This window comes from Schistocerca serialis, chromosome 2 (genome assembly GCF_023864345.2).
Source record: "Schistocerca serialis cubense isolate TAMUIC-IGC-003099 chromosome 2, iqSchSeri2.2, whole genome shotgun sequence".
NCBI lineage: Eukaryota > Metazoa > Arthropoda > Insecta > Orthoptera > Acrididae > Schistocerca > Schistocerca serialis.
Window position 1 is genome coordinate 188,958,700 of NC_064639.1, and position 72,089 is coordinate 189,030,788.

General features: G+C 40.9%; 1 protein-coding gene across 1 annotated transcript; it reads right to left on the bottom strand.

The window, feature by feature from the left end:
- Positions 1 to 1,463: 1,463 nt before the first annotated feature.
- On the bottom strand, positions 1,464 to 19,146 carry LOC126456915 (circumsporozoite protein-like). The gene is made up of 2 exons (XM_050092848.1): positions 18,997 to 19,146; positions 1,464 to 1,938 (listed from the first exon to the last, which is right to left on the bottom strand). The coding sequence occupies exons 1-2, from the start codon at positions 19,027 to 19,029 to the stop codon at positions 1,549 to 1,551; spliced, it is 423 nt and encodes a 140-aa protein (XP_049948805.1). The 5' UTR covers positions 19,030 to 19,146; the 3' UTR covers positions 1,464 to 1,548.
- Between the last annotated feature and the right edge of the window lie 52,943 nt (positions 19,147 to 72,089).

A 72,089-nucleotide genomic window follows, 5' to 3' on the forward strand; every position in this document is an offset into this window, starting at 1 on the left:
TAAGGTAACTTTAATTATTTTGTCCTCTAGTTTGTAAGATAGTGCTCGTGGCCTAATTTTCAGAACCAACTATATGATGTCGCACACTGCATAACTTACCAAAATGCTGGAATTTCATATATGATCTACAATATTATTCCTGTTTTCTACAAACAAATCTCAGTCTAAACGCACGAAAGATTTGAAACGTTAGTATCTTTTGACAAGTTTTCTCATAGTAGAACTAAACAATACCTCAGTCACTCCTCTCCAATGAAGGTGTTTAACGTGTTGTATGTATGAGTGAAGGAATAGAAAATCAATAATGTGTTTCATCTGGTGAAATAACTCTATAGTGATAATAATAATAATACAATATGACATAATAATAATAACAATACACTATCTCCAAACAGCTGCTTGGAGCGCAGTGCACAACGTATAAATCATTTTTGTTAGCATTGTCAATCTGTTCTAGTTTTTCCATCTTTTTTTATTTACTTCGCTTTCTTCTCTCACTTTGATAAATACCTACTTCTATTTCATTCTCTTATTTCTTGAGTGGTTCGATGAACTCTCAGCTAGGCACTTAAATGTGATTTGCAGAGTATCTATGTAGATGTATATGTAATACTCGAGGTCTTGTACAATACGTTGTACTGCAATGTTAGTTTGATGAAGTTCTCCACGGTGGTCTGTCACGTTCAAGTCTTTTCGAATCTGCATAATTACTACACACTACATCAATTTCGCCTTTTATTGTATTCCATTTTTATTCTTCACTCTCTCTTGCATTATCAAATTAAATGTTCGTTGGTGCCTCCTAGGTAAATTAAAATTATCATTTCTTTTCTTTCCGACTGTATTACATAAGTCTACATTACTTATCTGACCTAATCATCAGAATTCTGGTGTCAAAACATACTTCAAATTTCCATTCTGTTCATGCCTTTACCTTTTACCGTCCTCGTTGCAATTCCATATCAAGTTACAATACAAACAAATAGCTTCAAGAAAAACTATCTGACACTCAGGTTTCTATTTGACATAACATGTTTCTGTTTTCCAGGAAAGCTTGCACTGACACGGTCTGGATGCACTTTATGTCCTCTTTTGTCTGTATTTCTGCCATCGTGAGATATTTCGTTGCTAACTAGCAAAACTTTTCTACTACATGCTGTGTCTCATTTACTAATCCTGTTAGATAATCTTTAGCTGACTTAATTCGACTATACTCATTTACCTTTGTTTTATTTAAGTTCATTTTAAAACCTGTTTTCAAGAGACTAGTCTGGTTAAAGGATCTCTGATAGTGTTACAATGACATTGGTAAACTTTGAACTGTTAATTTTTTTCTCGTTGAACTCTACTTTTCGTTTAAAATTTGTCCATAAGAAAACTATCAGCAGCATGTGTTCAAAAGAATTTGTTCTGAAAGGAGGGGAGAATCAAAGGTCGTATATACTGAAAAAAATTTCGCCACCTGAAGAAACAATCATTTGTGCATTTAATGTGTCACCTCTGGTTTCTACAACATCAACAGATTACAGATACTCAGAAAATCAGGACTTAACGCCCGAACCCAGGGAATGGCAGTTGTCCAAAACCTGGGAATTGGCCAGCATTGAAGCCTGGGTTGAAGCCTTGGTTGAAGCCTGGGATGAACCCTGGGTTGAAGCCTGGGTTGAAGCCCGGGTTGAAGCCCGGGTTGACATCTGGGTTGAAGCCTGTGTTAAAGCCGGAGCCGTAGCCCTGGTTGCCATTGCTAGGGAACGCTGGGCGCCTGCTTGGTGGTGGCGGAGCGCCCCACTGGCCGCCGAAGTTTGGCCGCAGGGGCTGCTGCTGCTGCTGCTGCTGCTGGGGCGACTGGTTGTCTGCGCCTGACCCGTTGGACGCCTGGTTGTCCGTCGCGTTCACATCAGGCAGGCGCTGAATCTCCTGGGCGGCGCAAGCGGAGATCTGCGGACCAGCAGACAGTAAATCAGTAGCTGTCGGATAGCTCATGAGGCTCTTTCTGGTTTCTACGGGGGACGATCAGAAAGTAATGTAACACATTATTTTGCTCGGCCAGTTTCGGTTGAAAAAATGCACTCTTTGTTGTGGAGCATCGTGGAATATTCCCGCTTCAGCAACTGTAGTTTTATGAAGTTCTCATAGGTGGCAGCGCTACATGTAGCCTTCAAAATGGCGCCTGTAACAGAGTTGCGTTCCAAATACATAGCTGAGTTTCTTCTGGCGGAAAACCATAACATCACAGATATTCAAAGTCGTTTGCAGAATGTCTACGGACACTTGGCAGTGAACAAAAGCATGGCGAGTTGTTGGATGAGACATCTGTCATCACAGCAGCAAGCTCCATAAACCTGTCAGATCTTCCGTGTTCCAACTGGCCGTACACAGGTGCGAATCCTCCAGTGTTGGAACGCACGGACATTCTCGTTCGAAGTGATCGATGGATCACGACGAAGCACCTCGCTGCGCTACATGAGGTCTCTGTTGGTAGTGCTGACACACTCATCAACCAGGTGGGGTACTGAAAGGTATGTGTCCGCTGGTTCCTCGCCACCTAACAGAAGACCATAAGGAGCAACGAAAGACGACCTGTGCGGAGTTGCTTGCGCGTTACGGAGCTGATCGTGACAATTTTCTATCGAGCATCGTTATGAGCAATGGAAAATGGTTCAAATGGCTCTGAGCACTATGGGACTTAACTTCTAAGGTCATCAAGGTCATCAGTCCCCTAGAACTTAAAACTACTTAAACCTAACTAACCTAAGGACATCACACACATCCATGCGCGAGGCAGGATTCGAAGCTGCGACCGTAGCAGTCGCGCGGTTCCAGACTGTAGTGCCTAGAACCGCTCGGCCACCTCGTCTGGCCAAGGTCAATGGAAAATGGGTTCATCACTTCGAACTGGGAACAAAACGGCAATCCGTCGAGCGACACCACACCACTTCTCCTCCGAAGAAAAAGATCAAGGCTCCACCCTCAGCCGGTAAAGCTATGGCGACGGTCTTCTGGTACTCTGAAAGGGTTATTGCGTTTGACGTCGTCCCTCATGATGCACGATCAACTCTGAAGTGTACTGTGCTTCCCTCAGGAAACTGAAGAAATGACTTCAGCGTGTTCTTAGACACAAAAAGGAAACGAACGTCTCCTTCCCCACGACAACACAAGGCTTTGCAAAACTCTGCGCACCCGAGAGGGATTCACAAAACGTAATTGGACTGTTTTTCCTCTTCCACTGTACAGCCCGTATCTCGAACCTTCCATTTGTTTCGCTCAATGAAGGATGAACTCCGCAGGAAGCAGTACATGATGGCATGTTATTGATGCACCAAGATGTTGGCTCCAACGTCGACCATTAGAGTGGTCCACCAGTAAGATGCCGTAAGGACATAACATTGAATCGAGATTATGGCGATAAAAACCAACTTGTTTTGAGAAAAAATCTGTTGCATTACATATTCAGTGCCCCTCGGATGTTGATATCTTTGGATAATAACGTTTCCTTTTCTACATCCTATAATATGAAATCGATAGGATTAGGAGGAGCTTTGGACGTCGTCGCACTGTTCATGTGAACACTGTTGCAAACAAGCCCATTTTCGGTCTATAGGAACGCGACGTGACTGTATGATCATGCACGGACTAACGAAGAATATTTCTGGCCTCTAGGGTGCTAGTCGCGTGGAACTGTTGAGCGCCGATGAACAGTATGGCGACCACTGGTGCATAGACAGTCATCTGCGCAACGACAACACAGGACTCTGGAGTGAAGCCCGTTTCTTCAGATGACAGAAGTTTCTGTGTACAGCATCAGAATGGGTGGTCCATGTATGGAGGCTACGAGGAGAACGAATGTTACCAGACTACAGTAGAGACTAGCATCTGGCATGATGGTGTGGGGTACTTCTTGGTACGCCAGGGGATCATCTCTCTTTTATATAACATGGATACTAGGCCATACATTTCTGACATGTTACAGCTGGTGGCTGTGCTACAACTTGGATGTCTCAGTGACGTCATGTTTCAACAAGATAAGGCAGGACACATGTTACCCCTGTGCTGTGACCTACCTCAATGCACAGGATATTGCCCTGGCAAGCGCATTCTCCACACCTCCTACCTATTGAAAACATCTGGTCTTGGGTTGCTGAGACATTTGCAAGCCACCACTCCATAGCGACCTCTATGGATGAACTCTGTCACAGAGCTGAATCGGCATGGAATCTGCCAAGATCAGTTCTAGTCAGGTTAGAGCCAGGGGCGGCAGCTCTGTGTTCTAAATTTCGTATATCCAGAAAACACCTACAAATTTAATCATGTATTGTTCCTACTACACTGTGTACAAACAATAAGTAAGATTCCGTTATTTGCTATTCTTCACAGTGTCCCAGTTTTAATGTATTTCTGTATGTTAGCTACTGTTTCTATATAGCCCTTTTGCCTTTTTCAATGTTCGTATCCATGTAATTTTCGTATTTTCCTTCTTTATTTACCGTTTTTTAATCTTCAAGAGGCTCTTGTGGAAGTTTGACATTTATCTGTCCACCATCTCCACCTGCTACACGTACCAGTACCTCAGCTTTTTTATTTATGCGCAAATTTAGAGACCAGCTAACACACATTCCATTAGATTAACCAACCGTTTCAATTCGTGTCCAGTTTCAGCGGTTATCCCTATATTATCATGAAACACAATCAAGTAGATTTTCTCCCTATGCAGGCCGAAGTGGCCGAGCGGTTCTAGGTGCATCAGTCTGGAACCGCGCGACCGCTACGGTCGCAGGTCCGAATCCTGCCTTGGACATAGATGTGTGTGATGTCCTTAGGTTAGTTAGGTTTAAGTAGTTCTAAGTTCTAGGGACTGATGACCTTAGATGTTAAGTCCCATAGGACTCAGAGCAATTTTAATAAATTTTCTGTCTATGGCAAGCAACTCCCAGACTTAAATATGCCTTTACTTCCCTCACAGCCTTTTCCACACAGAAAGTAAAGATCAGAGGTGAAAATGAGCAACTTGTTCTTCAACTTCTCATGTTTATGGTCACTGGTATCGACCCATCAGTACTGACGGCTCCAGGCTACTTTTTTAAAGAGAGTAAATTACCCTTCTATCACCGTACTTCATACTGTACTGCAGGGCCAGCCACAGCGTAATGAACCGCATGCAAGCCGTATTTGCAGGCCTCGTGCGGACCGACGATCGGCCTGTCTTCGTTTCGCTCGGTCCTTCTCGGGAGTACCCGGTACGGCGCAACATTTCATTTAGTGTTGCGGTGTGGCAATCTTCGGTCGGGACAAGTCTTTGAGTTCGGCAGCCCCGTTGTGTCAGTCTGTTTCGCCCTCGCTATTTGCATGTGATATGTAGGACGTTCGCAGGTCCAGTGGCTGTTTGCACAAACAGAGCCACTCTAGTGATTATCGTCACAAACCTTCAAAAATCAGCGGTAATGGCAGAATAGACCGATGAGACTTCTCAAAAGCTATAACGCAGTCGCATAATGGACAGGATCCATATATTTGCTATGAAACAACATTCGAACACCACGCAAAAAGAATTTAAACATTCAGTTGGCAATGAAAGAGCAAAATAATACAAGGATCGACAGATGGGATTCATTGTCCTGTACATCAGGAAGCAATTTGTGCTAAATAGCGTGGACCACATCAAAAAATAATGAAAGAATAAAAAATTTCTTAAGTCGCAGGCGTCATTCCACTGCCAGTTACAACAATTTTCGATGGAATTTAACGAAGAGTGTGGAGGAGTTATATATTACTGCAAAGTACGTTGGTTGAACCAAGGGCATGCGTGGAACAATTTTTCGATTGAAAATCCACTATTATTGAATTTATGAAGGAGAAAGTAGTGCAGGAACGGAAATCAGAACATCCGTAATAAACTGCTGACCCTGGATTTTAAGTGGCCGTGACTGTACACCGTCTGCAGTAAGACACTCAATCGTGAGAGACAATTTGTTTCTGATATGACGGACACGCATTTAAAAAGAAAATAATATTGCGCAAGGGAAACAGTCCAGTATCCTACTGCGTGTGTGTATTGTGTGTATCAAACCGGGGACATAGAAACGACGGAGAGACTTCGTCCCTCAGTAGCCCTCTGTGGTACATAACCCCACAACAGGCCACAGCAGTCCACCCACCACACCGCCGCCCCTAACCGAACCCAAATTTATTGTGCGGTTCGGCCCCCAGTGGACACCCCGAAAGCGTCTCATACGAGACGAATGTAAACCCAGATGTTTGCGTGATAGGGTAATTATGGTGTACGCGTACGTGGATGCAGTGTTTGCGCAGCAATCGCCGACACAGCGTAACTGAGGAGGAATAAAAGGAACCAGCTCACATTCGCCGACATAGATGGAAAACCGCCTTAAAATCCATCCACAGGCTGGCCGGCACACCGGACCTCGACACTAATCCGCAGGGCGGATTCGTGCCGGGGACCGGCACGCCTTCCCGCTCGGGAAGGATTGTTTTCTACACGTTTTGAGGACACTGCTCATCTTACATCTGTTTTAGAGACAGGTCGCCCTTTCAGTGGAAAGCGTCCACGTGCATGTACATATGTAACCGACTGATCTGCAACGTAATTCCCATTTTATAGACAAATCCCTTTACGTTTGAATTATACAGGACGTCTACACTGTTTTCCTCAGAGTTCCCATTCGTCCACAATGAAGTTGCAAAAGTGGTATAATATTTCTGTCAACATACGTATGGGAGCAATTATGAAACTAAAGAAGTCTCGATTACGTGGCAACCTGAAAGTAAAAACCTGTGAAATTATCTGTGTCTGTTCGTATGCCATAACTTTATACCAGAAAAAACTACGTTACGTCTTCAGCGCATTTGTGACCTACTTTGTGGAGCAATACGAAATGTGAAATCAAATCGTATGTAGTGCCAATGCATTGCTACCTAAGTATAGTGCGATGGCAGTTTCCCTCTTCCCCTTCTATCTGTAAGACAGTGTGGTGTGGCAGTGGGGCAAGTGTGCAAACAGGCCGATCACTATGGCACAAGAGCTAGGGCACAGTTCATGAGCTGAATTCTTGCTGCCTCTGTTGTACTGCTTAAGGATGGAAAAAAGTCCTTTCCCCAATATTAAAAGGCATTGTCGTACAAATGCAGTGTATGAATGCAGCAGTTATGCTAAAATGAAGGGAATAAAAAGCGACAGGGATGCATTAGAAGACGATCATATCAACTTTAGGGTTCGTGACCAAAACAAGAACAGAGTCATCATTATGGTTGCGGCAAAGGTGTTTTAAAAAAGAATTGTTCCATATTCTTTAGTTGAAAGCGCCAGCCGTAAGCTGAAACAAAAGTCCTGTAAACTGATGCTCGAAAATAAGTACTTGTTGAGACGTAGGCCAGTGTATTGTATGATAGCTGTCCCTCTACTTGCGCTATCAGAGGTACTCAATGTCTTTAATATTAACTGTTACGCATCCTTCACCCCTCTCCTCAAAGTATCTTAGATTTGTGCGAAGATATCTTGTGATGTAATCTGTGAGAATCACAACTTTTTATATTATCTTCAACTAGATTGTTAAACATTACAGTGCTTCATATGTTGCAGTACTGCCTTGAGTAGTTTGTAGAGTTACAGTAAGATAGCTATTAGGACGCTGTTCACATGACCAGAAGGAGACATACGTCGCGATATATGGGGTTTATATCAGGTAGGTGATGTTAAAAACGTGTTACTAAGTGAAAAACACTGCACACTCTCATATAGACCGGGAAATGGTCACGGAATGGACACTTATAACTTTAATTATAAATAATAAAACACTAACTCATTTTTGACGTTGAAAATTTCAACTGAAGTCTATAAATGATTGGCAACAATTACGGCAGGAAACGTAAGAGTTTTGATTACCAAATGACGGACAGCGTCACACGAGAGAATGCCAGGAAGTATGAAACAGTACAAACTTGTACAATAGAATTTTTATCGAGCCAAGTCAGTCAGTCAGGGCTTACACGTGATCCAGCCGATATCTCCGTGCAGGCTATGATCTAAAAAATTTCCAATTGCTAGTTAATTATACTCGTTACAATTAGACTGCATTTCTGCAAAATTCACAGTGTTTGCTTACAACAAATTCACCATGATGGCAGCCCTCTTTTACTTTTATCAGTTGTTGCTGCCTACAATTCTGTCAGATGTCAGACATCATTCGTTTGCAGCATGAGATTGCTGCTCATTACGAGCAAAATCAGAAGAAACAAGGAACAGATAGAGTATTTTAATACTTTCTAAAGAAGATATACTAACTCCACAATAGCTTCCTCAGTTATATGGTTTTGCCCAATATATCCGGACGGCAACGAAGCTTCCTGACAATTTCCTCCGGCAGGGCTTAACGCAGAAGCTCAATGGTCTTTTTCTTTATTCTCTTGGCCGGGCCCATACTGACCTATCTCGATGCAGTGTTACTATCAAGTAAGTCTCCAGGTTCTAATGTCTGGCAGCAAGAGAACAACAGCTACAAGAAGACCAACGACGAACCGTAATCCACTTCACGGGAAAAGAGATTGACGACGCGACAAAATCAGTTCACGAAAAGGGACTCAATTTCACTCCAACACCGACTGCTGTACCTGTTGCATATTTCGTCAGTGGTGTGTAACAAGTAGTTTCCGCCCTCCATAGCGACGATGCGGAAGAGATACGTAGGGAAATGTGCAGCACGCTCTCTGGAGCCGTCCCACCGAGGACGAACATTACGAAAGCTAAAAGAGCTGCCATTCGAGATGTACGGAACGAACCTGAAGTAATCATTCTAGCTGCGGACAAAGATAATGCCACTGTACTGACGCTGTCAGAGTACAATCGCAAATTCTATGACGTACACGAGAATCCAGTATACAGAAAATTGAAGAGAGACCCGACCGTCTACGTTCTACTGTGGGCAAAACGGGCACACCAACTTACCAGCTGGCCAAACATTTAACGGCGGTATTAAGCCCCTACATCGGTAAATGTCAGCACCACTTCAGGATCTCTGTACATTTCATTTAACAGATTGCAAGAACTAGGCCTCGATGACCAGGGCCTTACGGTCAGCTTTGATGTGGTATCCCTCTTCACCAGAGTGCCGCTTGTTGATTCCCTCAAGTTGATCAGGGAGAAATTCAATCCGGCAATGACTCTTCGAATTTGTGCTCACGTCAACATTCTTTCTCTTCGCTGACGACGGTTGTAAACAAACGGAAGGGGTCACCGTGTGGTGCCAACTATCACCATTTGCTGTAAACTTGCTTACGGAGGACTTCGAAGACAAACCCTGGAAAAAGCTGCCCTGAATCCTACGTGGTTTTCAGATATGTTGATGGCACATTTGTGGTGTGGAAACATGGGAGTGAAAGACTTCAGGGGGTTTTTCCAGCATCTGATCTCTGTGCACCCTAGTACCAAATTCGCCATGGAGATGGAAGAAAATGGCGATCTCCCCTTTTTGGACGTCTTAGTCAAGCGCAGAACGGAGAGCACTATAGGACACTGTGTGCACGGGAACGCCACCCACATTGATTTGTTTCTCCACGCTGACAACCCAACATCCTTCATTGCGTGAGGGTGTGCTATGTACACTGGCACAGAGGGCCCGTGTCATAGCGGTCGAAGAAAGCCTACCAAGGGAGCTTGACCACCACAGGCAAGTTTACAAGAAGAACGGATACGACAAAAGGCAAATCCGACGTGCTTTTAGGCAGGAAGTACAATCCCAGCAGAGATAAAACGACGAGGAGGACACGACATTGGCGTATAGGTCATACGCCGGCAGGGTATCGAACAAAATCGGCAGAATCCTGGCTCGACGTAATATTAAATGCGTTTTTCGCCCACTTCCGGAAACGCGTGCCTATTAGGTACGGCAAAACATGACTCGGGCTCTATAAACGAGGTGTTTACCGTATTCCATGTAAATGCGGTAAGGCGTACATCGGGGAGACTGTACAAAGAATGGAAGAAAGATGCAAGGAACACAGAAGACACACAGAACTTCCGAAAATCAGCGGTTGCAGAACACTGCGAGGTTACAGGTTGCTCCAGGAAGCATGAAGAAACGAAAGTGTTAAGACATGTCGTCGTTTTGGACTGTGTTCTGAAGGAGGCTATTGAAATACGAGTGGCTAACGGACAGGCCGACGCAGGCCACTGAAGTGCTGAAGACCAGAGATGGCGCCCACCATCCGGCGGCGCACCATCCCCCCCGCCCCCCTCCCCCCCCCCCCCCCTGGCCACTACCCCTACCGGCACCCCGCCCATGACGGCTCGTGACCGGCAGTGAAGCAAGGGATGGGGGCGATAACGTATTAAGGAGGCCGGATGTAGCGAAGATGCTCATTCTGCTGGTGTCGCTTGAAGATGACAGCACAAAAACGACTGCATCCGGTTGGACACGCGACAATGGTACAAACTGTTGAGTCATTGTTTTTCAGTACACCGTCCTCAGTCAGCAATAGAAATATTTGCACTTGTACCTGTTACGTCCTACATACACTGAAGTGCCAAAGAAACTGCTGTGAGCATGCGTATTCAAATACAGAGGTATGGAAGCAGGCAATATACGGCGCTGAGGTCTGTAGCACCTATTTAAGACAAGTGGATCTGTTGTTAGATCGGTTACTGCTCCTACAATGGCAGGTTATCAAGATTTAATTGAATTTGAAAGTGGTATTATAGTCCGCGCACGAGCGATTTGACACAGCATCTCCGAGGAAGCTATGAAGTGGGGATTTTCCCATATGGCCATTTCAGCAGTGTACCGTGAATCCGGCTAAACATCAAATCCCCGACATCGCTGCGGCCGGAGAAAGATCCTGCAGGAACGGTACCAACGACGACTGAAGAGAATCATTCATCGTGACAAAAGTGTAACCCTTCCACAAATTGCTGTAGATTTCAGTGCTCAGCCATCAAGTGTCAGTGTGCTAACCACTCAACGAAACATGATCGATATGGGCTTTCGGAGCCGAACGCCCACTCGTGTACCCTTGATGACTGCACGACACAAAGATTTACGCTTCGCCTGGGCCGGTCAACACCGCCATTGGACTGTTGATGACCGGAAACATGTAGCCTCATCAGACGTGTCTCGTTTCACATTGTATCGAGCGGATCGACGCGTACGGGTATGGAGACAACCTCATGAATCCATGGAAACTGCATGTCAGCAGGGAATTGTTAAAGCTGGTGGAGGCTCTGTTACGGTGTGTGGCGTGTGCAGTTGGAGTCATATGGGAGCCCTGATACATACTCTAACAATTGACACGTGCGTAAGCATGACGCCTGATCACCTGCATCAATTCATGTCCATTGCACATTCCGAAGGACTTGGGCAATTCCAGCTGGACAATTCGATTCCCCACACGTCCAGAATTGCTACAGAGTGGCTCCTGGAACGGTCTTCTGATTTTAAACACTCCGCTGGCCACCAGACTTCCCAGACATGAGCAGTATTGAGCATATCTGGTATGCCTTGCAACGTGCTGTTCAGAAGAGATCGCCACTTCCTCGTACTCTTACCGGATGGTGCAAGACGCGCAGGACGCACTCCTGCTCTTGCAACAGCAGGGTAAGGATGTGATTTTCTGCTGGGTTCCAGGGCACACAGGGATTCCTGGAAATGAACTTGCAGATGCGGCTGCCACGGAGGCTTGCTCCATCCCACCTCCTGCTCGCTGTTCCGTCCCCCTGCAGGCCATTACGTCTTTCGTGACTCGGAAGGTCATGCGTTGGTGGGAGGCTCAGTGGCTGGACGTGAGGGATAATAAGTTGCGAGCGGTGAAGGATTCTGTCCGACCGTGGCTCACCTCCTTCCGACAACGACGCGCTGAGGAAGTAGCCCTTACACAGCTTAGAATAGGACATTGTCCTTTGACACATGGTTTTCTGTTACGTCGTGAGGAGCCACCAACGTGTCAGACATGTGGGACACAGTTGTCGATACGGCATATTTTAACTGAGTGTGTTTTATATGCGGGTTTGAGGGAAGATTTCAGTTTCCCACCAGACCTACCCTCTCTTTTAACTAATAATGAGGCGAGTGTCGCTAGAGTTTTACGTTTTTGTGTGATGTCTGGCCTTCTTCCCAAAATATTGGGATTGAAGTCTTAATGTGCTGTCCAGTGGTTTGGTCACCCATTATTTGTAAGTGGTCACTCAGCCACCGTTACTTATTTTTCCCTGTTTGTACTGCTATTTTATTTTTAGTTTTATCTCCCTGTTTTGATGTGCTGTGTCCATTCTTGCAATTTGAACAATACCAATTCTTTCACGATTCGGCTCTGAATTGAACTTTTGGGAACGGGCGCTGATAACCTCGCTGTTGTGCGCCCTAAAACACTAATAATCATCATCATCATCGTACTCTTACGGATTTATGGACAGCCCTGGATGATTCATGGTGTCAGTTCCCTCCAGCCCTACTTCAGACATTAGTCGAGTCCACGCCACGTCATGCTGCGGCACTTCTGCTTGCTCGCGGGGGCCCCACACAATATTAGGCAGGTGTATCAATTTCTTTGGCTCTTCAGTGTATAATGTGTCCTTATTTTGCGGCGTCCAGAAAACGAATGACGACAATCTAATCTCCATTAGACAAAACAGAAAACGATAGCAGTCACACAAATGCACAAAGATAGTGTCCTGTCCGAAAAGTATTGTCATGAAAAAACATAATAACCCGCGAAAATAAAGGAAAAGGGTACTATTGTTCATGAAGGAGGTTTATAGGTATATCGCAGAGTGTACAGCCAATATGCAGGTTATAATCTCCTAAAAAGTCCATGTGATTCTGTAAATCTTTGTATTTTCTGACTCGAAGATATTGGTGAGGCCTCTGGGACATTGGTGTTTAAATTTTTTCCACTTGTTATGCACTGATGAGCCGAAATATTACGACCACTGCCCACCGCGAAGATGACTGCCTCCTGGTGGTGTTGCTGGCTTGTGACGCAGTAAGGAAAGGATGTACGCGGAAGAGAGACGAATGGGCAGTCATTACAGCGAAGATACGGGCCGCAAATGCGGATATCCACTGGCATAAGTGGTTTTAACAAGGGACACATCGTTGTGGCTGGAAACGAGAATCTCCGAAACAGTGAATCTGGTCGCCTGCTGGCGTACTACAGTCGTGATCATCTGTGAAAAGTGGCTGAAGGACGGTGGAGTAACGCTTAGGCCGTATGGTATATGATAACCACGTGACATCACAGAACGTGGAGGTCGGAGGATCGCCCACTTCGTAATCCAGGGTAGACAGCGATCTATAGCAGATCTGACGACAGTGTACAATGCTGCTGGAGGCACAAGTATTACGAAGCTCACTTATCAAAGCAGTTGCTGAGAATGGAGCTCCACATCACACGACTTGTTCCTGTGTTGACCCAACTACAACGTCAGTTACGTTTGCAATAGACACAGTATTGCTGAGGTTTTCACCTTGGATCAATAAAAACGTGCCGCCTGTCGAATGAATCGCATTTTTTATTACTCCTCGTCGATGGCTGGGTCCTTACACGGTGTCATCCAAGAGAATAGCTGTACGAATGATGCACCGCGTCGCAGATGCAGGCCTGTGAGAGCAGAATTATGCTGTGGGGTACACTGAGTTGGGCTTTCATGGCATCTGTGGTGGTAACTGAAGGTATCATGACAGCAGTGAACTACGTGAACATTACTGCATAATGCTTGAAGTCTTGATATCTTCCAGCAGGATAACTGTCCGTGTTGCAAGGTCAGAATTGTGTTTCAGTGATTTGAGGGGCATTATAATGAACTCGAATTGATGTCTTGGCCATCAAATGAGGCTGATCTGTACCGATTAGAACACATACCGGGCGCCAGTTGAATGCCCATAAACCACGCCGTAATTTGCAGGAATTGCTTCACCTATGCGTAGACACTTGGTACCACCTTCTGGAATACTGTCAAGGACTTGTAGAATCCATGCAGGCTCTCTGTCGTACTGTGTTTCAACAGTGGAACAACAAGCTATTAAACAGGTAGTCATAATGTTTTGGCTCACTTTTTTTAGGTTCAGGGATGTCTACGGATCTATAAAAATCGCGAATAAGTGCACATTGTACAAATGTTATGACAGCATAACTAATTTGCTCAGTATTTCGTGACGTGTTTAATACAAAAATCATAAATAGTAAATACACTTACACGTGTAGATATCTGTGAGTGAATACAGTACACACTTCTAGCGTACTAGCCAAACTAACAAGAATACACATACCGAATTGTGCCGTAATAGTCTTCGTCGGGACTATAAGCTGCTTCTTTACAACTGACACATAGACATTTTTGCTGGTCGTTTACCATGATTTTAGTCCATTAAGTTCAATAATGGCTCTGAGCACTATGGAACTTAACATCTGAGGTCATCAGTCCCCTAGAACTTAGAACTACTTAAACCTAACTAACCTAAGGACATCACACACAACCATGTCCGAGGCAGGATTCGAACCTGCGACCGTAGCGGTCTCGCGGTTCCAGACTGAAGCGCCAGGAACCGCTCGGCCACAACTGCCGACAGTCCATTAAGTAACAGAGTATTTAAGCAACAGCAAACAACGCAGAGTGTCATACTAGCTATGCACAGGGAATGGGATGCAAGGCAATATTTTAACCTCGTCCAAGTAGCCTCGAGAAATTCCAGATGTATGAATGATAGGAACACTGACTGTCCACAAGGGAACAGAGTTTGCGGCATTGGTTGCAGATAGTCGCCGAGCATAGATATATAATCCGCTCCTATACAGGAAAACAGCTTTGTCAAGTCAACGAGGCGACATCTCACCCCACATTATCAGCTGACGCCTGTCGTAACTCCCATTCTAATGGGTACAGTCAATATCAAAGAGTTCTGCTGGTCTTATCCGAACGTAAGCACGCTCATAAGTGGAGAGTAGAGTGAACGACGATTCGTTTGACTACAAAGCAGTCTCCCATGGTTACGTGACCAACATGTATTCTTGCGACACCAATTTCGATATTTCAAGGCATTGGATGGTACAAACAGTGGCTTTGAAATGGCCGTTCTATCGTGAATATTTTCTCCATGATCTTTTCTCGTTCTTTCAAAAGTTATCATACGCTTCTAAGCTTTCTGTTTCTGTCACTCAACTTGAATTTCAGCCATTGTTGTGCTCAGCAGGTCGTAGTTTCCTTGACTGACATGTGCTGTAAATAGAGTGGACGCAGTTCTTTTCTCGACACTAATAGAAATGTTGTCCTCTTTATTACTAAAACTTCAGCAAGATTGTTCTCAGCAGTCTCGTCTCTCTATAAATCTAAGGGATTCGCCATAACGAAGTTTTAACACATCAGTATATATTCCGTCTGACATCTATCACCAATAGTAACAGACTAACGATTGTGCATTCTCGGTAGCTAGGTGGGATACTTCAACACTAATGAACTGGAATACACAGGGGTTTCGGGTGCTGTTATAACACAGGTGCCCACAGTGCTTGGTCGGCAGCTGCAGTCAGTGGTATTTCCAAGTGAAAACGCTTCACACAGAATTAAGGGAATCGCAGGTAAAGCGAAATCTGGTCTGCCAGATAGAGATTTCTAAAGACTGGCTGAGTTGCCTGTAAAGTAAAATCTTGTTAATTCGAGCCCCGCCTTCGTTTAGTCCGAGATGGATAACACATTACAAATAGGTTAAAAAAATCAAACCAATATTACGGATGAAATCTAAAATCTGCCGGGAGTGGGTGCGATCATCGGCCGAGATGCGGGCGCCCACACTGCTTACAATTGTGCCCGCTTTAACCACTGTTGTTGTTTCACCCAGTCAGCCAATGTCTGCTCGGGCTCAGTGCAGTGTGTATGTGTAGTCGGGCCGTGTTAATTTTTATTATTGCTACTGCCATTTTTCACCAATGTGAGCGCTGACTCCTCAAAGCAAAACAGGCAATTTGTTTCTTTGCAGACGAAAATTTTGCGACGGAGGATCTTGCACAGAGGAGAGAGAATAAAAAAAGGGTTGCGGCGGAGTTGGGCGTAGGTGAAGTTACAGAATATGACAGGCGACGAAACAGAACCTCACTAGAGTTGTGGTATTCTACCAAAGCATCTTGTTCCTCTTCTAAAGAAACATCAGAATTAACGGATCGTAAAACCATGAAAACGTAAAATTACGAACAGACTAGTGAAGCCCTTCATTTGTGGTTTGCTTGACAGCGAGCTAAAATAAGCCCAATAAGTGGTTCGATGATTCAGAAGCAGGCGCTCTGATTTCGAAAACAAGCTGAAGGAGGAGAAGGAAGTTTTTCTGCTGGTTGTGGCTGACCGGATAGGTCGAACAGAAGGTAACAGAAGGTATAGAGAGCGGCGCCTTGATATCTGTAGTGAAAAGTCATCCGTTGACAGAGGAGCTATCAAAATTATCCAAGAAGAAACTTAAAAAATATAGTAAATCTTCACTGGATCAGGTTTATAATTGTGGTGACACAGGCCTCAATTATAGAATACTTCCGACTAAAACGATAGCAGCTACAAATGAAGCTTCGGCTACAGTTTATAAGAAAGCAGCAGGTAGCGTGCCTTGCTTGCGGCAATGCCTCTGGAGATCACAAATTGCAGCTTTTGTTAATTGTTAGGTCTGCTAAACCAATAGCAATCAAAAATATACAGTAAAGGGGAAGAGGACGATGTTGGTACTAACAAAGTGAGCCATAGTGATGGAACGGCGGCATTAGAATTAGCATTGCACTACGTGGAACAACGGAATGTGGCGACACCAGCTAACGTTATGCTTCTAAGAAGATGGCGGGACTACGCTGCTAAGAACAGACGTTATTCACAAAAACAAAAAAACTTCTGATTCCTTTTTCCGAAAACAAAATGTGGTGTGACAAAATAGATAGCTGCCCGAGGAAAAGACTTGGCAAGTGTTTTGTCTGGAGTGAGGCGCTCTGTAGGGCAGAAACATGTATACTGAGACGAGAGGATGAAGACAAGCCAGAAGCATTTGAAATGTGAATGTGGAGGAGAATGGATTGGGTAAGCTGGAGGGAAAGAGTGACAAACGGATGAGCGTTGGAAAGGGTTGCTGAGATGCGGAGACTGCTGCAGGCTACAAGGGAAAGGAAGAACAGGATGGGACATTCGTTGACACGAAAGTGCCTGGTAACAGAAGCTTTGGAAAGTATTGCAAATTGAGAGGACGGAGGAGGTACAAGAGGACAAACAACATCAAGGGAAGCAGAAATTACACAGAAGTGAAGTGGGAGAAGATAGGAGAGCACGGAGACCTACCATGTGAAAACCTGGCTATGGACAGAACACTGACGATGATGACGACGATGATGACTAGCAACAGTTGTACAGTAATTTATGTAATAAGTGTGTGTTTACAGTATAACGTTTGAGTTTCTAATAGAACATTATTTCTTAATCAAATTCTAATTAATACGTGAACTGATGAAATGTTATTGTTTACTGCAATGATACTGTGAATACCGAGGCCTGAATCTATTTTTAAGTGAAAGATCTGTAGATTGTCACACTTCGTTTTGTTCTAGTTTTCCCAAATTCGAATTCCACTCGGTCCCAGTTACCTCGCATTACCGAAATTTTGCTGTATATACCGTAATAATCTTTCATTGTACTAACTTTCGTCACGTAATTACTGCTACTTCAGTCTTCAGAGAAAATATTTCTTGGGGCAGAAATACCCGACGCTATCGATATACCTGCTTCATGAAAGTCCGTGGACACAATATACAGGTGCGTAACGTTGACTTCTTCCATGATATTAGTCATGAAACGTCACATCTACTTTCATTGCTGCAAAAACTCGTGTACCACGTGCACTTGGCTGTAGTGGGCGGAGCAAATCTGATCTATTTTGGACGATTGGCGCTGCATGCTGTGGAGCTGGAAAATGAAAACATTAATTATCCCTGTACAAGTTTCGAAAGGCCTTCACTTGTTGTTTAATGGGAGTGAGAGAATATCGGTTTTTTAATGATGCGAACTTACTGTCGCTGTAAAGCTGTAAACACATTTATATGAAACAAGCGCGGCTACGTTTCAGAACTATTAGATGATTCGCGGGTCTATTATCTTCTTTCTACATTATGTCTCTTCATTGTCAGCCAAAATTAGAGCCACATTATGGGCGTATTAACATAGTGATATCTCCGTGAGCTGGTTTTCGCTCGTCACTTGTATCTTACCGTGTGCAACTGCCAATCGGTAATTCGACACGATCACATAGCTCCTTTCCAATTCTTTCTCTGCAGCCCCTTATGATATGTCACAATATGGTTTTCAGTGGATTTTGCTGAGACAATTAATGCATGAGTTGACAAGGTCTGCACTTTTAGAAACACGTTGTCACAAATTGCGTGCCTACACCCTCTGTAATTGGAAACGCCATTGTCATTCTAATAGGACTTACAATATATTGACTTATATCAGATTATTTAATGGTTTCTTTAGTTCATGCCAATAATCCCCTGTATCTTTCCCTTGATCACTATCTCGCTGTTCGTAATAAACTGAACCGCGCAGATTGTACACAAAAGGTAGACAAGTGTGTTTTCTTGCACTGTTCGTATGAGACACGTTTGTTACGTTCGCATCCACAAGGTGCAGCACAGACAGAGCAGAGACTATGTCTTCCACCCCTAATCACAGGGGTAATAAGAGAGATTTTCAGTTTCAGAGCAGCAGATTAAAAACATTATCCTGTGTAAAGGTTTCAGCGAGGTATTTTCATACGTTTAAGTTTAAAATACGAACATAGAGAAGTACAGTCAGTAAAAATCAGTAGGGGGTGATCTGAGCAACAGAGAACAAATATTTCTTCAATTATCCTTTCCACAACATTGAGATACCATGAAACCATGAAAACTGGAGGGAGATAAGATGAAATCACGAAATAAATCATCTTATTAGTAAACAAACCAAGTACTCTCCGATGACTGTACGTCTGAGCCACTTACCGCCAGGAAGAAGAAGAAAAGCAACGCTCTCATCTCGATTGCGGACTGCAGCTGACCGGAGCAATGAGCGGTCTTTTTATACCTCACCAAGCATCGCGTGATATTTATTCCTACTGAGGACTGCTTGTTTGCGAACGGGGCTATGACACGCGCAGGTGTCGACACCTCCCGTAAAGCAAAAGCTGACAGTCTATGGACACAGAATGAACTGTTATTGTACCGTATTCCGTGAAGGCTTGAGACGTCACAGCTCGTTTATGTTTGGAACTAAGAAAGGTGTTTTGGCAACTGAATAAACAACAGTGGAATGATACAGGAATTGCACACGTGCTTCAGCGTACTGCCTCATGTAGCAGCAGCTGCTTTCAAATTTCATCAATAATCGGGAAATTCTGTTACAGTAAAGAAAGGTCTTAGGCTGTTTACGAACCGCCAGATATCGTATGCTTCTAATATTCTCCCACCGGGTTTGAAAAGTTGTTGTCAAATCTTTGCTTCTCAATGCAAGGGTATAATGGTCAGTAATAATAGTTTATCAGAAACGGAAAAGAATTCCATAAACGGTTAAAGTGAATGAAGACAGTACCACATGTCAACGAGACACCACTGGGACTAGAAGATACAGCGCCATCAACAATGCAAATGTTAGCGTTTGTGATGCTATAACACTACTCCATAATGTTTCTGTTAATTAATCCTGCAATTTTAAAGTAATTCTTTGTATATGCATGTACTAATTTTGTCAGTATTCGTTGTTTGAGAACGAAAATATAATTATGAGGAAGTTATTGAAAAATAATATTGTAAACATCTTTAGTAGAAACGTTGACATAGTCAGTGAAGTTCATATTGTATAGAATCCAAATAGTCTGTTTCACAGTTGGTAATAGTGTTTCTGGGCATGAATGTTCGCAGTCAGTAACGGAAAGAGAGTTTCTAGTCTCCCGTTGTGAAGAATGTACCCAAGATGGCAGTGCTCAAGGGCGTAATGGAGAATGTTTTTGAAATGGTATTTTAAGTATGGCAAGGTGTTGTGTGTAGGTGGACAAGCACATTTCCTTGCAAGTACAGAGCATATAAGGAGAATTGTTAATGAAGGAGACTACTGTGTGAGCAAAGTTATCGAACACTGTTCTTTGCTAAAGAAGGACCTGTTGCCAATAGCGGTCGTTGTGGAATGCATTACGTCGAACCACCTGCAACTCGGCACAATGTCAATTAACTTTTTAACTGTGTACACGGCTTGCCAACTTAATAGATTAATCACTTTCAACATTTTAATGTTTTATTGAACTATAAACAGTGTGAGTGTTTCTGATTATTATCGCAATTCCTTAATCGTTTACAGTGTCCTACCCTTTCATCATTACTATCAAGGCAGTCATAATTGAAAGAGATAAAATTATTTCAATTCAGAGAAGATTAATTACATTTGCAGGTAACTTGAATCTAATAGTTCATGAAACCAGATGAAGTAATATGTAATGTTCTTCGTGCATTTGCGTGCTTATACTGCATCCACTCAATAACTAGGTAAAATAATTTTAAAATAATTGACCAATTAAAGTGAATATTGATTTCTGATTAAAGTGGCTTTTGAAAATTTTAATGTCTTTTTCCAAATATTTAATGATATTTTTGACTTTCCTATAATTGGTGTCACAGAGGAGTTTGTTACAATTAATGAAGTCATTACGAACTACCCTTAGCTACCTTTTTCACTAACAGTGATTAGTCATAGGTATTTTGCTTCACAAAATCTGACGACAGATAGCATAAAAAAGTGGTGGCATTCAATTCATCTCGTTTGAAATGTTGCTTGCTAGTAACCACAGTTGGGTTTTGTTTACTGCAAGTAGTTTCAATGCGTTTCTAATTAATTTGTGATACGTGTCTTTTACATTCAAACTTGTGTGTGTACATTTTCGTACCACTACTGCCTTCCTACACACTTGTCATTATTGTGTAATTGCAATTCACTCATTAACAGTTTTGAGCTTCTATTCACCTTTGAACTGGTGACCGTAACTTATTAATTTGCAATCCAGATTCCATACTATTTCAGTTACATACCCAAAATCATAGCTAACTGCAGTGTATTATTTATATCGATACGGAATTTCTTCCAGATCTTTGTCGTCCACGATAAGTATCTGTACGATAGCTATAAAATTGGTTGCATTCTTGAGGTTAGCATTTTCTTGGAGCCGATGCATTTTCCTGTTGAATAAGGGACATCAGATATACAGGTCATTAAATCACTTATTACCAAAGAGTGTAGCCAGGTTACAGAGTGACTGTACTGGAATCCTTAATTGATGGTTGATATTTTGGAACAGTCCCTGTTTGTAGCAACATGTTCTGGCGTCTCCAAAACACTTTTTGTAGACATACAAAATAGCGCAGGTTTTTGTCTGTATAGCGTGAGTGCAAGTACAATTTTAACAAATCACTTGTTCTGATACAATGATTTCTGCTACAAAGCCGCATTAATTTACGTTGTTTCAGTTGTTGCACACATTACCGGTTTATTATTCATAAAAATTGACTGCGTCATATCTTCCATTCGACATGTGGTACGTAGTTTTCGCAATTTCGTTGGCCTTTAGGTATGACAAGTAATTTTACGTGGAAGAAGGAATAACCAGACAAGCTATGCTACAGTTTTTTATTATGTTATACATGGTTTCTAGTACTCTGAGCCACAACTAAAATAATGGTACAGCAACATTAACTACGCTGGTTATGGGGAAAGTAAGGAAGAAGGTGAACAGAAAATCAAAGGAAGACGTCCTATTAACTAAGAAACTGGATGAGACATTACGCTGCGCAGCTGGTAACACGAAATTTAGCTCTAGAGGCAGAAAACAAAACGGGATAACAACTGTTATCAAGTCAGATATCTAATTTGTGCTTCAGAGTCAAACTTAATGAAATGCAATTCGTTAGTATTTACATTCAAACATAGAAAACAACTATTAGTATGCTAAGCACGATTTACTTTTCCGACAGTGACAATAAGATTATAAGATTAATTAAAATAATGTTCAATATGAAGACTCCTGTTCTCAAAATTAAATGAAATCAATGATCTTAAATGTGATACCGGCATTTTCCATGAAATTACTGGCATATGTCATATTATTTATTGCACAGGTAAAGTAAAAACTAACAACATAATTTGATTACTTTTTGTTAGGTAACAACTTAATCTCACACTGTTTTCGGCACTGAATATCCACGGCTGACGTTAGTTTTTCGTTTTTTTTTCTCTCTATCACATAGGTTTTCTACACAATGTGACGTCGTTGCAAACTGGAAAATTATAAATACACATGTAACAGGAACAAAAATAATTCTATACTTTATTATGAACGAAGATTTGATATAACGATAAACATGAAGCCACTTATTTATTGCATAGGGAAGTTGTGTACATTGGTTTACATTTCCTTTCTCTCTCTCTCTCTCTCTCTCTCTCTCTCTCTCTCTCACACACACACACACACACACACACACACACACACACTTTCTCACTCTCTTGTCCTTAAAGCATCTAATATAGTTGCTTCTCCAATGTGCTTCAGGGCTCCATGAACTTACCAACAGGTGGTTTCCAGCGGCCCTCATACCGTCATTTCACTTTCAGCTTCTTTGACGTCTCGATAAAGGCGCTCATCTACTTCCAGACTGACGTCACCGAAATTTTCAGGTAAAAAATTAAGGTGACTGCTCTAAAAGTGATTCCTACTTCTTCATCTTTTCCAGCTTGTTGGCTACAACGTACATGTAACGTGGGTCTTTTTTTTATGACTAAGAACTTAGTAATGAGCTCCTTGAATGTCACTTGAGCCTTCCACTCCCTTACAGACCATAACTGCTTTAAAGTTAAACTCAGAGTAGAAACATGAAATTTGCAGAGGATGCTGATCTTATACTGTAAGCGTCGTTTAAGAAGGGATTTTTCGATATTCCATCCCTAAGGGGATGAAATATTGAATGAAAGATTTTCTGATAATTTGCAGCTGTTAAGGCACTTTCGAAGTTTGACCTACGGAAATTTATACACAGTTTTTTGATTAGAAATAACGTAACACTTAACATTTTTGAAAATTTAACCCCTACTGTGATGAAATAGAGGGTAAAAATTTTTTTGAAAATAAATTGTTGTTAAAGGACTACATCTATGAAAACTGATATTTAACTCTTCGGTTAAAGGTAAAAAATAACGTGTTTCAGTGTTTTTGGAAATTCAGCTCCTAAGGGTGTGAAGTAGAGAATGAAATGTTTTATGAAATATTGCATTATGAAAGCAATTACAAGTTAAATCTATGGAAATTTGTATTTGGCTTCTCTATTAGAAACAAAAAATAGGCATTTCACTGTTTTTGGAAATTCAACCCGTCAGGGGGGTTACATAAGGGGTGAAACGTCTTACGAAAATGTTTTATTGTGGAAGCACTTTTAAAGCAAAATCTATGAAAAATGATATTTGGCTTCTCAGTCAGAAAAGTAAAAATACTCGTTCCACTGTTTTTGCAAATTCTACACCTAAGAGGGTGAATAAGGGTCAGATTTATTCACTGACTCTTCATATCCCAACTCAAACCGCTAAGGATAGCAACTTGAACTTTGGAGAGGGTGTGAGCCTTGCACTATAGTCTTCGTTTAAGAACAGACTGTTCGAAATTCCATTCCTAAAGGGATGAAATGGGGAGTGAAAGACTTTTTGCAAATTGGTAGCTATTAGAGTAAATTTGAAGCTAGAACTACGAAAATTGCTATTTGGTTTCTCAGACAGAAATTTAAAAAAAAACCACATGTTTCAATATTTTTGGAAATTCAGCCTCTAAGGAGGTAAAATAGTGAGTGAAATTTTTTGGAAATAAATCATTATTAAGAAAAATTCTAAGTAGGTATTAAAATCCATGGAGAAGAAATAAAAACTTTGAGGTTCGCCGATGACATTGTAATTCTGTCAGAGACAGCAAAGGACTTGGAAGAGCAGTTGAACGAAATGGATAGTGTCTTGAAGGGAGGATATAAGATGAACATCAACAAAAGCAAAACGAGGATAATGGAATGTAGTCGAATTAAGTCGGGTCATGTTGAGAGTATTAGATTACGAAATGAGACACTTAAAGTAGTAAAGGAGTTTTGCTATTTGGGGAGCAAAATAACTGATGATGGTCGAAGTAGAGAGGATATAAAATGTAGACTGTCAATGGCAAGGAAAGCGTTTCTGAAGAAGAGAAATTTGTTAACATCGAGTATTGATTTAAGTGTCAGGAAGTCGTTTCTGAAAGTATTTGTATGGAGTGTAGCCATGAATGGAAGTGAGACATGGACGATAAATAGTTTGGTCAAGAAGAGAATAGAAGCTTTCGAAATGTGGTGCTACAGAAGAATGCTGAAGATTAGATGGGTAGATCACATAACCAATGAGGAGGTGTTGAATAGGATTGGGGAGAAGAGAAGTTTGTGGCACAACTTGACTAGAAGAAGGGATCGGTTGGTAGGACATGTTCTGAGGCATCAAGGGATCACCAATTTAGTATTGGATGGCAGCGTGGAGGGTAAAAATCGTAGAGGGAGACCAAGAGATGAATACACGAAGCGGATTCAGAAGGGTGTATGTTGCAGTAAGTACTGGGAGATGAAGAAGCTTGCACAGGATAGAGTAGCATGTAGAGCTGCATCAAACCAGTCTCAGGACTGAAGACCACAACAACAACAACAACAACAACATTATTAAAGCACCACTAAAGTATTTTTAAAGCTAATTGCATGAATACTTGTATTCGTTTGTGTTTCAGTGTTTTTTTGCAAATTCAGCCGTCTAAGAGGTGACACAGGGCACGAAAAGTTATTCTGAACGAACAAGTGGAACTTGCAAATAAACCCTATCTTCTCAAATTTCATGAAATATTCAAAAACAGAAAATAATTATCCTCTGATATAATAAAAAAGGTATATATTCTATGGAAATCCGATGTAGCAGTCATACAACAGTCCAAGGGCCATTATCATAATTTGTAATAGTCATATTGTAAACACAAGCTGTAACTGGCATTGTGTAATGTGTAATAGCTTTCAAAAAAAAATCATATATGTAACATTATTGTACCTCCTGGATCTAAGTTCTCTGACAACAGTGTGGCTCACAACAGTTCTAGCTGTCATTTATTTAATGTTTTAATTTGTAATAGCTTTGAGTAATTTCATATATGTAACAACATCGTACTTCCTAGATCTAAGTTTTCCCTCAAAAATGTGAACCAAAAAATTTCATGTGTGTCAAGAAGCGCCCCAGTCTATAATAGCTTTTTAATTTCTATATATGCAACACCTTTGCACTTGCTGTGGCTAAGTACTTTGACAAGAATCTACGAGTTTCTGTGTGAGCAACATCTTTACATCCGCTAAATCTAAGTTGTTTGACTACAGCCCACCTGTTTGTATGTAAACATAGTGTATTTCACGAGTGCACATCATAATAGTGTAATATGGAGCTATATGGTGTGTAACTAAGTGGCAAAACTATCATCACAGCATAACTGTAGTAATGGTGCTTCATCTTTTTGTAAGTACAGATATATTTTCGAAATGCTGCCTTACCACTTACAATTGTCCCACTTGTATTTGTGTAGTAACCAGTAAATATTTTTTTTTGTATTTATATAGTGATCTCCTACAGTATAAACATGTAAATGAATGTATAAACACCTGAAGATGGGCGCAAGCCCGAAACCGGTCGTGTGACGAATAAACAACCTTTCATTGTGACTGGTAGCGGATATTTTTCTACAACCCCGGAAACCCTTTGATTTCACCAGACTCTGGCGACTTAAACTACACTGAATCACATACGATGCATGTGCTGAAAGTAATTGCCGTTTTCAAAAATGTCATAAAACATGTATTATTATTATTATTATTATTATTATTACAGGATTAATTAACCCAGAGATCAATTAATAACAGCAATTTGTTGTATTACTGTTGTCTTCTGCCAAGCCTCTATACTGAATGGCTCCTCCTTGCGTATCCGGCGATGCTCCGTTATTCCGTTGATGTGGCCATCCCAAGAACGTCGTGGTCAAACACGTTTTTGTCCTGGATGGTTTTCATTTAAAAATTTTCTTTGGCCATCGATGATCTGCCTCTCTTATCAGATGTCCATACCACTTCAGAGTTTTTCTTTCAATTCTGCCTATCAGCGTTTTATATAACTTCATTCGAGCTCTCACTTCGTCATTAGTTTTCTTTTCGATTCTTGATATTCTGGCACTCCTTGTTAAATAATACATTTCCATAGCTGTTATTCTTCTTTTCAGGTCAGCAATTAAAATAACAAAGAACGGATTCAACCATTAGCCTACCCACTCTTTTCTTATTGTGATTAGAGATGTTCTTGTCTCATCAAAAAGAATTCATACACCCTATTACGTTTCTGCTTTGTTGTATTCTGTGTTTTATGCCTGTCGTACCCAGTCCATTTTTGTCTTTATATGCCGCTAGATTTTTATACCTGTTTCATAACTGCTTCATCACTGATGTGAACTTCAGATTTAGTGTCACTTTCACTACTAGATATTCGTTTTTTTACTCATTTGCAATCCCGATTACCGTATTCCTGATATAAATGCCGTATCATGAACTCAAGATCTAACTCATCTTGTGCTGGAAATCATCAAGAAAACTTAAGGAAAACAGCTTTACATCGTACTGCAACTGTGTCTCATCTCTTTTGTGACATTAAAAGGTTCTGATTATTTTGACCTTCTTTTAATCTACGCTCGGCCACCCCAGCTGGCTTAGTACTCTCAGATTCCCTTTCAACACTGTCATCTTCTGGTACGGTTCTTTAATATTCGTTGAATTAAATCCTTTATGCTGAATTTCCGTAGGAGAAAGAGCTTGTAGCGTGTCTGTTCCAGTCTTTCTTCATTGCTCTGGATAGTCACTTGTTCAGTTTTTGATGGTTTACTTCCGAATGGATATGTCATGTTTGATAAAACTAAGTAGTGATCAGATCCACAAATGGCTCCTCGCATGGCTCTCCAGCCTTGAACTACCATTTAGTAATGGTGTAATCAGTTAATGATTTCTACTGTAATGAGAGTCTTTCCCACGTATATCTTCTGTGTACATACTTCTGTGAAAAATGTTTGTTCAAAATTCTTAAGTTATACTCATTACAGAATTCCATAAGATTTTCTCCAGAACTATTAACAACAATTTCACCCTATCTTCCTGCCACTGCATCATTTACCTGTGAGCTCACTCTTGCATTAAAATCTCCTGCTATTACTACGTCTTGGTGACTTTTAACTTTGTTCAGTAGGTAGTTTAATTTCTGGTAGAACTGATTTTTGGTTTGCTGTGGCACATCATCATTCGGAGCATATATTCCTATTATAACTGTTTCGATTCCATGTAACTTAATGGTGACAGTGACAATTCTTTCATATAAAAATAAGTAGTCCATGATGTAAGTGCTCAGAGTTTTGTTAATTGGAATGGAAACTCCTGATTTTGTTCGTTTATGTCTATCAACTCCGGACTAAAATGAATACTTCCCAAATTTCTCATGTCCTTGTCCCTTTTTTTAGTTTCAGACAAAATAATTATGTACATATTCAGTCTATACAGTTCATTCTCTATTTCAGAGTATTTATTTGTCGTCCTCTAAACGTTCCGTGTACCCATTCTCAGAATCCAATTCCTTGCCAACAGTTGTAATGTTTTTCCATCGAAGTTCCAAGTCTTCGCTTAGATTCTCGAACCTTACAGTCTTTTTATGGATATTGGGGTGCTATCCCGTAGGTACAACCCCCAACCTAGAGGACCAGGATTTGACATCAGGGTTTACTCCCCTACGAGGTTGGTTTCACTACACCTAAAGAGACTCCCTTCCCCATGGTAAGACTGGTATGGATATTGGGGTGCTATCCCGTAGGTACAACCCCCAACCTAGAGGACCAGGATTTGACATCAGGGTTTACTCCCCTACGAGGTTGGTTTCACTACACCTAAAGAGACTCCCTTCCCCATGTTTAGACTAGAGAATGAAAATGAAAGACACCGTCTGGCTCCACAACCTAATACCAGTGGGGTCGAAAGAGCAAGAGTTGGCCAATAGAGGCCGACTGTAGACAAGACAGAAGAAGTCTGACGCAAACAAGTGGAAGTAATATCAGACACAGTTAAGGGCTCATGTGGTTGCTTCCAATATACACTCCTGGAAATTGAAATAAGAACACCGTGAATTCATTGTCCCAGGAAGGGGAAACTTTATTGACACTTTCCTGGGGTCAAATACATCACATGATCACACTGACAGAACCACAGGCACATAGACACAGGCAACAGAGCATGCATAATGTCGGCACTAGTACAGTGTATATCCACCTTTCGCAGCAATGCAGGCTGCTATTCTCCCATGGAGACGATCGTAGAGATGCTGGATGTAGTCCTGTGGAACGGCTTGCCATGCCATTTCCACCTGGCGCCTCAGTTGGACCAGCGTTCGTACTGGACGTGCAGACCGCGTGAGACGACGCTTCATCCAGTCCCAAATATGCTCAATGGGGGACAGATCCGGAGATCTTGCTGGCCAGGGTAGTTGACTTACACCTTCTAGAGCACGTTGGGTGGCACGGGATACATGCGGACGTGCGCGTTCCTGTTGGAACAGCAAGTTCCCTTGCCGGTCTAGGAATGGTAGAACGATGGGTTCGATGACGGTTTGGACGTACCGTGCACTATTCAGTGTCCCCTCGACGATCACCAGTGGTGTACGGCCAGTGTAGGAGATTGCTCCCCACACCATGATGCCGGGTGTTGGCCCTGTGTGCCTCGGTCGTATGCAATTCTGATTGTGGCGCTCACCTGCACGGCGCCAAACACGCATACGACCATCATTGGCACCAAGGCAGAAGCGACTCTCATCGCTGAAGACGACACGTCTCCATTCGTCCCTCCATTCACGCCTGTCGCGACACCACTGGAGGCGGGCTGCACGATGTTGGGGCGTGAGCGGAAGACGGCCTAACGGTGTGCGGGACCGTAGCCCAGCTTCATGGAGACGGTTGCGAATGGTCCTCGCCGATACCCCAGGAGCAACAGTGCCCTAATTTGCTGGGAAGTGGCGGTGCGGTCCCCTACGGCACTGCGTAGGATCCTACGGTCTTGGCGTGCATCCGTGCGTCGCTGCGGTCCGGTCCCAGGTCGACGGGCACGTGCACCTTCCGCCGACCACTGGCGACAACATCGATGTACTGTGGAGACCTCACGCCCCACGTGTTGAGCAATTCGGCGGAACGTCCACCCGGCCTCCCGCATGCCCACTATACGCCCTCGCTCAAAGTCCGTCAACTGCACATACGGTTCACGTCCACGCTGTCACGGCATGCTACCAGTGTTAAAGACTGCGATGGAGCTCCGTATGCCACGGCAAACTGGCTGACACTGACGGCGGCGGTGCACAAATGCTGCGCAGCTAGCGCCATTCGACGGCCAACACCGCGGTTCCTGGTGTGTCCGCTGTGCCGCGCGTGTGATCATTGCTTGTACAGCCCTCTCGCAGTGTCCGGAGCAAGTATGGTGGGTCTGACACACCGGTGTCAATGTGTTCTTTTTTCCATTTCCAGGAGTGTATTCCCAATAAGGGAGCCCCTGTGGGACAGCTCTTGGTCTGGTCTCTCTCCATCAAATCAAACTGTCATGCATGGCCCTACCAGGAGCACAGCAGCCATCAGCGTAGCTTCGTTGATCACTGAGATAAACAAACCTCCTCACCACGATAAGGTGGTAGTCCATGAGAAGGAAAACAATTTTTTCAAACAAAGATTTATTTTGACATGAAAGATCATTTCCTAAACTATTTTTATACACTTTTCACCATTGTTCAGAGATTTTTCATAGAGGGAAACCCACTTCTTTGGATCTGATCATAGAAAGCTGTCACCAGGGATGATAGCCGCTGCTAAACACCGTCTTTTACTTTGTCATCACTGTCAGAGTCACTTCCTCCAAAATCACGCTTGAGTTTCAAGAAAAAATTGTAGTGAGAAGCTGCGAGATTGGTGCTGTACGGAAGGTAATCGAACTGCTCCCGACGGAATTGCTGAATAGGCTTTTGAGTGACAATAGCAGAATGGAGACGTGTTTTGTCGTGAACCAACACAATCCCTTGACTGAGCATTCAACACATTTTGTTCTGAATTACTTGCCAAAGTTTTCTCAGTGTTTCATAGTACCTTAGCACACTGATGGTTTCACTGTGGGAAGGAACTCAACAAGCAGAAAATGAGGCACAAAACGGTGTTCAGAAGTGGCTGTCTTCAATGTTGGCATGGTTCTAGGAAGGGTGCTTGGAAAGTTCGTTTCCACAACACCACAAGGTGGAACACAAAACCCAAATGAAAGCTTTAATACCCTATCTAGAAGGGACGCCCAAAAACATTTTGCTCATCTACTATTGTTAAAATTTCCTCATATGATGCTTGTCTGGTATTCATTGTTTACATTTCAAGATCAGGGGCCTTAGGTGACTAGGATGTGATGCACGTTGCTTAACTGGAAACCTATTAAAGAACACTGATGATGTGGGTACTACTAGTTTTGAAGTGTCAGCAAAGGATATAACCAAAAGCACACATCAGAAGCAGAGAGTTACATGAAAGGATCAAATGTATGGTTATGGCTAACATTACGATACTTGTTTCTGGCATAAATGCCAGAAAAATCTTTTTTCTGAATTTTCAATGTATAAGGACCATTTTCTACTGAACCTTTGTAGATAAAAAGGTGAAATTTAGTACAGACTTTGGAAATACTATAACACAGCTTCCTATAGTACAAAATTTTTCTGTCAACTTTATTTAAATTTATGTGAAATAAAAATTGCAGTGATCATACACATAAATTTAAAAAAATTGTTGTGAAACCTCTAAGAAAAATATCAAAACTAATGTGCATATTTGTTTATCGTATTACTAAGAATAAGTTACAACTTTTTGAAAGTGGTAATTTAACTGATCCTTGATAAAATGTTCCTGATGTGATAATATGCGTTCTAAACTGATCCGGCAATTCCTGATCAAATTATTTAACAAAAAAATTGAAAAATTCAGATTATAGCCAGTAACATAACAATAACATGTGAAAAATTTAGTTCAATTAGCTCTCACATATGCCCCCTGAAGGGGACAGTCCACGACCTCCCCTCTTAGAATAATGAACAGTCTAATAAAAGCATTCTTGATTTTTCTCATTGACAAGATGGGCTCATCAAGTCAGAAGAATTTCCACCAACAATGTATCGTTTATGCAAGGACTTAAACTGACATTTCATTAATACCTATTGTTAGCACTATTGATTATCCAACCCATGGAATTGCCAAGCACTTGGCCACTCCCCTACATTTGTTTCATGAAAAGGCTGACATTTATTCAAGATTCTAATCACTTTATAGAAAAATTAAAATCTTTTAAGTTGATTCCAAGACATATTACGATCTTTCTTGATGTTGCATCATCGTCCACTATCGTTTCTCTCAAAGAAGTGATGTCACATTTGGACTTCAGTTTCACAAAGTATGGCAGATTTCTTCATACTGTGTGTGATGTCAACTTACTTTCACAGGGACAACAAATTATATAAACAAAGAGACAGCACAGCTATGGGGAATCCAGTCAGCGTATTTGTAGCGAATTTTTGTATGAAAAAATTTAGTAAAACATCTCTTCATTGTGCCAAGAACATACTCACTTGTTTTCGCTGCGATGACGCCACTTTCGTGATGTGACCCTATGGAAAAACGAATCATCAAAATATCTGAATGTTCTGCATGATATTGATTTTGATATAAAGTTAACAACGAAAAAGAGAAAGAATATCACGTTTTTCGATTCAGAAGTGCTTAGAAATCTTGTGGAACTTTAGACATACACTCACAAAAATTCGAATTATCATCCCAAGCAACAAACGTGGGGTGATTAAAACTTCTGCAAAAAGAGTCGGTGAGCCGCAATAACTGAGAAATAAGTCGATCTTGTAAGAATTACATTCAGAAGAAATGGATACTCTGGCAAAGCGATAAAGACGACCCTACATCCTAAAAGATCACGAGACTCTAGCGATAAGAAATCATCAGAAGGCAATGTTCTCCTCCTAGATTGCATCGGGAAAATGCAGAGATACCGCTGTATTGACACGGTATTTAAACCGACAAGTTAATTTTTGTAGCTTGTAGAAAGCTTGGGCGCTGATATTACAAAACCCTTGACGTTCAGTTTCAATTAATGACACTGAGTTTGTTCCCGACGAAATATTTGTCGCGGGCAAAGAGTAATGGTCAGTTCACACTGGCTGTCACAGTAGCGTCACGTCACAGTACCGTCACGCCAGGGTGTATTCACACTGTCCTTCACGTCACATGTATTCAGGTCACGTGATCTCTACTCGTATGGCTGTCCTCAACCGTTTTCGTGCAGGAATTTCAGTCTTCGCAAGACGATTATGAACTGTTTTTGCGTGGGAAGCGCACAATACAGCGCTGTAGCTTATGTATGTGGAAGCTGTAGTCCATATTTGTACGAAAACGACATTTATCGGACACATATGGCTTTCAGCTTGCTATTTATTGCCCGATCCTCTGTTTATCCCATCCTATTTTTTAAATGTTTTATACGTATATATTACACTGAAGAGCCAACGAAATTGGTACACCTGCCTAATATCGTGTAGGGATTTCGCGAGCACGCAGAAGTGCCGCAACACGACTTAGAATGGACTCGACTAATGTCTCAAGTAGTGCTGGAGGAAACTGACACCATGAATCCTGCAGGTGGATCCATAAATCCGTAAGAGTACGAGTGAATGGAGATTTCTTCTGAACAGCATGTTGCTAGGCATCCGAGATGTTCTATAATGTTCATATCTGAAGAGTTTGGTGGTCAGTGGAAGTGTTTAAACTGATGAGAGTGTTCTTGTAGCCACTCTGTAGCAATTCTGGACGTGTGGGGTGTCGCATTGTCCTACTGGAATTCCCAAGTCCGTCGGAATGCGCAATGGACATGAATGGATGCAGGTGATCAGACAGGATGCTTACGTACGTGTCACCTGTCAGAGTCGCATCTAGAAGTATGAGGGGTACCATATCACTCCAAATCCACACGCCCCCCGCCATTACAGAGCCTCCATTATCTTGAATAGTCCCCTGCTAACATGCAGAGACCATGGATTCATGAGGTTGTCTCCATACCCGTACACGTCCATCCACTCGATATAATTCGAGATGAGACTCGTCCGACAAGGAACATGTAGTCAGATACTAGAGAACTGATTTCTCACGATTTGTAGGAAGAGTAATTAAATTCTGTTCTTGTTCTCTATCAGAATACTGACATGCCCGATTGTAGGAGATTCGAGAAAATGTTTGAATACTGACATGTTGGAATATGGGTTTTCGTATTACATGTAATTTCGGAGCAAATACAGCTGAGACAAATTGAGTATTACTGCCCAATACTAAACAAAAAACGGGGCACACGAGAAGTGCTAACCCTAAGAGTAAAGTCAGAAGATAAAAAAGACAGGTTTACTTTATAATATGTTTATATTTATAGAAAGATATTGACAATATTGATTGGAATACAATGGTTGAACTTCTGCAGGCAACAGTGATGAAGTACAGGGAGCGAAAGGCTATTTACAAATTGAACAGAAAGTAGAGTATGTACACGTATAAGAGTAGACCGTCATTAAAGAGAGGCAGTAATTGAGATAGAGATGAGACAAATTTGTATCCTATAGCCGATGTTATTCATTCGTTATGATGAACAAGCAGGAAAGCGACCCAAGGAGAGATTTCGAAAAGTAAGTAAACTTGAGGGTAAACGAAGTAAGCTTTACGATTTGTCATTGACATTGTGACTTTATCAGAGACTGCAACCAACTTAGAAGACAGCTGAGTGGAATGGGCTATATCTTGAAAGACATATTAACAGAAACATGAAAAAGTAAATAAAAAAGGAGTAATGGAATGTAGGCGAATTAAATCAGGAGATGCTGAGGGAATTAGATTAGGGAACGAGACATTAAAAGCTGACGGTTTTTTTATAAGTCAGTATAATAACTGACGGCTATCAGAGTTTAGTGGATCAAAATGCAACAGAAGTGTTTCTGAAAACGAGAAATTTCCTATTGATTATATATTTGTTAAAGTTTTCTTTCTGAAAGTGTTTAGAGTGAACTATTATATGGAAGTGAAACGTGGTTGATAAGCAGAATAGACAAGAAGATAATACAATACTTTGAAATGAGGGAAATCCAGAAAATTAAATGGGCTGATCGAGTCATTATTGAAGAGGTACTGAATCCAAGTGGAGTTTAAAGATTTTTATGACATAGCTTGACTATAAGAAGGAATAGGATTATAGGGAACATACTACGGCACCAAGGAATTGTTATTTTATTAGTGGAGTGAAGCACAGGGAAGCGGTGGGAATGGAACCGTTAAAAAGTATAGCTGGACACCAAGCGTTGACTACATTAAGCAAGTTCGAGAGGGTGTACGTTGCATTAGCTATGCAGAGACATGGACTGGATTGACTATCGTAATGAGCTACACAAAACTAATGTTCAGAGTGAAGACCAAACAGAAACCTAAGGAATTTCATAAAGACATCTTTTCGAGCACGAGGTGTAGTACCAACATATTCCTCTCAAGGACGTTTGTCTACGTTTCTTAATGGTCGTGGTCTCAGGGTGAAATAAGGCGTACATATTCAGTTCGTCCATTTGCAGTGTACACTGATCAGATATGTAGGCTGATATATACACCAGAGGCTAATATATCCACCATCTTCAAACCCACTTAAATCTTGATAAACTGCCATTGTAGCAGCCGTAACTGATCTAACAACTGAGCCAGACACTTCTTGTCGTACATAGGAGTTGCTGACCGCAGTTCCGTAATCGCAGTTTCTTTGGCGCTTCAGTGTATACCTTCAGGCCTTTGCCGATGATTAGCCTTCATAACAAATAACAGAAAAGAAGCTAAGGAAGCTCCTGAGACACTACAGTACACGAAACCTCAGCCACAACAGGACTACAATTCTCATATGAAAAAACGCAATACATGGACATAAAAATCTACAGACAGACACCCACTTGGGACAAAGTATGGAAAGGTAGTACAAGTTGATAGTTCCAGATACCTGCGAGAAATTAAGAAAACAGGACTAAACGCGACATCCAATGAAGAAAGGATCACAAAACTACAAGAACCATGCAATCTTACCTGGAACCATTACAATAAAAGTAGTACTTCCGTAATTGCGAAATTAAGACACTAGAATACAGTAGTCTTACCAGAGGCCTTGTACTCCTGAGAAACAACAATAATCAAAGGAAGAACCAAATTTACGTAGATGGAAAAACTAGAGAGGAAAGTACTGAGGAAGACATACGGGTCAGTTCAGAAAGAGGGGATCTGCATAAACAGACCGACAAAAGAACTGTACGAACAGACAGAGACAATAATAAAGAACATCAGGAAAAGAAGGGCAAAGTTCTACGGACACATACATAGGATAAACGAAAATAGACCAAGAAAATTTTTGACACAGTAACAGCCAATAGAATGAAAACCAACTTGGTAAAGGAAACCGTGGAAGATCTCAAGTAATCGAACATCTCCGGAGAAGATGTGCCAGACAAGGAAAAATACATCGGTCAAGAACTTTTCGAAATTTTGGTAACAACGCCAGACAACGTCTTGACTTTATATAGGAGTATACATAAGAGGGGACCCCATCGGTTTCTACAATGCACCAATTCTCGGCAGTTTTAGTCGCTTATTGCTGGTATATAATTCTGCAGACTCTCCACATCTGGGGTCATTCAGGCATTCATTTCTTCGTGCTGGAACATACACAAACGTTATTGTGTTCTGATAAGGTTACCATATTCTCGTCGTCGATGTTAGGACTAGTTTTATAACTGTTCACTGCTCGGAATGCAACAATTCTTTGTAATCGTCATACATTATTGAACCTTACGACGAAAGGGATTACAGGCACCACAACATAACATGTTAACACAATCTAAAACATAAGCATATCCATAGTAATTGCGAATTATAATAAATTTAAATCTCAAAAGTGAGTAAACATGACACAGCACTTGCTTAGGTAACTACACAACTTTTAACCCTCCGTTATTTATGCCACCATACCTCTGAATGAATTTGGTTCTGCAGATATTCGCTCTCCTTTAAGTCTGAGAAGTCATAGAATGCCGAAAAATTGAATTTAAAATTAACTATCACCTTTGTTATTGCTTTAAAAATCTCTACTTTTATTGTAATCTTTATGTCCGTAACTTATTTATCTACAAATATACACGTTCGGCTGCTGCATTTGTACTGGGAATACATAACAAAAACTGCACAACGTTAAAAATATTTTCTTGAGATATATGTTTCAATTTGAGGTGCTCGAACATTTGTACCCATCAGTGACCGTTTTCCTGTGATCCATCTCTCTGTTTCCTCCACATTAACGCGTTCCAGGAACAAGTTACTATCTTCATTACTGCAGTTTGGCAATACATTTGTATTAGACTCGTAGCATTTCTGTATATTATCCAATGTATGTACGTACTGCAAAATAACTCAGTTGTAGTCTGAAAAGACGCTAAATGATCCGTCCACTGTCCACTATATCGTGCACTGCTATCATAAAATTCACACACCGTTTCAGTGAACTTAATAACGTTCATATCCCCCTCAGACTCAAGTATTCGTAAGGCACTTTTTATAATGTGAGGCATGCATCTGGTTTCTCGTTTCCTGTCATATTCATTCTTAAATCATGAAATGCTTCTCCAACCCCTGAAACTGTAACATGCTGTCCTACCTTCAAAGCAGTTACGTGAAAAATTCTACAATACTCATGCGAACGAAATACACTTGAAAGCAATAGGGATGCCGCTAAGCAAATCCAGCGAAAATATTATTGAAAATCTCAAACTTGAACGCATTTCATAATCCGCGCATAATGGTTTGTTACATTAGAGATACGATATTGAATTAAAGTATATTTACTTGCCAGAAATTTGAAAATTTGTACGTAAATCCCTCACATGACTGACAGTTTGATCTGATTTATAAAAACCGAAACGTTTAGTCGTCCCAGCACAACCCAATGGAGAGAAGAGGACTGGACTTCGAAAATCGGAACTGTCCCGGCCAAGTCGGGACGTCTGGTCATATTAATTTTGAGAACAGATGGTCATCCGTAATTGCTTTGCACGAAAAGCACATCGCCACTATGGCTTCAATGTTCAGAACAACTCACGTCTCGAATAGTTTCTTATTCGCACCCTTGTTCATGGTAATATCCAGCCGACCTTGTTCGGCCTTGGCACGTGTTTTCCCACTGACTCAAGACGTGCGTGTGTTCCTCTGTTGACGCACTTCCTATCCAGCTTTCAATGTGCATACAGAAAATCAATAAGGCAGATGCTTCAAATTAGACCCGTATCGTTAGTATTTTTTCGTATCCAAGAGCGGCGAATAAACAAGAAATCGATGAAACATTTAGGACAGACTCTTTAGAAACAAGATACCGTCTAAAAGTCTTTGTCTGCCATTTTTTGACTCATGTTTATGTACCGTATTGTTATGATGTCAGACAGATCATAATTAACGTTATATGCTAATCCACTTTCACGTAAGTTAACCATTGTCCCCTTAACAACTTATTAATAAAAATATGATAATACACGAACTGCTTTAACAGCAATTCTCGTTTAGGCTGGCTCAAAACTTGTCTACATCTGAATGCATTTTCTCAATTCGTACAACAGTTTATATAATAAAAATAATAGTAATGAACAAAGTGCTATTGTAATCTGGTAGACTTTGATAAGTTTAAGAGGTAAGTGTCAACATTTTTAACCAATACAATATCTCATATCAGCATATGTGACAAAGACAACTTACGAAAGTAAGTTTTCTAATTGAAGCTCGCTTTAACTTTAAGAAAAGTATCGTGACAGGAGGAGAGTTTCTAGGACCTCTAGTTTCTAAATTCTCAGATCAATTTCCAATGCTTTACTGTATCTACTTTATTTATTCTGAGATGCCATGTTATTCTTAGTTCCAAACGAACTTACTGTGCAGTCTTGCAGCTCCTTAGCTGAATGATCAATGCGTCTCCGCCATGCTTCAATTCTCAAGAGACTTAGCCCTGGTTGGGGGACTGGAACTGGGTCCACTCAGCTAATTGAGGAGCTACTTGACTGAGAAGTAACGGTTTCAAGCAGAGGTGCAAAACATTTTTCTCATATACAGGGCGAGTCAGGAGGAAAGGTACATGCTTTGAGGGATGATACTAGTGGTGATTCTCAACAAAAAACTCCCAATAAACATATGCTCTTTCCTTAACCGTTTCCGGGTAAACCAATGAAAACAGCTAGGAACGAGAAACGTGTGGCGTCGTCCTTAGAACCGTGTCAGTACGCAGTTCAATTGCGCATGGTGCAATTGTTTACCTCAAGTCCTAGTCCGACAGTGCTTGTCGTAGTGCAGGGTATTACAGTGTTGTTACGTGAACAACGAATGCAGTTTTGTGTAGTGAAAATGCCACGGATCTTCACACATGCAGTGTGTGCTAACATGGTGGTTGTCTACGGTTTGTCCAATGGGAATTCAAGAGCTGCTGTGCGAGAATACCAACAAGGATTTCCGAATGGCAGAGCGTCAGATAGCAGGGTGTTTACCAGGGTGTTTCACGGATTGCGTGAGTGTGCTACGCTTCCCAGCGTAAATGTTGTCACTGAACGTCCCGTACAACAAACTCTTAATGAAGTTGAGAACATTCTTCAAGTAGTGGAACCCTACTACTAGCTCTAGTAGAATTGCTGCCCAACTTGGTATTTCACAAACACGAGTGATACGCACAGTACACGAGCACCCGTCAAAGCATGTACCTTTCCTCCTGACCCACCCTGTATTTGGTTTCGAAAATTTGAGGACATTGTTATGTGCTCATCATTTTCTCCCATTAGTTTCTTCAATGCATTTTTAGTACCTAGTCAATGTTATAAAGAAAAACAAACTACCGCATCTGTACAATTACATTAAAATAGATTTTTACGTTCCCAGATATTACGTTTTCCCGCCATTCACTTTTTTCCTGGTGGTCCCGCCATGAACCCTATTCTGGCCATTAACTGTTTTCTTCCCATTAAAAATTTTTGTTCTTTGGAAACTCTCCCACAAGCTTCAACATCGATTTTAAAATCGTTTTATGTGGAAACTACATCTCATCCCCACTCACGCACAAGCTTAGGATAAATGAGTCACATTAACCCTTTCGCTGCTACAGACAACCTCTTTGCACTTCGTGCTGAGACTGCTTCTGTTACAGCTGTTCTGCTCGCAAACGCTTGTGCCCTAGCTGAGAGATGGTGCTCCAGTCGATATGGAACATTTATCATCCGATTTTTCGAAAACTATTACGTCAAAAAATTTCTTGACTTGGTAAAGAACTGAACCTATGTTCGTTATCCGACATACTTACTGCACGGCATCAAATCAAGTAAGACATTCCAAAAAAATTTAGAGATTTCGCAGAGGTAAAAACGCACTGCGCAACTTTGCGCGTGGTTGATTTTAGCTCATACGAGGGGGGACCCAAAAGGAACAGGACTCCGAGGGCGCTGCCACTGGTAGACGTAGTGCAGGGCTCTCACGCTAAATGGTGTTAGTAGAGACCTTCATGAAACAGGTGTGCAGACGGCGTCAGTGTAGAGCTAAACCTGCAAGTGTAGTATTGTGTTTCTCTCTGACTGTTGGTGGGTTACCTCTGCGAAGTCGTTATGGTAACTTTAAAAGAATAAAGAGTGTGTGTGAAATTTTGTTTCCTGCTTTAAAAAAACTGGAACAGAGACACACTAAATGCTTCAGGAACCTTTCCAGGAGGACGCTATGAGCCGCACACAGGTTTTCGAGTGGTTTGGGCGCTTTAACCGAGGTGAGATGTGTGTTGAAGACCAAGCTAGTTCTGGACGCCCTTCAACATCGCGAATTGAGGAGAACATTGAAAAGGTCAGCCAAAAGATCGACGAGGATCGTCACCAAACGATCGACCAAATTTCAGCAGAGATAGGAATCAGTTGGAGCTCGTGCCACCGGATTTTGAGCGAGGATTTGCACATGAGACGTGTTGCTGCTAAATTTATTCCGCGCCTTCTCACACAGGAGCAAAAAACCATCCGCATGAATGTGTGTCAGGACTTGAAAACAAAGATTGCACATGATCCAAACTTCTTGAACAAAGTCATTAAAGGTGATGAGAGTTGGTGTTAGGGGTATGGCCCAGAAACCAAGCAAGCGTCAAGCCAGTGGAGGACTCCCAACTCTCCCAAACCAAAAAAAGCAAGGCAAGTGAGGTCATATGTGAAGACAATGATCATTGTCTTTTTTGATGTTCGTGGAATTGTGCATCGGAAATTCGTACCCCCTGGCCAGACTGTTAACCAGCACTTTTACTTGGATGCTTTAAGGCGTTTGCGGAAGGATGTGAGGAGGAAACGCCCGGAACTTTGGCGATCAGGTGACTGGCTTCTGCATCACGACAACGCTCCAGCACACACGGCCTTACGAGTGACCCACTATTTGGCATCTCAGAGGTGGTCTGTCGTTCCCCACGCTCCGTATTCGCCGGACCTAGCCCCGTGCGACTTTTTCCTACTTCCACGAGTGAAAAAAACGCTAAAAGCGGAGCGTTATGACGATGTGGAAGCGGTAAAAACAGCTTCGCAAAGAGCACTGGGCAATATCAAACATGAAGAGTTCCAAACATGCTTCCAACAGTGGGAAAAGAGACTTGACAAGTGCATCGCATGTAATGGAGAGTATTTTCAAGGTGACTGAAGTAATTTTATAAAAAGGATCATCAATAAATTTTTTATGACAACGATCCGGTTTCTTTTGGGTCCCCCCTCGTACATTGCAGTGAGTGAAATGTAGATAAGATATCCAAATTTTATTTGAAATTGAAATCAGAACGGTGTGTCATTTCTTTCTTGAGTTGTTGGGTCTTATATCCGAAGGGTGGTCGTGCGCGATTCACCCATTCATGTCCTTGCACATCACGAATCATGTGGTCAGAACAATTGTCAACTCTCAAAAGGAATTCAAGAAAATAAAACGAGGTTTTCTGTAAATGGTAGCACAAAGTACGTATGCTGTATGATAAATACTGTTTTATTCGCCAGTATATGGAAGTAACTTCGCAGCAGCGGAGAGGTCGGAGATTCAGAGGAATTCAGCGTCCATAGCGTTGTAGCAAAACCAAGCGGCGCGCTCACACACGTCCACAATAACTGGGGAACGGCGTAGCGGGATGTGTATAAAAAATAACCACAGCAGCAAAAGGGTTGATGTGACCTCCTGTCAAAAGCCTGAATAACCACCTTCAGCAGTACCGTGGCCACGTGCACTCAGTTTCTCGATTCAGGACGCATTGCAAAAACAGCCCAGTCGAGGTGGTCCCACAGATTTTCGATGAGGGGGAGTACAGTAACCTCACCCTGGTGCTCTTCCAGTCATTTGCGTACACTGTGAGGTGCTTCACACGATGCATTGTCCTGTTGGTAGTTGCCATCGTGCCGAGGATAGAAAACCAGCATGTAGGGTAGACATGGTACCAAAGGACTGATGCATACTTACCTTGATTCACTGCGCCTTCCACAACGACGAGGTCATGCAGGGAATGTCACGAAAATATTCCCCTGACCATAATGTTTCCTCCCCTGGCTTGGACCTTTCCGACGATTGTTCCAGGGTATTCGCTTTCAGACATGTCACGCCAACGGCCATCTGGTCGATACTGCATAAAACGTGATTCGTCTGAAACGCCCACCTGCCACCACCCAGTTACGTCCAGCTGTGGTACTGGGGTGCGATTTCTAGCTTTCGTCACTGATGAACAGCAGTTAGCAAATGTGTACGAACCAGGCGCCTGCTGCGGAGGCCCCTATGCAGCAGCGTTCGCAGAACTCTCGTTGAGCAAACGCTGTCGATAGCTCCTTGGTTATCTAGGTGGTCAGTTGCTGAACAGCTGCACGTCTATTCGCCCATACACGTTTACGCAGTTGTCGATGACCCCTGTCATTTATGGCCCGTGATGCACCACAGAAGCCTCGGCACCAGTTTTCGATAGCGCCGTTTTGCCATGCACGGTGTATTTTAAATGTGGCGGCACATGAACAGTTTACAAAATTAGCCGATTCTGAAATCCTCCACTTTTGGCGCGAAAGCCAATGATTGGCCTTTTCGATGTCAGATAAATCGCTCCATTTCCGCATTACAGCAATGACTCTACTGGTAGTTCTCCCACCTGCCGTTATTGCACGTTGACGTCGAACGTAGGCAGTGGTCACATTAATGTAACTGGGCCGTGTATACCGTAGCTGTACAATTTGTTGCATTGCCAGAATCGTTACCCAATGGAGAGCAGCCAGCATAGGAAGGAGAAGATGGTCACTGCACCGTAGAAGATGGGAGAGGAGGTTTGTTTGAAATTTATCCTGGTATGGGATGCCACAATGAAAGTTAACCCATTGTGCAGACTATATAAAATGTTTGAGACTGTAGTAAAATTTACCAACAACATTTATTTTTTTAAAAGAAAAACCGATATAAATTATAGTTATTGACTGAACATTGTTAACAACTAACAGTTAGGTTAAAGAGTACAATGGACAAGGATCCTGGGTGGCAGAAGTGAGTCAAGTACTCTGGCCCAAAAAATGGATAACGCAATCTGAATTGATCTAACGCTGAGCCGACTTTAATTGATGAACTGAATGATCTACTGAAACTGAAAGCAAGTGGCGACTGAGATCTGTACGCCCTGAGAAGGCCGGAGCAGCAGCATGTTACTCTGTTTGCTTCGTGCAGCGATGTAAATTGCAGCTGGCGAGAAGTGTGTGGCAGTGTCACCTTTGAATCGATCGCGGCCACGAAAGAAATGCAAGATCTAACGGTCTAGCGGTCAGGCAGATGGATCGCAATTTACTCCCTACCAGAGGTAGATTTCAGTGTGTGACGCCCCCGTTCACTGGTCGTACTAAGGACCAATTTGGATAACTTATACGACAGAGTGCACAAGGATACCAAAAGTCAAGACTGGTAAACCAAAAACGAATAACTGTGTCCTTGGCAAACGAGTAGTCCGAGACGTTTGAAGTCACATTGTCGGTACAGTAAGAACTTCACCACAGGCTCTGCAGTCTAACTACTTGCAAGTGAAGTCAGTCTCAGGACAGTTCCCAAGCACCAACCACACATGCCAGAGCTTCGGCCAGAAGATGCTTCCAGACCAAAGTCCAGAGCCCGAGTGCCTCGCACCTCTCCAGATAAAAAATTCCGTTTTCCCGCAAAGTGCACGAACGACACCGCCTTCACCCCAAGTCGAGCCAATCACGAGGCTTTAGAGGCGCTAAATCTCCCCTCCTATACGACAGTACGAACTCATGTCGAACCAGCGCAAGAGTTAAGAAACCTGTGTCTCTGGAAAAAAAAAGAAACCACCAATTACTGGCTTTTTTAAGTTTTCACGGAGGGAGAAGATGTTTTCCTCCAAAGTCGCATCGCTTCCCACGGCAACAAGTGAACAGATACAATCTTAAAAATCTTTATCTAAATCGCCTGTGCCTTGGAGCATGTTAGTCTAGCTACGACGTGTAATAAAGATTCTATCTCTAAACGTTACTCAGACGCCGGAGTTTCTTAATTCAACCGAGGTGGCTGATGGAAGTGAATCACAGGCCTATTTGCAGTATCGGTGAACACAAAAACTTGTGAAATTTTATTATGCATGGCTCTGCTCACAATGCCTGGTTTATGACTCCACTGTGTAGATGCGACCCTGCAGTCTGATGCCCCCACCCCAGCCTTCGTCAGGCGCCATTGCAGGTATACTTGCATTGTCCTACTGGAGACCTGTCTGGACTAGGGGCTGCTCTGTATGCCCTGTGTGGCTGTGGGCCCGTCCGGGAAGAATTACTGAGGAATAGGCTCGCCGCCAATTGCTTTCAACTTCCAATATGCCATTTCTATGAACTGAGAACTACAAAAATACCTCGTGCCTTTAGTGCCCTACCAGGTTCCATCAAAGTCTGCTCATTCTGTTAACTTTCTAGAGTCGCTCAAGCTGCGTAAGGTTGTAATAAAACCTTTAATAGTTTCCTATATACGAAATATAGGGTAGAGAGTAACTTGTCCTCTCTCATGTTTTCTTGTCTGTGCTATAGTGCTGACATGCATTCATGCATTTCATATCAGTCAGCAGCTTTGATACAAATTAGACATAGAAGTTATGAGGATTCGTGAAAGAACACTGTAAAGACACTCACATTAAATCATACTCATAACATGACATTATTTACACTACTAAACATTAAAATTGCTACACCACGAAAATGACGTGCTACAGACGCGAAATTTAACCGACAGGAAGAAGATGCTGTGATATGCAAATGATTAGCTTTTCAGAGCATTCACACAAGGTTGGCGCAGTGGCGACACCTACAACGTGCTGACATGAGTAAAGTTTCCAACCGATTTGTCATACACAAGCAGCAGAGTACCGGCGTTGCCAGGTGAAACGTTATTATGATGCCTCGTGTAAGGAGGACAAATGCGTACCATCACGTTTCCGATTTTGATAAAGCTCGGATTGTAGCCTACCGCGATTGCGGTTTATCATATCGCGACATTGCTCCTCCCGTTGGTCGAGATCCAAAGACTGTTAGCAGAACATGGAATCGGTGGGTTCAGGAGGCTAATACGAAACGCCGTGCTGGATCCCAACGGCCTTCTATCACTAGCAGTCGAGATGACAGGCAACTCATCCACATGGCTGTAGTGGATTGTGCAGCCACGTCTCGATCCCCAACGGATGGGGACGTTTGCAAGACAACAACCATCTGCACGAACAGTTCGACGACGTTTGAAGCAGCATGGGCTATCAGCTCGGAGACCACGGCTGCGGTTGCCCATGATGCTGCGTCACTGACAGGAGTGCCTGCGATGGTGTACTCAACGACAAACCTGGGTGCATGAATGGCAAAACGTCATTTTTTCGGATGAATCCAGGTTCTGTTTACATCATGATTGTCGCATCCGTGTTTGGCGACATCGCGGTGAACGCACATTGGAAGTGTGTATTCGTCATCGCCATAGTGGCGTATCACCTGGCGTGATGCCATGGGGTGCCATTGGTTACGCGTCTCGGTCACCCCTTGTTCACATTGACGGCAATTTGAACAGTGGACGTTACATTTCAGATGTGTTACGACCCGTGGCTCTACCCTTCATTCGATTCCTGCGAAACCCTACATTTCAGTAGGATAATGCACGACCGCATGTTGCAGGTCCTCTACAGGCCTTTCTGGATACAGAAAATGTTCGACTGTTGCCCTGGACATTCTCCAGATCTCTCACTAGTTGAAAACGTCTGGTCAATGGTGGCCTAGCAACTAGCTAGTCACAATACGCCAGTAACTACTCTTGATGAACTGTGGTATCGTGTTGAAGCTGCATGGGCAGCTGTACCTGTACACGCCTTCCAAGCTCTTTTTGACTCAATGCCCAGGCTTGTCAAGGACGTTATTGTGGCCAGAGCTGGTTGTTCTCGGTACTGATTTCTCAGGATCTATGCACCCAAATTGCGTGAAACTGTAATAACATGTCAGTTCTAGTATAATACATTTGTCCAATGAATACCCATTTATTATCTGCATTTCTTCTTGGTGTAGCAATTTTAAGGGCCAGTAGTGTATTTCTCACTTGATAAACACAACACAATAAGACTTCGCCACATTGCTATAGCACAACAACTGTTACACAGGCATAAAGTTTGATGTTACTTTATCTTATTGTCTCGATGTATAGGGCACTTTGAGAGTAAGTATCTTTGGGGATAAACAGAAATCTCAAAGCATGTTTTTTTTTCGTCCTCAAGGACAGAACAAGAGAATTCAAATACGGAATGCAAAGAGATTTTCTGTAGCACTCAGTGAAGAAACTGAATGGTGATTAGAAGGTACATTTGTTGTGCAAGAACTCATAGCTGCCGAAAGCCAGTGACACTTATTCCGAGTGCACTAAAGCCATTTTCAGCACTTCTCAAGGTCTTTCCAAACTGAGAATCTGTGTTTTCTCCGCCATTCATTAAAACTTTTAGAATTTGTTAGATACGTTCTCAAACTTCCACGATATTAATTTTTACTGATCTTACGATATTCGTGATAGGATCTAGTTCGGGTGAATTTTTATCCTAAGAATGAATTTTGAAGACGTATATAAGCAGTAAATTTGTCAGGTTTTATACCTAGTTTCACTATCTCTTTCTTTATCTGAAAATGTCAGTACTTCAACGATTTCTTGAAACTGATTATTAAATTTCTTTACAGACTTACACTTCTCAGACCCGCATGTCTCACTTACTTTTTGAAGGTTCCCAATCAGGACATTTCATTGCGTAATCCTTCAGAAGAAAGAAACTGTTTCTTTGATAGCACCAGTGGCACTTCTAACCTCTAGTAAGACGTTCAAACCACTCACATCTGAATGATATGGTTAGCACGATGATATAACCGAGCCTTCTGATATTTCTCAGAAGTTATCTTCTGCACTCCGCCAATTTTTTCAGCCATTGATCTTAACTTAGTGCCATTAGTGTGTACTAATTTTGCAAGAGTCTATTGAATAGATCTTCTTCACTCTTAGTTTTGTTTACCACAACTTTAACAATATTACTCGACTTTTCAACTGCATCTTGATGCCTTTCGAAATTAATATAAATTGTTACAGATTCTTGAAGCTTTTTGCAATTGGTGACTGGATGGGTTATATATGTACCACAATGTCTGCCAACTGACAAAACGCAGCTTTAACTGCTTTAGAATAAAGCAGCCTCGGATATAATGACAGCCAAAGCACTGGAGGTGTTTTCTTTATCCCCTCTTCTCTGTTCTTGAAATTGAAGCCGAACTAAGAGGACACAAACTGAGTCTTGGAACCAAAATCACATGTGTGGCAATCAACACTGCGGGCTTCAACCACCAAGATAAGTAATTTGAAAGAAATTAATATCATGTACTTTGTTTAGCTTATTAGTCTACTTAAGTCATATGAAGAAATTTTTCTTTACATTTGTGCACTTTCAAATTATTAAAAATGGGTGGTGTAGGTGGAGTTGTTGCTTGGGAACAAAAGGCAGATGAGACTGTAGACACAGAACAAAACGGTGATGACATGCAATCTCTAGTAAACAACGAAAATTCTCCTGCTGAAAATTGTGAAGAAGGAGCTGTAAGTGGAGATTTCACTACTGTACGCTCTATGTATTTGACTGCGGAGAATTGGGGCAAAAGCAACTTATTTTAACAACTCGCAAAATTCGTAGGAGAAAAGCTGGATAAATAGGACCGGCACATTAGGAAAACGTCGAACAAACAACTCAACACTCTACAAGGGAAAAGTTATAAGATAGACAGTGTAAGCAAAGAAGTAAAAATTAAAAACCTAATTACACAAGTTTACAACTTGAAAGAGAAACTAGCCAGTTTCAAATGTTCTGTAAATACTAAGCATCAGTTGATTGACACATGTATTAGGACAGTAAACAATAAATAAAGTAAGATGGAGAACGATTTGTTATACTAAATGGAAAGAAATGATTTTAATATAATGCATAAAATGGATAAAAATGAGATGAACATCTTTGGTAAAGAATTAACTAAAAGCAAAGAGTCTATTAATAGCAAGCTGGCAGATGTAGTCAGTAAAACAGGAGGAAAAATTAACAAAATCCACCACAATGTCACCCTGTTTTACCAGTGGGAAGATAATTTTGAATCTGGAATTTCTGAAACCTTTAGAATTAAATTTCTATTGAAATTTCTGGATGGGGAAGCATTATCTTGAGTCGATCAAAATATTAACAGAGATATTATTTTCAATGAGTCTGAAAAATGTTTGTAAACCAAGCTGAAATGAAAAGTTAGTTCCTAAATGGACCTAAGATGTCTGTGTGCGAGAATTAAAAACGTTGGTACCATACACTGTATAAACAACGTGATGTACTGATTCACATTGAGCCCTTAAAGAGGAAGTTAGCAAACAAAGTCTAGTGGGGATTAGTATGTGATCCTGATTCTATTGAACCACTCTAAGATATGTAGACAAATCAAATTAGACAGAAAATGGGAGAGGAATGAGAAACAAGACATAGTCAAAGAGATAATGCTAATCACCAGAACTGATGAGTGGTTTCAGGAATATCACAGGGAATGATATAGGAGTAGAGAGCCAAGAAATTATTGAAATTATTATCAGGGTCACCCCCATGAACCATGGACCTTGCCGTTGGTGGGGAGGCTTGCGTGCCTCAGCGATACAGGTGGCTGTACCATAGCTGCAACCACAAGGGAGGGGTATCTGCTGAGAGGCCAGACAAACGTGTGGTTCCTGAAGAGGGGCACCAGCCTTTTCAGTAGTTGCAGGGACAACAGTCTGGATGACTGACTGATCTGGCCTTGCAACACTAACCAAAACAGCCTTTCTGTGCTGGTACTGCGAATGGCTGAAAGCAAGGGGAAACTACAGCCGTAATTTTTCCCGAGGGCATGCAGCTTTACTGTATGGTTAAATGATGATGGCGCCCTCTTTGGTAAAATATTCCGGTTTAAATTAGTCCCCCATTCAGATCTCCAGGCGGGGACTACTCAAGAGGACGTCATTATCAGGAGAAAGAAAACTGACGTTCTACGGATCGGAGCATGGAATGTCAGATCCCTTAATCAGGCAGGTAGGTTAGAAAATTTAAAAAGGGAAATGCATAGGTTGAAGTTAGATATAGTGGGAATTAGTGAAGTTCGGTGGCAGGAGGAACAAGACTTTTGGTCAGGCGAATACAGGGTTATAAATACAAATTCAAATAAGGGTAATACAGGAGTAGGTTTAATAATGAATAAAAAAATAGGAGTGCGGGTAAGCTGCTACCAACAGCATAGTGAACGCATTATTGTGGCCAAGATAGACACGAAGCCCAAGCCTACTACAGTAGTACAAGTTTATATTCCCACTAGCTCTGCAGAACATGAAGAAATTGATGAAATGTATGATGAGATAAAAGAAATTATTCAGGTAGTGAAGGGAGACGAAAATTTAATAGTCATGGGTGACTGGAATTCGAGAGTAGGAAAAGGGAGAGAAGAAAACATAGTGGGTGAATATGGATTGGGGGAGAGAAATGAAAGAAGAAGCCGTCTGGTAGAATTTTGCAGAGAGCATAACTTAATCATAGCTAACACTTGGTTCAAGAATCATAAGAGAAGGTTGTATACATGGAAGAATCCTGGAGATACTAGAAGGTATCGGATAGATTATATAATGGTAAGACAGAGATTTAGGAACCAGGTTTTAAATTGTAAGACATTTCCAGGGGCAGATGTGGACTCTGACCACAATCTATTGGTTATAAACTGTAGATTAAAACTGAGGAAACTGCAAAAAGGTGGGAATTTAAGGAGTTGGGACCTGGATAAACTGAACGAACCAGAGGTTGTACAGTGTTTCTGGGAGAGCATAAGGGAACAACTGACAGGAATGGGGGAAAGAAATACAGTAGAAGAAGAATGGGTAGCTCTGTGGGATGAAGTAGTGAAGGCAGCAGAGGATCAAGTAGGTAAAAAGACGAGGGCTAGTAGAAATCCTTGGGTGACAGAAGAAATATTGAATTTAATTGATAAAAGGAGAAAATATAAAAACGCAGTAAATGAAGCAGGCAAAAAGAAATACAAACGTCTCAAAAATGAGATCGACAGGAAGTGCAAAAGGCTAAGAAGGGATGGCTAGAAAACAAATGTAAGGATGTAGGGGCTTATGTCACTAGGGGTAACATAGATACTGCCTACAGGAAAATTAAAGAGACCTTTGGAGAAAAGAGAGCCACTTGTATGAATATCAAGAGCTCAGATGGAAACCCAGTTCTAGGCAAAGAAGGGAAGGCAGAAGGGTGGAAGGAGTATATAGAGGGTAAATACAAGGGCGATGTACTTGAGGACAGTATTATGGACATTGAAGAGGATGTAGATGAAATGGGAGATACGATACTGCATGAAGGGTTTGACAGAGCACTGAAAGATCTGAGCCGAAACAAGGCCCGCCGGAGTAGACAACATTCCATTTGAACTACTGACAGCCTTGGGAGAGCCAGTACTGACAAAACTCTACCATCTGGTTAGCAAGATTTATGAGACAGGCGAAATACCCTCAGACTTCAAGAAGAATATAATAATTCCAATCCCAAAGAAAGCAGGTGTTGACAGATGTGAAAATTACCGAACTATCAGTTTAATAAGTCACAGTTGCAAAATACTAACGCGAATTCTTTACAGACGAATGGAAAAACTTGTAGGAGTCGACCTCGGCGAAGATCAGTTTGGATTCCGCAGAAATGTTGGAACATGTGAGGCAATACTAACCCTACGAATTATCTTAGTAAATAGATTAAGGAAAGGCAAACCTACATTTCTAGCATTTGTAGACTTAGAGAAAGCTTTTGACAATGTTGACTAGAATACTCTCTTTCAAATTCTAAAGGTGGCAGGGGTAAAATACAGGCTATTTGCAATTTGTACAGAAACCAGATGGAAGTTATAAGAGTCGAGGGACATGAAAGGGAAGCAGTTGTTGGGAAGGGAGTGAGACAGGGTTGTAGCCTGGCCCCGATGTTATTCCATCTGTATATTGAGCAAGCAGTAAAGGAAACAAAAGAAAAATTCGGAGTACGTATTAAAGTCCATGGAGAAGAAATAAAAACTTTGAGGTTGGCCGATGACATTGTAATTCTGTCAAGACAGCAAAGGACTTGGAAGAGCTGTTGAACGGAATGGACAGTGTCTTGAAAGGAGGATATCAGATGAACATTAACAAAAGCAAAACAAGGATAATGGAATGTAATCGAATTAAGTCGGGTGATACTGAGGGAATTAGATTAGGAAATGAGACACTTAAAGTAGTAAAGCAGTTTTGCTATTTGGGGAGCAAAATAACTGATGATGGTCGAAGTAGAGAGGATATACAATGTAGACTGGCAATGGCAAGGAAAGCGTTTCTGAAGAAGAGGAATTTGTTAACATCGAGTATAGATTTAAGTGTCAGGAAGTCGTTTCTGAAAGTATTTGTATGGAGTGTAGCCATGTATAGAAGTGAAACATGGACGATAAATAGTTTGGACAAGAAGAGAATAGCAGCTTTCGAAATGTGGTGCTACAGAAGAATGCTGAAGATTAGGTGGGTAGATCACATAACTAATGACGAGGTATTGAATAGAATTGGGGAGAAGAGGAGTTTGTGGCACAACTTGACAAGAAGGAGGGACCAGTTAGTAGGACATGTTCTGAGGCATCAAGGGATCACAAATTTAGCATTGGAGGGCAGCGTGGAGGGTAAAAATCGTAGAGAGAGACCAAGAGATGAATACACTAAGTAGATTCAGAAGGATGTAGGTTGCAGTAAGTACTGGAAGATGAAGAAGCTTGCACAGGATAGAGTAGCATGGAGAGCTGCATCAAACCAGTCTCAGGACTGAAGACAACAACAACAATTATCAGGGTGGTATTAATAGGAGGGTGAACCACTGGAATGTACGAGCAGCTATGAAAATAGGGAACAGACAGAGAAGCAGACGATGGGAAAGATGCAACAAACAATTTGATAACAGGAGGATAGAAAATAGAGGGAATGGTCAGTAAAACCAAGGGACGTCCCATTGGGATCCTGTCTGCTTGGGGCGCGAAAAATGCACAAAAGTAATACTAATGGTTACAGAAGAGGAGGAAGAAATGCCTCACAAATGAGACTCGCCTGTCGGAATAATAGGAGAGTATAGCAGGTTAATAGAATTAATTTTGATAGGGAGCACAGGAAAACTATACTAAGTGAAATGAAAATCAGGAAAACAGAAGTCGGGATATTGAAGAGAACTGGGTGAAAATTATTTTGGCAAACCTTTTTGATGAATCAAATAGCCAGTCGGTGACAGTAGAAGAGGAAGAGAATAATTGTTGTGAAGAATATGGAATTACAAGATTAATGTGAGATGAAAATGCAGAGATGGGTTGTGAAACATTTATTGCTGGGGTTGAATGTACTGAAAATGAGGATCATGTACTGAAAGGGGAATAAAAGAGGACAAATAGTAGTTGCAAGAAGAATATTGAGATAATTAATGATGTTTACTGATTATAATGAAGAAATAGAGACAGATAATTATGTTTCAGATGGTAACATGAATAGTGAGGTTTCTGATAATGAAGAATGGGAAGATGTTTTACTTTGTAAAGACATCAGTGAAACTGTGTCCACTTGTATTGGTGTAAAAGAGCAAAGTGAACTTACCAGAGACAAAATCTTAAAGGTCACTTGGAAGCATGATAATCACATTGGCGGTTAAGAACGTAATGTTCTTAAAGAGGTTTGTTAGGTTTTATGTTCAAATTTTGGGGTGGATTCTAAAACAAATAATGAGTAAATAGGCTGTAATTAAACTTTTGGGGCTCTGTAATAGTCAGCAGAAGAAGAGTTAAAAAAAAGGGTAAGGTATTCAATTTAAAGAAATAGGAAAAGGTTTGTCAGATGAAAGTCTGAATAAAGGTGTAAGTGATGTCCAAGGTAGTCAATACATTTCTTAACAAACAGATAATTCGAAAGGAAATGGCCTGCTTGCCACTGGAAGTCCAGTAAGTGGAATCTTGGAAAAGTTATGGGATAGGAAAAAGAGTGACTAAAATTTTATAGAATTTTCAGCAACTGGGATTAAAGTCATACATGCTATAGGGAAGTATAGTAAGCCTGTGCAAAACTAAAGTTTTGTTATCATTTAAAATTAATAATATTTATTTTGCACAGGGCAGCTCATTGATGAAGACCTGAAAGAAAGTTTTACTTTAGGAATGCACTGGACAGTGTGACGTCCGTCTGGGATTCGTGACATCACACACAAAGGAAATTATTACATATACATTTTATTTTTTAATTTATCAGCATGATTCTTTCTCTCAGGGATATTGTCCTTTTTTTATTTGCATAAGTAAATATGAAAAGGTTTCTTGAAGGGCCTCAGTTATTCATGTACCAACTTTAGATTTTCAACATGGTGACTAAAATATAGTTGCCGTTAACTGAATTGAATGTAATTTTGTTAATCTCTCTTTATTGAGTGCAAAGCAAGGCTTGAGAGAATTTCGATTGTTGCTTACTGAACTCATGGAATCTGTATAATTTAAAAATTAATTATCTGTTGCAATTTAAAAGGTTCGTACAACGAAATCTCTCGCATTTACATTTACTGTTAACACTTTGATAAATAAATTAATAGTTTGGCGCATAATGGCCGCCCAGAGCCTGCATCGGAAGATGAGCTTCTCACAGCGCAATTACTGAAAAAATGCTTATTAAAAATAATTAGCCACTGCGAGCATTTGAGGTGACAACTATTACAAAGAAATTCATTTTGTAATAATAATAACAAGTTTATTTTAGCAATAAATACAAATAACTTACTTAGAATATGTGTAGCCGCTCAATGGCTGCCTTCCATATACCGAAACAAAACCGTGTGTGTCTCATAAAATGCGCCCTTCCTCCTCGGCCGTACAATCGCGTCTCTTTCGATCCTTTTTTATTTTCATAGACATTAAATTATCTCTGCATATCAGATGTTTCAAGAACATTAACTATATCTTTTACACTAATTATATTCATAAAATACGTAAACTACGATTTACAACCGCTAAAAATGTCAGTATTTATGTGACGTACCGTCACAACAGTAAAAGCAAAAGTTGGGGATACATGAAGTTATCATTCACAGACCTGGAAAGTGGAATTTGCTTTGAAACAGAAGTAGTAATGATAAATAACATCAGTAGCCACATCAAGGAGATGGAAAAGTTGGATGAAAGTGATTTTTATGAGGAAAATGTCGTTTTTTGTAATGATGAAACAGTAAATTATACATATAGTGAATTGGTAATGGACAATGTAGGAGATGCTGAGAAGTTGAACTCAAAGGAAAAAGAGGAACAAAAAATGAAGAAAATATGGAGAGTAAGAATTTATACATGCAAGTTAAAGTTGAGAACATACAGTCCGTTCACTATGAAGCCCGGTGTTGTATCAATTTGGAAAGGAAGGTGCTGTAAAGGAAACTACAGATGCAAAAAGTGCAAAATAAAAGTGGAAAGTGGTAGTCGATACAGCACCCTGTTTGCTAGTAATCTCAAAATGTAACAGGGGAGTAAGACTTGTTTTAACTCCAGACATTTAAATAAATATTAAGAGAGTGAAATAGAACACCTAGAAAACATAGATGCATTATTAAACAAATTTGAAGATTTTAAATATATAGCTGCCTTGGATTTGACTTGTGGATTACATCAAATTGTATTGGATCCTGACTCAAGAAAGTACTCAGCATTTTTGTATAATGGGAGATGTTTTCAGTACTGTACAGAAAGTACTCAGCATTTTTGTATAATGGGAGATATTTTCAGTACTGTATAGTAGCATTTGGGCTAAATGTTTCTGTGGCAGAATTTATTTGTGCAGTAGATTTTGTCTCAGGAAGTGAACTTTTGACAAAGTTGGCTACCATATGGATGAAATTTTGATAACTGGAAAAATAGGGGTGGCACACATCTTACAATCTTAAGAGAAGTTGAGGAATGGGTGAATTACATTAAAAGCAGAAATGTGTAAATCTGCTGTGAGACAACTAAATTTTCTTGCCCACAGCATAAGGGGAGAGGATATTTTGCCTGACAGTGATAACATCTTAGTTCCAGCAAATTTCTCAAAACAAAAATCAAAGAAAGAATTACGATCACTTTTTGTGTTCGCTAATTTCTATAGAAAATAAGTAAAAGCAGAGGTGCTGAATGTACTATGTTTCAACAAATTTTTAAGAATAATATATTATGGTAGTGGAGTGAGGTATGACATGTAGATTTTGATGAGATAAAGAAACAACATTGTAAAAGTGAAATAGTACACAGACCTCATATGACAGATATGAGTGATTCTGGATTAGGAGTTCACCTGTTGCAAGGGAAGATAGCTAACTGGGAAATAGAACATTATTAAATTGCCTTTGCTATCAGAACGCTTTAGAAAGATGAAAAGGATTACATAGTTACTAAGAAAGAACTTTTGGCCATTGTATGTGGATTTATGAAATTCTGGAATTATATACTTGGACGCAAAATCATTGCATATTTTGTTCGCAAAGTTCTATGTTGTATACAGAAATAAACTGTACCATAGCAGGCTATCTACAACAGTTTGATCATATAGCAAAACTATCATTAAAAAATTCCCTCAGGATGATGCACTTCCTATTGTGTATCATGCATGTGGGAAGGGTGAAATTCACTTTCACCTTCTCGTGTTTCTGTCACATTTTCTCATACTGATCTTTGTGTCTGTCTTATGCAATTCTTTCTACTAATAACTATTTATCTATCTGTGTTACATGTTCAGTTGTACATAAACTACTAAGAGTACAAGCTAGGATGGAAGAATGACAGAGCAGGTTTGGCAGTGATCAGAATGAAATTTTTGTCAGTCCATAAAGTTGCACAGAGAAATTCTTCATATGAAAGTTTGTATCATTTAACAATATTTACATTGCATAGTAGTTACAATGAATATCATGGTAATTAGTTAGTTGAGTTTGTGCAAAAACAACAAGAATGAAGAAAGTAATATATAAATAAATGTTCAGGGTAATTGTCGCTTTCCTGAATAAGTTGTTGAGACCAATTCTGTACTACAGTCTGGCAAACTACTTGGAACGCCCACACACTGTCAAATTTAGCTATGATATATTACACCTATGGAAACATCACTATCACTAAAGCTACATCATGTGACATTCAAATATTTCATCTTCTGTTAACAATACATTGTATCAAGATATACTATATAGCTTCCTTACTGGTATTTGAATCCTCTTTCCTTGTTGTGTATGTCACTGCATCCACCAACAATCAATGATTTTCATCACTGCATTCACTGTTGGTATAAAAGGAAGAGTAGTTGATTTCATTTTTAAAATTTCTTACCTTTACACCATGATGTGTTTGTTCATTTACAATATTATACATTAAACGAGTTATTATATAATCCTTTTTAAAAGATACTTGCAAGAGATATACTGTATCCTAATTGTTTATCTGTTTGAAACACAATTCACATTTGTCTTTATCTGGTTATGTTATGTTGGGCTATTACCTAACATCAATACTGCACAACTAAACAACATATATGAGATACAACATGTCAACTACACACTTAGTAAATGTAAAATACATTTTTGTACACACCTATGTGAAGCTTACACATGAAGTATGACAGATAATCTAAACTACACCTGAGAATCGCAATACATACTGTCTTGGAATGCTGCCACACAATATATTAATATAAATTCTGATTGTTGTTCAGCACTATGTCCCTGGTATATATATATATATATATATATATATATATATATATATATATATATATATATGTGTGTGTGTGTGTGTGTGTGTGTGTGTGTGTGTGTCTGTGTGTGTGTGTGTGTGTGTGTGTGTGTGTGTGTGTGTGTGTGTGTGTTTGATTGTGTGTGTGTGTCATCTAGACCTTTTATTAAGCTTTATTAGCAGGGTGTAAGAAGTAAGAGAAAAGAGAGAGATTGGTTCAGTATTGCAAACTTGACCACTACACATTATTGGAAACCATTGTGCATATTTATTAAAGGGCATCTTCTCTACAGAACAAGTTACATTACAAATGTTTATTTGTAAAAACCAGATTTTGGTTTTATAGCCCATCATAATTGGCACGAGATGTAGAGGAACAAACAGCAGTATCTACATCGATTTCTACAAAATGACAACCCTCTGTGTAGTACCAGCAATATGAATCTTCTTACCTCTATAGCAGTGACATGCATGTCAGCTAGTACGATACGATCTAAAATACACTGAAGTGACAAAGAGATTGATATAGGCATGTGTATTCAAATACAAAGATTCGTATGAAGTCGCTGAAGTCGGCAACCCTATATATGACAACAAGTGTCTGGCGCAGTTGTTAGATCGGTTACTGCAGCTACAATGACAGGTTATCAAGCTTTAACTGACTTTGAACGAGGTGTTATAGTCGGCACACGAGCGATGGGACACAGCATCTCCGAATCAGCGATTAAGTGGGGATTTTCCTACAACCAATTCACGAGTGTACCATGAATATCAGGAATCCGGTGAAACATCAAATCTCCGACATCGCTGCAGTCGAAAAAAGATTGCTCAAGAATGGGAGCAACGACGACTGAAAAGAATCGTTCAGCGTGACAGAAGTGCAACCCCTCCGCAAACTGCTGCAGGTTTCAATGCTGGACCATCAACAAGTGTCTGCTTACGAACCATTCAACGAAATATCATCCATATGGGCTTTCGGAGCCGAAGGCCCACTCGTGGAATCTTGATGACTGCACAACACAAAGCTTGAAGTTTCGCCTGGGTCCGTCAAGACCGACATTGGGCTGTTGATGACTGCATTCATGTTGCCTGGTCAGATGAGTTTCGTTTCAAATAACATCGAGCAGATGGACGTGTACGGATATGGAGACAACATCACGAATCCATGGACCCTGCATGTCAGCATGGCACTGTTAAAGCTGCTGGAGGCTCTGTAACGGCGTAGGACGTGTGCAATTGGAGTGATATGGGACCCTTGATATGTCTACATACGACTTTAATAGATGACACGAATGTAAGCATCCTGTCTGATCCCTACATCCATCCACATCCATTGTGAGAAATTCCATCAGGACAATACGACATCCCACATGTCCAGAATTGCTACAGAGTGGCTCCAGGAACACTCTTCTGAGTTTAAAATCTTGCGCTTGAGTATAACTCTGATGCCTTATGCCTTGTAACGTGCTGTTCAGATGAGGTCTCCACCCCCTCGTACTCTTACGGATTTATGGAGATCCAGGCAGGATTCAAGTTGGCAGTTCCTTGCAGCACTACTTCAGACGTTATTCGAATCCATGTCACGTCGTGCTGCGGCACTTCTGCGTGTTCATGGGGGGCTTTATACGATATTAGGCAGGTGTACCCGTTTCTTTGGCTCTCCAGTGCATCACCTATCACATAGTATCCCGGTGTTCATGTATGTTACTGCTGTTAAATCTTGGGTAGTAACACTTCAAATCCTACTATGTAATCACTGCCATAGAGGTACGCAATATAAGTGGACTTATATTACTGCTACTATACATACAGTTCTCATTTCATAGAAGTCAGTGTACATCCAGCTCCTTGTTCCACTGTATCAAATACCCCTAAGAGTTACAAATCACAAAACAGATTTTGCTAAATAATGCCTTCTAGTGCAGCTCATGGTGTATAGAACCTGTCCTTTAATAAACATCTAGAGGCTTCAGAGCATCAAGTATTCAAGATTTTTACTTGTGTATATGTTGAATTGTAGCTAACTAAATGTCTGCAAGAAAATGTATCAATCTTACAGGGGCCAGCGATAAGGGATGTTACCTTTCATGCACATAACTGTAGTTCATAATGAACTTTCACTTTTATTTTGTCTTTACATAATCTCATTGCCTGTTTTCTACTGGAGCTTCTATTTATGTTGTCAATCACCTATAAAAATATCATGCACTATGTAAGGGCTCCAGTTGTCATAAAAAGTGATCTGATTTGTATATAATTTTTCCAGAACCAAACGACTTGTGGTACGTTAGAGTAGTCAGATACCTGCTGTGATGAAAGAAGGATGTATTTATTTAGGAAATGTTAAAGTTTTGGATGTTTGAAATGTATTTTTGGTGGAATTCAGATATTCGTCACTAAGTAACTGAGTAAGCGTATAATACGAGGGCAGTTCAATAAGTAATGCAACACATTTTTTTTCTGAAACAGGGGTTGTTTTATTCAGCATTGAAACACACCAGGTTATTCCCCAATCCTTTAGCTACACAACACTATTTTTCAACGTAATCTCCATTCAATGCTACAGCCTTACGCCACCTTGAAATGAGGGCCTGTATGCCTGCACGGTACCATTCTACTGTCCGCCCCAGTAGCTGAGTGGTCAGCGTGACGGATTGCCGTCCTCTGGGCCCGGGTTCGATTCCCGGCTGGGTCGGAGATTTTCTCCGCTCAGGGACTGGGTGTTGTGTTGTGTTCATCATCATTTCATCCCCATCCGGCGTGCAGGTCGCCCAATGTGGCGCCGAATGTAATAAGACCTGCGATATGGCGGCCGGACCTGCCCCGCGAGGGGCCTCCCGGCCAATGACGCCAAACGCTCATTTCCATTTCCATTTACCATTCCACTGGTCGATGTCGGAGCCAACGTCGTACTGCATCAATAACTTCTTCATCATCCGCGTAGTGCCTCCCACGGATTGCGTCCTTCATTGGGCCAAACATATGGAAATCCGACGGTGCGAGATCGGGGCTGTAGGGTGCATGAGGAAGAACAGTCCACTGAAGTTTTGTGAGCTCCTCTCGGGTGCGAAGACTTGTGTGAGGTCTTGCGTTGTCATGAAGAAGGAGAAGTTCGTTCAGATTTTTGTGCCTACGAACACGCTGAAGTCGTTTCTTCCATTTCTGAAGAGTAGCACAATACACTTCAGAGTTGATCGTTTGACCATGGGGAAGGACATCGAACAGAATAACCCCTTCAGCGTCCCAGAAGACTGTAACCATGACTTTACCGGCTGAGGGTATGGCTTTAAAATTTTTCTTGGTAGGGGAGTGGGTGTGGCGCCACTCCATTGATTGCCGTTTTGTTTCAGGTTCGAAGTGATGAATCCATGTTTCATCGCCTGTAACAATCTTTGACAAGAAATTGTCACCCTCAGCCACATGACGAGCAAGCAATTCCGCACAGATGGTTCTCCTTTACTCTTTATGGTGTTCGGTTAGACAACGAGGGACCCAGCGGGAACAAACCTTAGACTATCCCAACTGGTGAACAATTGTGACAGCACTACCAACAGAGATGTCAAGTTGAGCACTGAGTTGTTTGATGGTGATCCGTCGATCATCTCGAACGAGTGTGTTCGCACGCTTCACCATTGCAGGAGTCACAGCTGTGCACGGCCAGCCCGCACGCGGGAGATCAGACAGTCTTGCTTGACCTTGCGGCGATCATGACACACGCTTTGTCCAACGACTCACCGTGCTTTTGTCCACTGCTAGATCACCGTAGACATTCTGAGAGCGCCTATGAATATCTGAGATGCCCTGGTTTACCGCCAAAAGAAACTCGATCACTGCCCGTTGTTTGCAACGCACATCCGTTACAGACGCCATTTTAACAGCTCCGTACAGCGCTGCCACCTGTCGGAAGTCAATGAAACTATACCAGACGAAGCGGGAATGTTTGGAAATATTCCACAAGAAATTTCCGGTTTTTTCAACCAAAATTGGCCGAGAAAAAAAATGTGTTGCATTACTTATTGAACTGCCCTCGTACTTTGCGCATCATATTTTCTGTCTACACATTTTGTTCTAAAATTTTGCTGTCCATCTTAAAACGTATACTCATTACCAGCTCACTATTGATCTGATATTAGACTACCTGTGTCTCTCTGAGTAATAAAATATCTTAAATCGTTTACTTAATTCACCTAGCACACTGAGTAGGTACGCATTCCAATCCTGTTCTTGTGAAGAATTCCAGGACACTGAATAAGCAGTTAAGTACACACCTGAGTTACACCACCTATCTGAACTGTTTGTATTTTTTGAGCCTAAATTGCAACAAGCTTATACCACTTTGACTGTGAAGAAATAACAATGCATTTAGTCCAAGACGTTATTTCCCGACTGAGATACCTCTAAGATAGTTATACAACCATTTTTGTGCATCTTCAAAGAATGAGACTTCTCAGAGAAATTAACAGCGGTTTCAAATTAGTTATACCTCTAGTATTTTCAGTTCCAACCACCTACAAATGTTGACACTACTCTAGTTCGTTTTATAACTATCTTTACATATGTTTTATACTATTCTACATCGCTTTATAGAGCTCACATATTTCAGCAGGAAAATGCTCGCCTATGCATAGTCATGACTGAACTGTTTGCGTGATGTTGAGGTACTCATGCCAACTGTAAGATCCCCAGATCTACTTTTGACAGAACATGTATGGGACCAACTTGGATCTCAAATGAGTCCTGTTGTGAGTATACACGATGTCCATGATCACTTACAAGAGGTACCGGCCAGCTTAGCTCAGGAGAGGGTAAATCAGGTTTATGACACCAATTCCAATTGAATTAGTACATATACCCAGGCTAGAGTGTGCAACGTCATGTTGATAAATGGGCTCATAATTTCTGTTTTTTTGGAGCACAGCACTCCATGGAAGGTGAATCACCTTTTGCGGGAGGACTGAAGAAGAAGAGAATCAAAAGTGGTTGATTTGTGGATATTGCAGCATTCATCCAGCCAGTCAAATAGAGAACCACAATTACGCCTTTTTCAAACTCTGTTAAATGTTGGTAACGCTGTCTCACACATGTACACATCATCTCCGTATTCTCCATAGCGATCATTCAAAACCTAGTAAGAGCATTACACTCTGGTGGTCACAGAGAATAGCAACTCTAATCATTTACATAGCCGCCAGTGGTGTGTACATATACAAAGATAGATTGACATCAGACCACGTCTTCTGGGTGCTTCAAATTCTTGTCAGACAGAGTTCTTCCTCAAATTAAAGAATTTGGTTAAAACTGGTGGACTTCTCTTTGCCAGAGATGCTGTCTTTGCCTGTGCTAGTCTTTTTCTAACGTCTCCCTTGCTTCGTACATCAAACATTATCTTGCTTCTATGGTAGCTGAATTCCTTTAGTTCTCCTACTATGTGGTTCCTTATTTTGATGTTAAATTTCTCGCTGTTCTTATTTCTGTAGTCCTCATTACTTTCACCTTTCTTTGATTTACTCTCAACCCATAGTCTGTGCTTATCAGATGGTTCATTGCGATTTGTACATACTGTAATTCTTCCTCGCCTCCACTAAGGATAGCAAAGTTATGACTGAAACTTAGCGCTGATAGTAGTTCACTCTGAATTTTAATCTGAACCAATCTTTTACTTCTGTCATACCTTCTTCCATGTGAAGATAGAACAGAAACGCGTCTTCCCTGTCTCATAATGCTTTCCAATCCGAGCTCTTCGTCTTCCATTCTTACTGTCGGTTCTTGGTTCTTATACATATTGTATAGCATCTGACTATTCCTTTAAAGTATATTTATTTCTCTGAGAATTTCGAACATCTCGCCCCATTTTGCATTACCGTACGCTATTTCTAGGTTGTCAGATTATGTGAACTTGTCTTGCTCTCTCTTAAACCATGCATCCAAGATGAAGCGTAACGTCAAAACTGCCACTCAGGTGCGTTTAACTTTCCTTAAGTCAAGGTGTCAGTTATCTTACAGATCCTCAGTTTTCTTTGCCTTCTTCTGTTTGTTGTTATTACCAGCAAGTTTAATGCATGATGTGGTGAAAATAAAAGTCTAGACCGCAATGATATTTATTTCTGATGACCAGTTCCGACTTTAAGTTAAGGTCATAGTCAGATGTGTGACCCTTGTGGCTGGTGCTGGTGCTCCTCAGCTGTTCTCATGGTAGTGCGCTATGGAAGTCGCCAACGAAGTTACAGCGTTTCTTCGAGAAAGAGTTTCACACAGTTCCAACCAAATATGTACCGACAGCTTTTGAAGAAAGGGAAAGTGCTCAGCTTGTGTTAGTATACAGAGGACTTCATATGCAATGCAACAATTTGTACTGGACCTCGTTTGAAAAGTGGAAGATTCGGAACTGAAAGGAATACACGCAGGTAGATACTGTGTAACTAAAAATATCTTAGTGGAAATGTTTAGATCCCTAAACTGGAATTAAAAAGAAGGATATATATTAATAGAACGTCACAGAACCATCTTCTTATGCTAAAATCGAACTGTTTGTTTCTATTGTAGATAAACATCAACAAAGAACGGAAGAATTTAACAATGCAAGTTTGAAGCTAGTTCTGAAAATCAATTATACAAGACCAAAACAACATATAATGAACACGTCGAAAGGACGATTGTACAAAAACTACAGTGGGGTCATAGAATGACTTGAAGAGCTTTCATTATTATTATCATTACTATTATTATTGGTTCTGTAACGCAAAGGCCGCTAATGAGCATGCAAAGCGTCTACCTGATGCGAGATTTTCTCAGGTACCACACTTCTTTCATCTTCTTATTTTCTTCCTTTCTTCCCACCAAGTTATTACTGTCTTGAAGCTGTTGTCCTCTTGACTCACTTTCCACATGAGTACTTTGTGGTTGAATGTTTCTCAAAAAATGGTTCAAATGGCTCTGAGCACTATGGGACTTAAATTCTGAGGTCATCAGTCCCCTAGAACTTAGAACTACTCAAACCTAACTAATCTAAGGACATCACACACATCCATGGCCGAGGCAGGATTCGAACCTGCGACCGTAGCGGTCGCGCGGTTCCAGACTGTAGCGCCTAGAACCGCACGGCCGGATGTTTCTCGGTGTTGTTTATGTGAGTCCGTTATGCCAGCATCTTTCAGGTCTTTCCAGACTTCGGTGGTCCACTTCACGATCTTAGTGCTTTCTATATACTCCAAGATATGTTTCGTTCGTCAGGTGTCCACTATCCTCTTGATACACCAGTAAAACTTCAGTTGACATTTCTTCATGTCATGTACTTTGTTAAAATCTGTCCAGTCTCTTAGCATTCTATAGCCTTCTCTTGTCTTATTAGGCTCTACGATATTGCTGATAATTTTCCTCTCCAGTTTCTTGATTTTTCTAGTACACGTTTCCGATCGGTGTGGAACGATTCTGATGCGTTTAAAACTTCTAGCTTGGTGAGACTGGTGTAATGACGCCACTGGAATGCGCCGAGTGGCATGGACAGAGTCCTCACTGTGCAGTGATGGCTACCTCAAGACAGATGCGGCTACAGGTTGCGTAACAAGTTGTGTCTTCCGTTGGGTAGCTAACGCGTTTTTGGCGGCAACAATCCACAAAAAGGCAACTATTTCCAGACCAAAAGGAGGGAACTACTCCACTTCTGACACCTAGCGTACAGGGTAAGGCTGTTATAGATGTTAACGTGGACATACTGTATATTTGCATTACAGAACAAGAACCACACAGATACGTTGAAAAGCCTTGTTGATGTTTATTACCTCTTAAAAGGGACTCAATTGCATTACTGGATAAGAACCACAGAGATCTGATAAAAAGACTTTTTTGTATTCATAAATCTTTAAACCATACAGATGGTGCTAATAGGGGAGCCGCTGTCCGTTTGGAGGTGGCCAAAGTTCCAAATGGAACGTAGGAGATCAGGAGATGGACATGTAAGCAGATCGGAAGCCAGCAGCCAGGACGGCGACCCATTTGCCTCAGCCTTTGGCTACCCATGTCCATAACTCTACGTGACACCTCCCTACACTTCAATGGTCGAGGATGGCGACCGACACTCTGCCAAGGCGTCCATCCGTCAACAATACAGTGAGTACCATGCTTAGGCCAGCAGTTCGTGCTACAACGGTGCGCAGGCTGTGAGCGACATCCGCAGCAGCAGACACAAAGCAAAGAGGTTAATCAAATGGTTCAAATTACTCTGAGCACTATGGGACTTAACATCTGAGGTCATCAGTCCCTAGAAGTTAGAACTACTTAAACCTAACTAACCTAAGGACATCGCACACATCCATGCCCGAGGCAGGATTCGAACCTGCGACCGCAGCGGTCGCGCGGTTCCAGAGTGAAGCGCCTACAACCGCTCGGCCACTCCGACCGGCGAAGTTAATCGAGGAATTTAAAAAAAAATCAATTAATTCACCCCCATTCCCTCCACACGGGCGGCCTCTACACGTAGATGTTTCCAGTCTTCCAGAACGCCCTAGTCATCTTTTGATTTCTCTGTTCTCGACCTTCTTTATTCATCTCATTTGTCTGTATCATCTCCAAAATATATTTGAATTTGTTAACCCCTCTTGATCTCTATTTTCTCGTGATCTTTCTCGGTTTGACATGTGTTCTGTTTTCTAGAAGAAGATTTTTAGTCTTACCTTTTCAGCCCTCTCCTTCAGGACTTCGATTTGCTGCTGTTTACAGTTGTTTTGCGTTATCCTTGAGTATTACGAGATCATCAGCAAATGCCAGATAGACAATATCTAGTCATCTAGTTTTCCTTCATACCCTGGTTGGTTTACGAAGCTCCTGTGTCTTCAGTTCTTTATCCCATTCGCTGACAGCATTGTCTAATAGCATGCTGAACTCTAGTGGTGAAATACCATTGCACTCTTTGACACATGTTCTAACCTCGAATGACTCTGATAACTTACTCATGAATTAAATTTGGATTTGTCGTTTGTTAGTGTCTGTTTGATAACGTCCACTGTCTTATCGCCTGGACCCCTCTCCTCCATTTCTTTAATCAGTGACGAATTTACCTATAGAGTCATGTGCCATTTCGAAATACACAAAGCTTCACACAGTCTCGCTGCCTCCCATCCCTTCCTATTGTCTTTAAAATGCGTACAAGTTCTCCACAGGATCTTCGGAGCTTGGAGCCTGCTTACAAGGGAAACTCCCCATCGCACCCCCCTCAGATTTAGTTGTAAGTTGGCACAGGGATAGGCCTTGAAGTCATGTGGAACTATGAAAAAAATAACCAAAATATACAAACTGAGTAGTCCATGGGGAACAGAGGCAACATCAAGGACAATGTGAGCACAGGATCGCCGTGGTCCCGTGGTTAGAGTGAGCAGCTGTGGAACGAGAGGTCCTTGGTTCGAGTCTTCCCTCGAGTGAAAATTTTACTTTCTTTATTTTCGCAAAGTTACTATCTGTCCGTTCATTCATTGATGTCTCTGTTCACTGTAATAAGTTTAGTGTCTGTGTTTTGCGACCGCACCGCAAAACCGTGCGATTAGTAGACGAAAGGACGTGCCTCTCCAATAGGAACCGAAAACATTTGATCGCAAGGTCATAGGTCAAACGATTCCTCCACAGGAAAATACGTCTGATATATTGTATACGACACTGGTGACGGCATGTGCGTCACATGACAGGAATATGTTGTCGACCCATCTAACTTGCACACTTGGCGAATGGGTAAAAAGATTCTTCTACCTTGCCCGATTTAGGTTTTCTTGTGGATGTGATAATCACTCCCAAAAAAGTGATGAAAACATGAGTGTGTCACATAAACTGCAACAAATGAATGCAACAGTTTCAGAGTCGCACAGTTTTCCCTGTGCTCTGTCAAAACATATGTTTTTTACGTTTTCATATGTTTCCTTGTGTAGACCGTCAAATCCTGTATATGTCCAAGCAAATCTGAACATGTCCTGGAATTTTGGAGAGCGAAGTTGATTCTGTGTGAGTACCTGAACTTTGATAATTGTCTGAAAATAAAAAATTAAACTTCTCACTCGAGAGAAGATTTGAACCTAGGACCTCTCATTCCGCAGCTGCTCACGCTAACCACGGGACCACGGCGCTCGTAAGCTCAGACGTTCCTTGATGTTGCCTACCATGCACATGGACTATTCAGTTTTTATATTTTGTTTATTTTTTTCATAGTTCCACACAACTTCTTCCTGTTTTCTCGATTGATCTGTGTTCAGTTTTTCAAGGCCTATCCCTGTGCCAACTTATAACTAAATCTGAAGGGGGTGCGATGGGGAGGTTCCCTTGTTAGTATTCTACCATTTTTCCATTTTTGGCGGATGAAACTGTCCAATCTAGCAGATACTTAGACAGAATTTATTATGTGACTGACAGAAAAAATATACTTCTGTAATTGTTAATGTTGGTCCTACAGCCTTTCTTATGTACTGGGTCTATAACTGCGCAGTTGTATTCTTCTGATATCATTTCGATCTCCCATGTGCTTTGTATGATGATTTCCAGCCCATTTTCCCTTAGCATTTCAGGCACAGAGACATCTTCTCCTGGCGTTCCACTGTTTCTAGCTTTCATGATTTGTCACTTGATCTCCCAGTCCTCTGGTGCTTTCACCTATGATTTTCTTGATCTCTTGGCACTTTGGGACGCTCCAAGGCGGTTCAGGATACTTCAGTAGTTCGCCAGTGTCTTCTCGTTTCTTGTTGTTCGGTATCAGCTCTCCATTCTTTCTGTCTGCAACATAGATTTTGTGTGTTGCTATCATATGATTTTGGTTTTAGGTGTCTTATGGAAGTCTCTCATGTTACAGTTTTGAAATCCTTTTTTATTCCTTTTAATTGATTCTTTTCACAGTCTCTTTTGACGTTGTCGCCTTTAAGCACGTTGCCACGTTAACTTCGGTTTTGTCGCTGTTCCAGTTGTTGTATGCTCAGTTACTTTATCACATGTGTCATTCCACCATGGATCTCTCGTCTTTTTGACTAGAGGAATTCTCTCTTTTGCTTTTGCCGATTACCTTCTCTTTGAATTCTTCCCACGATCTGTAGGTCTCTTCCTTCCATTCCTATATCATGCTTGATGATTTTAATTTTTTCGTATCGAAATTTCATATCACTGTCGTCTTCTTACTCATTCCATTTCATTTCAACCTGATTTAGGTTTTAGTGTGATACTGGTCATAATTTTTATATTTATGGTATTTTTGTTTTAGATATGTTGATTATGCATTGTTTTAGTTTTATACAACGATTCGGAGGCAGGCAAAATAAGCAAAGAGAATCGTAAAAACTACCTGAAGCGTTTCTGGTAAACTTATGACTTGTCTGACATGGGAAGTATGTAGTACCACTTTGATCTATAGCAGTGGGACATTGGCTCTCAGTATATAAAACATCCTCAAATTGAGAGTTGTTCAGGGAGCAGTATGAAGATGCAAGTATCGAATATGTAGTAGACTAAAGTAACGAAATGGATCGAAGGACAGGCAGCCGAGGAGTCCACAGTTATGGCTGTAACTAATATCAAACTGAGACTGATAGGACATACACTGGACAGAGCATAGATCAAAGTAGTGCATTGCTAGATACGAAGATTCAAGACGACGCTGAGAGACTGACTTAATGGTAGGCAGATGATGAATAATAAAATATCGACAGCTGGTAGTTTTTGCGATCATCTCAAAGCATTTTACCACTTAGATGATATTACTCTTTAACAAACGCGTAGGTTTTACGGAACTGATGTCTTTACAAACAACTAGTTTCCTTCATACTTTACAAACAAATAGCAAAAAGCTGTACTGAATAATTCGAATAATGTTGGAAGCAGAGAAAACATAGTGACTGAGGAGAAATCACGAAGGGAGTCTTGTAGGGTCCAGCCCTATTCCTTATTTATTTGAATGACTTTCTCCTAAGTATCCATCAAGCGGAATTTATACTTTTTGCTGACGATACTAATTTTATAATAAATGTCTCTAGAGAGAAAACAACAGAAGAAAATAATACTAATATTTCTCAAAGGATTATTAAGCTGTTCTTTGAATATGAACTCTCCATACATTTTGAGAAAATTTTGTACAACATCGACAAGTTACTTAGTGCATGAATAGGACTCAGTGAACAAGGTAGATAGTGACGTAAATTTGAACCAGAAGAAGTATACTACTGAGCTCTCAAACAATTAAGTTTAGTTAACTTGGCTCGTCGTATAATTGCTGGTCTTGGAAAGAAATAATTCGTCGTCAAAATGTAACTTACATATTTCCTCTCAATAATATCTTACAGAATAATTTTCTGGTGTAACTCATCTCTTACAAAAGAAGTACTGACTGCACAAAAACGAGCACTGTATAAATTTTGAACAAAAACATCAGCAATGGCGGCAGAAGACTGGCGGCATAAGAAGTCACTCTCGCTCTGCCAACGGCTATGTCAAAGGGGGTAGAGAGGCAGACAGAAGTTCAGGGCACTCTCGTGCCCTCTGGGTGTGAAACCATTCCTAAAAGGTGGAAGATCCTCGGCATGAAGACGACTGATTTAAAGACACATAATGTGTATCCAAAGGAGATGTGGCCTATAATTGAAAATGTGTCATGGTAAATCTCTCCATTGGCAAAAGATTCCGGCTTAGTCCATTTGGGATAAATAAACAACGATCTATATATAAAGAATTACTGACTCCAACCTACGTAATTTAAGAACTCTGGACCATATACGTAATAACTCGTAAACGCTGGATTCTGAGGCCATATCCATATTAAGTGAACTTTCTCTTACATACAGGGTGGCTACAATTTAAGAACAGCTACCAACAGAGCTCAGGTCTGGGCTGTCGTCATCGCATGGCAGAGAAAGCTGGTATATCTTCCAATGTTTAATGAGGGACTGATTTACAGTGGAAAAAAAGTAGTTCCAGTTTTGGCCATCATGTTTCATGTGACGCTGTGAATGCAAGTAAAACACTCGGAAATGTTTCTGTATGTAATGAGTTAGGTACCAGACATTGGCAGAAGAGGTAAAACAGATGAGAAAGTCCCAATGTTCAGTTTATTATTAAGTGCTGCTTACACATTTTATTCATTATGAGCATAGGAGACGTCAACGAGATGTTATGCAGCGCCAGATTTGCACTTGGTGTCCAAAACTGGAAATAATTTTTTCTGGTGTAAATAAGTTCACCATTAACGCACTGACGTATCCAGCATGTTTCGCTGCCATAGGATAATTATAGCCCTAACTGGACCTCCGTCACTTGTTGCACTTTAATTATAATCACCTGGTAGGTTTGATACATTATCTCTGGGGCTTAACAACTGTATTACTGCACAACAATTTTGGTTGTCAAGCAATGTTTACCAGACTGAAGTTTTAAAGACTAAACCATGAGAGGTGCGCAGCATGTGGGTGCTGTCAGTGAGATTATAGACTGCTTTTCCTGCAGAACTAATAGTTTTTTCTCTCATACAGATGAGACAAATCAGAAATTTCAGTCTAATAAAAATTTTGAATGCAATATGCTGCAAACAAGTATATAATTTGGATGCTGGTAGAACACTGATAAGGATTAAGAAATTGCAAAAGAACTTTGTGCTTACATGGAGGAAATAAAAGCAAACAAAACTAGTTTAAGATTTTTGCACGAGACTAGGGAAGAAACGATAGGTTGAGTACTTAAGAATTACTATAACATTTTTGAGTAAAGAACTTTATAATCGCATGGAAAAGTGCGCAAATAACGAAGTAGAAAGTGAAACAGTGGTTAGGAGGAGGGTCATAGATGGAAATCAAGATCTTCTTGAAAATTCAAGTGACATAATAGTGGACACATGGCCTGATTACAGTGATTTTTATGCACTATACTTGGAAAATTGGGAGATTACTGGAACTGAAATGAAAATTAATAGCAACTCTCTAAACCTAGAATTGCAAGACATAGTGAAGAGGAAGACAACGTCTTTCAGTCTGATTATCCCTTGCATAAAAATTAAAATTTCCTCTTGAAAATGGCTGTAATTTCAAAACTATTTATTGTCAATTAATTGAAATCATCAGTAATGAACTTAGCATAACATAGTTTGCTTAATCAAGATCAAAAGTAGATTATGCTCAAAAAGAGCATGAACATTTTCCCATTTTCACCTTCAATCATATGAAGAGCATGAGAATTAGAAATAATGAAATTTGAAAAGCACAAATAACGTTTCATATTAATTGTAAGCCTAATTAAGCATATTTTTTTAGTTTTTCAGATACGTTTTTAGTTCAGTGTACTTAATGATTGCTGTGAGATTATCTGGACAGTACTTAGCTACACAGTTACTGAAGAAGTGAAACGAAAATAATTAATAGTGATAGTTGCAAAAATATATAAAATTGAGAAGGGGAAGACATGCAGTAAAAAATCTGAAATTTTTGAAGAAATGCTGTAAGAGCTCATGGTCCTCAATTAGCTAAGTCATACAACATAAAGCACCTGTGTCTTATGGTTTGTCTATGTCCCTTCTTTTAGTTCCACTTATTTCATAGTTTTACCTGTGTCACCATTCTGCCTTCTATTTCTATAACCTGTAGTCCTTTTTCTATGTAAGGTGCCGCTTTTAGTTCGTCTTTACTTCTAATGACCCTTCTCATAAAGTTTTTGTGAATATATTCTGAATTTCCATTAGTTAATAGAAGGCAAGGTTAGATATAAACATGTTTCCTGTAGCACGAAAATTATAGTATGAGTTTCAGTTAAAAGTCTGACTTTGGAAACGATTTTTTTTCCATAATACTGTCAAAAGACTGCTTCATTTCCATGAATTTATTGCCGATTTGTTCATTACTAGCATTTATGGTAGACTCTAAATTTTCTACTTTTCTAAAGTAAACGTTGTCTTCCTCTTCACTATGTCTTGCAATTCTAGGTTTAGAGAGTTGCTATTAATTTTCATTTCAGTTTCAGTATCTCCCAATTTTCCAAGTATAGCGCATAAAGAATCACTGTGATCTGGCCATGTGCCCAATATTATGAATTTTTCAAATTATGTCAGTTCTGTCAGTATTGTGATGTTATTGTGAGAAAAATGCATAATTTAAAAGGGTTTTCTCATATCAATACAAATCAAAGGTTATAATAAGACATAAAAGATCAATTATAATGTAAAATTATTAAGGATGAGGGATGCAGGTTACATGTAAAGCATTTTTTGTATGGTGTTATATATATTGGCGAAGGGTATTGTAGATATCAGGATGAAGTTTTGTGAGATAACATCAACAATTTTTTTCTTCAGAGTCAGTAGTGTAATATATGTCTGATGACGACATGATTATTAGAATAGAGAATAGATGCACCAAATGGCAGCTTATAACAACTAATCTTTATTCATGATAGACTCTTTTGGCCTTTACTACCATTGTCAAGAATGTCTAGATTGATGTGATGTCCATATTTGGTCCATAGTGAACTG

Excerpts from the sequence above, each read along its gene's own strand:
- LOC126456915 (XM_050092848.1), bottom strand. The coding sequence starts at position 19,029 with ATGAGAGCGTTGCTTTTCTTCTTCTTCCTGGCG. Across the intron at positions 1,939-18,996 it reads TTTTCTTCTTCTTCCTGGCG|ATCTCCGCTTGCGCCGCCCA; the intron begins GTAAGTGGCTCA and ends GCTGGTCCGCAG.